General features: G+C 38.2%; 5 protein-coding genes and 1 pseudogene across 5 annotated transcripts; 2 read left to right on the top strand and 4 right to left on the bottom strand.

Annotated features, from left to right (window-relative positions):
* The first annotated feature begins 10450 nt into the window (after window positions 1-10450).
* Window positions 10451-11395, top strand: LOC119536509 (olfactory receptor 51I2-like). Its single transcript, XM_037839331.1, has one exon. The coding sequence runs from the start codon at window positions 10457-10459 to the stop codon at window positions 11393-11395; it is 939 nt and encodes a 312-aa protein (XP_037695259.1). The 5' UTR covers window positions 10451-10456.
* Window positions 11396-16803: 5408 nt separating this feature from the next.
* Window positions 16804-17745, bottom strand: LOC119537548 (annotated as a pseudogene).
* Window positions 17746-25687: 7942 nt separating this feature from the next.
* On the bottom strand, window positions 25688-26305 carry LOC119537071 (olfactory receptor 51I1-like). The gene has a single exon (XM_037839682.1). The coding sequence runs from the start codon at window positions 26303-26305 to the stop codon at window positions 25688-25690; it is 618 nt and encodes a 205-aa protein (XP_037695610.1).
* A 10950-nt stretch (window positions 26306-37255) lies between these two features.
* On the bottom strand, window positions 37256-38194 carry LOC119537583 (olfactory receptor 51B2-like). The gene has a single exon (XM_037840103.1). It carries the CDS (start codon window positions 38192-38194, stop codon window positions 37256-37258), a length of 939 nt encoding a protein of 312 aa, XP_037696031.1.
* Window positions 38195-45829: 7635 nt separating this feature from the next.
* LOC119537070 (olfactory receptor 51B5-like) lies at window positions 45830-62527 on the bottom strand. The gene is given in 4 exon segments (XM_037839681.1): window positions 45830-46772; window positions 53572-53672; window positions 54606-54691; window positions 62524-62527. Coding segments are annotated over 4 exon segments (1134 nt in total).
* Window positions 62528-68882: 6355 nt separating this feature from the next.
* LOC119537579 (olfactory receptor 51B6) lies at window positions 68883-69686 on the top strand. The gene has a single exon (XM_037840098.1). It carries the CDS (start codon window positions 68883-68885, stop codon window positions 69684-69686), a length of 804 nt encoding a protein of 267 aa, XP_037696026.1.
* The last annotated feature ends 687 nt before the right edge of the window (window positions 69687-70373 follow it).

Below are 70373 nucleotides of genomic sequence, written 5' to 3'. Positions count from 1 at the left end.
ATCCCTTTGGCATACTCAGTACTGAAATCCACTTAAGATTGAAGAATGGCTTCAGTTCATTTAGTCCTGTGGTTTTTCTCCAGCCACATAACCAAGAGGTGATAATAATTCAAATCAGAGGATTTAAAAAAGAAGTATAGAATACGCTGCAGACAAAATTTAGATCTGATGCAAGAGCCTATTAGTGTAAGGGTTTGTGGATTGGGACCAGAGTTTTGTCACCAGACTATATGATCCTTGGTTTTGGACGAGGACAGATTTGGCTCAAGTTTGGAGGGGAGGTAAGTTCAGAGTCTGCCTGAAGCTGTAATAAGAGTGCTGAAGTTTGAGAAAGGTCTGGATAAGGACAGTCTGAAGAAGGACACACTCACTGGGTGGAAGACACCTCTTTTCCCTGTAGTTAGATGTATCGTTCTGTGGATCTGGCCAGATGTGCGGCATCAGCTCACTCTCATACGTCTTATAAATTTATGAATATCCCAGAATCCCAAGGCTCATTTGTATGTGGTTGGGAGAGGAGTTGCAGAGATAAGGAGCAAACAGTGATATCAAGGAGCAGTGAATTGTGCCTTAGGAGAATTGCTCCCAGGAGAATCCTGCCCTTGGCCCCATCATCCCAAATGTCATCATCCATATCCATTGCTCTGTTAATCCTTCCCTGATCAGGGAATGCCTGTGCACTTCACATAGATGTGCACACAGACACATTCATGGGCCTCTGAGACCCTCACAGATGAACCCTTAGGCACATTCAGTTATTCATTTACTAACACTCACACCACCTCTTTTACATACATACATACAGATACATGCAAATGTGTTCCATACAACTGCCCGATTCTTGTCATTAATCACATATCTTGACACTTCAGGTATATACACTATAATCTGTGTATTTTTGCATTGATTATAGAGACTCATTTAGATTATAGACAAAATTTTAGAAATACACACTTCAATTGAGATTAATGCACATGCTTGAAGAAATGATCATTTATTTCAAATATACTCACATGCTCATATATCCCAAAGCACATATTTCAAACATATACCCACACACTCATTAACAGATCAACAAAACATCCAACAAATTCACATCCCTACGTCTAGTCACAGATTCATACATGGAATTTAAATGCATTGTATGTTTTTGTACAAATGCATGCTAGGAGCCATATAAACATGTTTCTTATGCAAATATTCCTTTTATTCCATTGCATAAAAGGTGCCTAAAATCACAAACTTAGCTCAGTTCAACTAAAACCAAACAAAAAATGAAAGAAAAACACATTTTTGAGCACTTATTTTACTCCACAGGACTGACAGTATACAGATGAATAAAGACACAATACCTATCCTTGCAAAGAAGATAAATACTCAAAAAACTGATCCACTGAACAGCCCAGACAAATGTACCTCCAGATCCTACCTAGAAATAAGTCATTAATATATTTCACAACAAAAGCAATGCATTTCAAAACATACCTAATGTACATATAATATTTAGAAATTGTATGTTTCAATGAAAGAAAAAAACTTATAAATAATTCTGATTCCCAATTAAACATACGAAAGCTGAAATATTTAGGGGGAAGTGTATTATTGACTGCAACTTAATTTCAATTGCATGAAAAAGATAGGATGGATTCATGGATGGATTCAAGGATAAATATGTGGATAGATATATGATCACACCAGCATAAAAAAATGTTAATAGTATAATCTAACTAGGTACTAGGTATACTGGTGTTCACCATAAAGTTATTTAGCTTTCTGTGTATTTAAGTGTTTCCATGATAAAATTTTGTGAAAAAAATTAATAAAACAAGAAAAATAATGAAGCAACACATAGACCATTTTTCTGAAGGCCCACATGATGTTGAAATATTTAATGAAAATTCAACCTCATATAAGTGATATCAACCTCTAGTTTAAATCAACCCTGAGCATCTTGTGTGCCAACTCAGTAGTATAATGGGTTATGGGGGAAATTGTATGTATTTGGCATAATTATTGATACCTTTTTCATGCAATTGAAACAAGATTCAAATTTCTTGGACACAACTTGTTTGCCCCTAGGAAAACTGTTCATGTTCAACAATTCTCCATTTTAGGGAATTTGGTTCTTCTCCCAGAGACCTCATTCCGTAATTCTCTACCAGAGGCCACAGGACCTCACAGAGCTAACCAAATAGAGAGAAAGATGACAGATACATAGATAGATACATAGACAGATGACAGATAGGTAGATGATGATAGACAGACAGAAGGATAGTTATATAGATGATAGATAGGTGATGGATAGATGATAGAGTGATCACTGATCACTGCTTTCATAACAGAAATGAGCAGCGTTATGAAGAAAGAGAAATCTGTTCTACTTCAGTGGTGAAGATTTGGGGATATAAGTAGGCTTTGATAATGTACCCATCCTGAAGTAGAATTCCCAAATTCTGGCTATCAGGTTTTGAGAGAGATCATTTTACACAACAGAATTGTACTCCTGGGAACTTGAGAAGTTCAATTTCTCTCATATTTCATAAACTACAGTGAGTTGACACCTTGCTGAAGAAGATGAAAGCCCATAAAATAGCATGTAACTTCCAATGTTAATGAATCATTGAGCGAGGTGAATGAATTACGGTTCTATTTTTACCAAGCCTAGTCCTGTTTACCCCAGATCTCCTCCTCACCCATTTGTGGCTCTTCTGCATCCTGAAGGGGTCCAACAATCACTGGAAGAATATCCCAGACTTCAGTGTCAGCTGGTTTCCAGATAGGTTCAGCCAGTGAGAGGCATTGGCAGATGAAAGGTAAGTCTCTCCCTCTGCTCCTCCACCTCGGGCGGTGTCTCTGACATGGACTTTGCCTCTTTCATCAAAAAGTACAGGCAGGGATCATGCATTCACAAATTCAATAAAGGCTAACTGATACTTAACAGGTATCCTATAGTATTTTAGACCCAGTTAAATCTTCAGAGATTGCAGCCCTGGCCAACCCCTTGGATGCAAACTTGTGATAAACTCTCAGGTAGATAAGGCAGTAAACAAAATTGTCAAGACTTACTCTGATGGTGCTTATGTTCTAGTTGGGGTGACAGACAACAAATAATGGGAAATGGAATGAAGCAAATAAAATCAAAACAAGGAATATACTATTCTCTTCTTCGGCTTATCACAGTGCTTTGCATGGTCCCTTGGCAATTAGTAGGAACTTACCAAATATTTACTGAAAAAACAGAAGTTTCAAGTGACTTGGGCAATGTAGAACCAGAGTTGTGCTTTGCAATGTGATGAAAGAGAAAAGGAACGACATGAACTACAGCGAGGGGTTTGATCATGTCAGGCAGAAGGGGACACTTCTGCCACAGCTGTTGTTGTGGAATAAGATAAAAAGGAATAAGTGCAAGAGAATACGGAGAAAAGAAGGGTCGAAGAAGAGGCAGAAGAGAAGTAGGGAGGATGAAGGAAAGATGCAAAAGTGAGAAAGAATAAGAGGAAAGCCTGGAAGAAAAAGGACTATACGAAAGAGGAGGAAGAAGAGGTGGAAGAGAAGAAAGGGGTAAGAAAGAGAAAGGAAAAGAGGAGGAGGAAGAGAAAAAGAAGAAGAAGAAACAAAAGTTTGGTCATCTAGTGTTTTATAACCACTCCCTTCATGGAAACTTCCCCTACCTCTTCCTTCCAGCTTTGGGGTGATAATAGCCTCTCTAAACTCCTAGAAGTCAAACTTTTAATAATCAACTCATGCTTTAACATTTAATTCTCCGCTGCCCCCAAAGATCCCCAGCTACTGACATTAGTGCATCTGCCTAATCCCCTCCCATTAAGTGTGTCAACTTAGTGACTCACTTCTAAGAAATCAAATATGGCATAAATAACAGTGTGTGAAGCAAAGACTAGGTGAAGAAGATGATGATGACGATGATGACTTGTGACATTTCTCTCACTCTCTGCTCTCCGTCAGATCACTTGTTCTGGGGGGAGTTACATCATGAGCATCTCTATGGAGAGCCCTACCTGGCTGTGCTGAAACCGACTGCTAACAGCCACGTGAGTGAGCTTGACAGCGGATCCCCCAGACCCAGTTAAATCTTCAGAGATTGCAGCCCTGGCCAACCCCTTGGATGCAAACTTGTGATAAACTCTCAGGCAGAACCACCCAGCTAAGCTGCTACTCAATGAATAAGACATAGAGTTCACAATTTAGTGAAATAATAATTTTTTGATTTTTTAGCTGCTGAATTTTGTGTTACTGCATCACTTGATGATTAATATGGATGCAAGTCTTATATTTCAAAGAATCTGAAAGGCTAGGCATAGAGGAGACACTTAATGCTGTTTGGCTCAATCATTTATGCACTTATGTTATTTTTCAACAAACATTATTGAGCACCAAATATATATAAGAAGGTCCCTTTCACTAGGGTAAATAGACTTTTTTTTCTTTACTTTTTTTTTTCTTTTTTATTAAATTTTTTTTATTCAGTTTTATTGAGATATATTCACATACCATATAATCATCCACAGGGTGTAATAAATTATTCACAGTACTATCATATAGTTGTGCATTCATCACCACAATCAATTTTTGAACATTTTCATTACTCCAAAAAATAAAAATAAAAATAAAAGTTAAAAAGAACACCTAAAACATCCCCCCCCCCCGCATTTTTCATTTAATTTTTGTCCCCATTGTTGTACTCACCTGTCCATATACTGGTTAAAGAGAGTGTGAGCCACAAGGTTTTCACAATCACACTGTCACACCATGTAAGCTACATAGTTGTATAATCATCTTTAACAATCAAGGATTCAAAAAAATAAGAATAAGAATAAAAGTAAAAATAAGCACTGAAACATCCCATCCACCTGATCCCACCTTATTTTTCAACTAATTTTGTCCCCATTTTTCTACTTATCTGTCATACACTGGATAAAGGGAGTGTGAGCCACAAGGATTTTACAATCACAGAGTCACACTGTGTATGATACATAGTTATACAATTGTCTTCAAGAATCAAGGCTACTGGGTTGCAGTTTGGCAGTTTCAGGTGTTTCCTTCTAGCATTTCACTACACTAAAAACTAAAAAGAGATATCTATATAGTGCATAAGAATATCCTCCAGAATGACCTCTCAACTCCATTTGAATTCTCTCAGCCACTGAACCTTCACTTTGTTTCATTTTGCTTCCCCCTTTTGGTCAAGATGACTTTCTCAATCCCACCATGCTGGGTCCAGGCTCATCCCTGGGAGTCATGTCCCACATTTCCAAGGGGATTTACATCCCTGGGAGTCATGTCCCACATAGGGGGAAGGGTAGTGAATTTACCCACTGAGCGGGCTTAGAGAGAGAGAGGACACATCTGAGCAACAAAAGAAGTTATCTTGGGGAGACTCTTAGGCAAAATTATAGGTAGGCTTTGCCTCTTCTTTGCAGTAACAAGCTTCACAAGGGAAAACCCCAAGATTGAGGGTTCAGACTTCTAAATTGGTAGTCCCCAATGCTTGTGAGAAAATCACTAGTTCCCCAGGTGGGGAAGTTTAATATTTCCACATTTTCTCCCAATCCTCAGGGGGACCCTGAAAATATATTTTTATTCTCTGCCCAAATTACTTTGGGATGTATTGTGATTTCACACTAACCTGTACAAACCAACCAGATCTCACTTCCTATTCAAAGTTCCATGTAATTATGGTGTTGAATTAGCTGAGTGCACAACTTAAATTGTGTAGTGTGATACAGAAAATAGAGATCCTGCACCAAATAAGCATCTCTTCTCTTGGTCTTACAGAGAAGTGAGTTTAAAGCACAGTCGATATCATTCTTCACCCTTGGGCCTGATTTGCCTTAGTCCTAACCAGACCCGCTTCATTCATATCTCTAATTGAAGGATATAGACAATTTTAAAAGAGATTGTGATAGGACTTTGGAATGGGAATGGTCTGAGAAAATACTAAGTTGGAGGAAGTGAGAGGAACCAACCCATTCCTTCTTTATAGTCCCTAATGTGAATTTTGTGACTATACGCTGAGGAAATTATGAAGAAATTCCACATTACCAGTAACTTTATCATTCAAAACAAAACAAGGAAGAGGGAAGTGTTAAAAGAAATCCATTGATGCCAGGACAAGGCTCAACCTCTTTGTGATAAAAGAGTCCTGAATCCCATATAATATTCTAAATATGGTTGCTGATATATCCCATGTTACTTTCTTCTCTCAGGAAATATTTGTGAAGCTCCAAGTTTTAAAGAAACTTTGAAAATCACTGAATGATAAAGAATATAAGTGATACCTGCTTAGGCTACATGTGGTAACTGCTCATTTATGGGAAACAGCTTTAGATATTTCCTGAAAATGTACACTTGCATGGGCTTGTTCCATTCCAAAAGCCATTTGAATACCTACATCACACCAGGCTCTGGTAGTCTGGGCATAAGACATGCTTTCTGTGATAACAGAGTACAGAAGTATGTATTTTATTCACTCATTCATTCAAAGGGTCAACAAATCCCAGGCACTGAGCAAGGCACTGAGGATAACATAATGAATAAGATACAGAGCTCATGATTTAATGAAGGGTATAGAACATTTCAGTCTTCTTCACTAAGCTCTGTAGTGCAGAAATATTAGGATCCCATGGTGTCACAGAGAAGCTCAGGAGATTAAGAGAATCACATGGTAAGTGGACTTATTGTGGAACTTAGAGCTGTCGGATTCACTAGGCAAGTTTTGGGTAGGGAAATTCCCTGCAGAGGAAATAATGTGAGCAAAACCACAAAAGCACAGAGTCATGAAATAGGGCATTCATTTGAGAATCTGCAAGAGGTTTCGTAAGGTGGGAATGAATGCTGTGTGCCTGGGAGTGAAGAGAGAGCATTAGAATGAGGAGCCATGAGGGGCCTTGTAAAATGCAACAGCTACAGAGTTTACCATGGAGCAATTGAATGACAATTAGGCAAATCCCAAAATTGCATAATGGTAGCTCAGAAAATGGCTTGTAGTGAAAAGAAATTCTAGTCTGCTAGGAGTATGAGATGTTCTTGTATGTGGAACAGAATTTTAAAATGGATTCTTCCTGTCTAAGTTTAGCTAAGACATGAAGACAATCAATTCTATTTTCTTAATGGACCACCACTGGGAAATATCGAATTAAATTTCAGAGAACCAGAAAGTTGAATTTTAAAATTCCTTCTCCAAATTCAGTACTTCTCAACCAGGGGTAAGATCTGTTCCCCAGGGGACATTTGACAATGTCTGGACACATTTTTGGTTGTCACCACTGGGTGGGGGAGGGTGCAACTGGCATCTGTTGGGTAGAGGCCAGTGTGCTGCCAAACACCCTGCAGTGCACAGGCCATCCCCTCGCAAAAAAGAATTATTTAATTATTTAATCCAAAATATTAATAGTGCTGGAATTAAAAAAAAAAAATCTGTCCTAATTGAAAGAATAAATGAGTGAGGTCTTTGAAGATTTTTAAAAAAGAGTTTTGAAGAGATCTATTGGAAAGATCTAAGTTCCCCAGCCACCCACTAAGAGAGAGAAATGGGGAGATACATTTCAAATTGCCCTGTCAAGTATTCCACTCAGAAAGCATGCATGTCCCCTAAAATTTGTGGGAGAGAGGGTGAAACAGTGCACTGGTTCCTTACTCATGCATAGAAATCTAAATGAAGGGAGAAAAGTGACCTTTCTGTTCTGTTAGCCAGCTGGAATGCAAAACTATTGCTGCATTCGAGTGGAACATTTGTAAGGATAGAGGATGCTGATCATTTCCTAGATGAGCTACGTGCTGGAGACAGCTGGCATAGGGTTGTCTTAGATCCAGTCCGAAAGAGTACGTGGTTGTACAGGGGAACCTGGGCTGTGTATGGATCATACAGACTAAGGAGAGAATTAGTTTAAATTAAGGGGAGAACAGGTGAGAGACGGAAATAGGGTTCTATGAATAACCCATGGAAACAAACAATGAAAGGGTCAGGTTTAAACATACAACAGACCCAGAAAACACCACGGCAGCTAACTGCAGCACCAGTGAATTATGAACTTTTTTCTGCATCTCTCTCCTCCCTAACTGAAGAGCCAGAAACCAAGGTTAGCAAGTCATGAGGGATGGAGAGGAGGAAAGTCTGTAACTCTGAATGCTAAAAGGTCTGACTGTAACACGAGGCTGGGCATCCAATTTACTCAACAGAAGATGCTTTACCATCTGGACACAACCAGAAAACAGAAAACTGCATTGTCACCCACAGATAAAAAAGGAACTAGCCTCACTCAATATATTGAAAGGGATGAGAAGAGTCAAAATAAAGTTGTTTTCTTTATGTATTGGGCTTGGTGAACAGATTACATAGATCTGGGATTTCTGACAGGGTAATGATCTTCCTTCCTGTACCTGATCATCCATCATCAGTTGATGATTTATATTGGATAGAGAACTGGTCCAGCAGATTGCCTGAGTCCTTTTTCAGCTTTATTATCAGTTGTCATTAATGACTTCAAAAGACTAAAACCTCCCCGAAGAATTTTCAGACACAAATTCAGTATCACTCCTCTTTTCCCTAGGGCTTAGAGTGAGATATAAAAGCACCCAAGCATGAATTCACTTTAGCAGATAGAGAGAAGGACATGTTGTTTTGTTGGTGTTTGTCTGTGTTCTGGTGAGTTCTGAAATCCCACAGAGGTGGACAAGTTGCCTCTCCTGCAGCCTGCTCCAAGAAAAGGTAAAATTGAGGGAGGGGTGGGATGAGGTAAAGTGGAGAGACTGGGTATGAGTGTGTGTGTGTGTGTGTGTGTGTGTGTGTGTGTGTGTGTGTGTGTGTGTTGCAGGGCTGTGGGGGGACAGGTATCTTTAGCAGCATCTTAGTAGGTGAGCAGAGCAGGTTTTTGTTCTGACGCTGTCACTAGCTGATGATTTAACCCTGGGTAATTCATTTTACTTCTAAATTGCTCACTTGTCAGACCTATCTCACTGGATATCAAGCTCGCAAGATGAATGTTTCTATAATTCGTTACCATTGCTACAAATTCAGGAAGTGAAATAGAGCTCAGGACAAAGGAAAGGTTCAGAAATCCAGGAGCAAAGTGGTTACAACCTATTCCACAGCTGAGACACACATGCTCTAACTTTGCTCTTATCTTACAAACTCTGAGATAGTAAAATATGTACAAGGATATTAAAAGAGTAGGGGGAGGGAAACTAACTGTGATCTTTAGATGAACCATGAGTAGCTAAACATTTCTTGTCTGTTACTATATTCTCACAGAGAACTGGCTGTGGGATAGCTTCTAAAAATTGAGTAAGTAACGTGTGAGTGCCATCATGAGAAAGGCTGTGAGCAAATGCAGTGCGTGAGGGCCAAGGTGGGTGAGTGGGTTAATGTCAGTGGACAGGCAGAAGTCTATGAGCAGGCGAGCAGGAGTGCTGTGTGACTTGACAAATCCATGTGTACAAATGAATGGGTAAGCATATATAAATGCTGTAGATACGTCAATGTGGACTGAGAATATGAGCATGGCAGGACATGTGCATGGCAAAGAGTGTAAGTTCAAGAGAGAATATGTGGATGTATTTGCATACGAAGGTAAGATTGTAAGAGAGAAAGAGAAAGCAGGCAAGTATTTTATGTGCATGAAGGGATCCAGTATAAGGCTGTGGTGAAAGTGCTTGAATGTGTCTATGCAGATAATGAGTATTTTGAGAGTATATATGATTAAGTGAAGATGTGAAAGTTTATATTTAGAGCAATGCCCTCTGCCAACTGAATGTTAGTATGCATATAGAATATTTGGGAAAGAATTAGCAATTTTTCCAAAAAAAGAAACAGTTTTGTGCCTTTGTACAACCATATGATTTTTTGCTCCTGTTTTGCAACAACTCTGCCAATGAAATGTTGATGTCCAGAGGCAGTAGATTACGTCCTCATCCCACTCCCACAATCCTTTCCCTTCCCTAACCATACACATGCCTAATTCAAACTAGCTCTGGGGAATTGTTGCATTAATTGATAACACATCTGAATTCAACAACATTTTGAAAGAAATATTTAAATACTTCTAAGAGCTATTGATAACTCAAATTCCTGGTGTCCTTCTCTGATAACTAGCTATGAATTGTAGTTTAGCATAGCTCTATTGAAGATAAATCTAAAATGCATGAAAATTGTAGATAATGGAATTTAAACATCTACTGGTAATTTTAATTGTTATTTTTAATGATTTGGAAATATTTTCCTTCTTCCATAAATCAGAAGGAAATATAAGGCCAGCCTGTGGCCTGATGATCAGAAAAATGTGAAGAAGATTGCCTGCATTTTTCCAAAATCAGTGAGTTCATGAATGCATCCATTTCCAACTTTGTAGACATCATCTGCTGTGTAGCTTATTCCCTGGTTTCTGTCCTCCAGTAAGTGCAACTCTCAGAATTCTGAAAAATGCCTTGGCTTCCTCCTGCCATGGGGTTCATCAATGTCACTCACCCTGCTTCCTTCCTCCTGACTGGTGTCCCTGGCCTGGAAAACTCTCACTCCTGGCTGGCAGGGCCCCTCTGTGTGATGTATGCTGTGGCACTTACAGGCAACACAGTGATCCTGCAGGCTGTGCGACTGGAGCCCAGCCTCCATGAGCCCATGTACTACTTCCTATCCATGCTGTCCTTAAGTGACGTGGCCATGTCCATGACCACACTGCCCACTGTCCTCAGAACCTTCTGTCTCAATGCCCGCCACATTGCTTTTGATGCCTGCCTAATCCAGATGTTTCTCATCCACTCCTTTTCCATGATGGAGTCAGGTATTCTGCTGGCCATGAGCTTTGACCGCTATGTGGCCATTTGTAACCCCTTGCACTATGCTACTATGCTCACCAATAGATTCATTGCTGGGATGGGCTTAGCTGTGGCCACCCGGAGCTTTATTACCCTCTTCCCTCTTCCCTTCCTTTTCAAGAGGTTGCCTATTTGCAGATCCAATGTTCTTTCCCACTCCTATTGCCTGCACCCAGACATGATGAAACTGGCCTGTGCCGACATCACCATCAACAGCATCTATGGGTTCTTCGTTCTTGTATCTACCTACGGCATGGACCTGTTTTTTATCTTCCTCTCCTATGTGCTTATTCTGCACTCTGTCATGGCCATTGCTTCCCGTCAAGAACGTCTCAAAACTCTCAACACATGTGTGTCACACATCCTAGGTGTTCTTATATTCTATGTGCCAATGATTGGGGTCTCCACAGTGCACCGCTTTGGTAAGCATGCCCCACGCTATATACATGTCCTCATGTCCAATATTTACCTCTTCATGCCCCCTGTTCTCAACCCTATCATTTATAGTGCCAAGACAAAGGAGATCCGCCGTGCCATTGTCCGTATGTTTCACCGCATCAAGATGTGACTTTCACATTTGGCTTTGAATCATCATAATCATCATCATCATGGTCATCAAGTATAAGATGGACTTATGTGTACAGGACAAAAAGTAAAAGGGCAGGAAATGGAGCTACAAAACTTTTAAGGGAAAATGAGTCAAAATGAGTGGTATGTTCAGTAAACACCAATGGCATTCATAGAGGTATAAATATTGGAGGCAATTGAGTGATTAGACAAGGATTTACCAAGAAAGTTTGATCTGAGCTGGGAATCATTTTCTGCAATACTGAATATCACCAATTAATTGATAATTAATGCATTGAATTCCTAAATGTGTCATGTTCCATTCTAAATCATTTATATGTGTTAATTCATTTAATCTTCATAACAACACTATGAGGCACAGAGAATTAAGTAAAGTGTACAGGGTCAAACAGATGATATGTGGTCCAGATGGGATTTGATCTCTGCCTAATTGACATCATAGTGACATTGCCTTTGCTATCCTTTCTTTCACCACTTTTGTCATCATCAATCATGATTCCTTTTAACTTCACAAAGTGAAATTTGATGCCTTCTGCAAGTTCATCATAAAATGTATGAAAAAATGTGACCCAGAAAAATGGGTAGAAATTGACATATAGAATAAATTCCAGATTCCTCTTTCCCCTCTATCTACCACATATCCTCCCCCAAAAGAAAGCAATGTTAAGTATCTAAGCCATGGATTCTTTTTCTTTTTCCATTTTTTTTCTTTTATTTGTTTGGCCATTGAGCTAAGGGCATGAGTTTTCTTTCTCCTCTTGAGTTTTTAATCTTCTTTCCCAAAATGGCAAGCAAAATCACATCAGAAATTATGTCCTTGTATGTTTTCCAGCTCCAGAAAGGTCTAGGATAGGCAGATTTGAATATTTTTGATTTAGATCCTAGAAAAAATAATTCTTTCAAATCTTGCCTTAGACTGATTTTCCTTGCATATTTTTTCCGTAATATCAGGTAGGATACAACATGTAACTCTTTGGCTTAATTTTCATGCTTCTAGTCTAAATTTAAGCTTGCTTCTAGACTAAAATAAAGAAGATGTCCTATGAAATCTGAGGTAGCTCACCAATGAAACTGGGCCTGAGATCTCAGAGCAACAGAGCACACATTGATCTGGAGATTTTCTCTCATACCTGTATATAGCTCTAGTGAAACACCAAGAAGTGTCAGAGGCCAGAGAAAGGAAGCTATTTCTGACTGTAGGTAATTTAAGTATCTGAGATCCAGGTTTCCAAAAATGTTCAAAAGTACAATAAAAGAATCACAATGTATGTTCTACTTTTCCCCTAAGTAAATTACTTTAGGGGTTTGGATGAATATCATAATTCAACATGACTTCAAATGAAAAATAGAGTGTTTAGTGGTCTAGAATAAAATATGGCCTTTAGTCATTTTTGAAATGAATTTCCTGATTCATATAAGAAGCTCTTTATTGCAATATCAAAAATTATTATAATTATTGTGATAATAATTCATAATGCCTTGAGTGCTTATTTTCAACACATAACGTAGATGCAAAGGCAGGACTTAGGGAAGCTGCTATATGAATGTGAGGAAAACCCTTCACTGATTCTCACCCCAGGGAAAGAGAGAAACATCCTTCTGAGCACAGGCCTGACTTTGAAGCCAAGTGGCAAATCAGGAGAAAGAACTGGGAGCAGAGGAATTTACGCCTATGCTCCTCTCCTATTTCTTTCCCCATCATTAATTAAAAGAGAGGCTGGTTTGCACTGGCTGAGGGAAAAGGCATTTTTAGGTTTCTTCTCCTCTCATGAGGCAAGTGCCCTCAGAAAAGCCTAGATACATTCTTACAGCAACTATCCTGAAAAGGACTCAGCTAAACTGTTTTTATTTTTGTTTTTGTTTTTGTTTTTTGAACTTCAGTGGAAATACTCTTTTGCCTCTTTTTATATGACATACTTTTCTTTGAATTCACTATCTTTCCCTATGGAAATGGTAAAATATCTGGAATTTGACCTAGCAAAAAGGAGAGAAGAAACTCTTGTACTTTTTCTGTTTTAGGCCCCTTAATTCTCCCTCCATCCTGGGAAAATGAAATACTGAACATGGCTCAACAAAGGTTGTAGGGGACTATTTTGAGATGTATGTTAAAAACCTGAGTAATAAAGGTCGTGTTTTTGTCTTGTCTTGTCTTGTAATGAGTGTGTATATCATTCTCCACAGCCAATGCTGGGTGGTTGGTAAGGAGAGACAGAGAAGAAGTTAGGAAGACGAATTAGGGTAGCATATGAATTATTGATCTCTGTACCTCACAGATAAGACTCATAGAAGAGTATATAACTAGAATATAAGATTTTTTTTTAAATCCTATTGCATGGATTTTGTGGAATGTATTTCTGCATGAAACAGGGGAGTGGGAAAACCTTCAAAATGAGAACTCGGCACAAGGGGGCAATGTCAGCCTCACCTTCTGAATACCTCGAAGAGCCAGCCTTACTCAGTGAGGTGATCTCCAGACCTGATCAGCTCCCCTTGGACAAGACTGCTTTCTGGTGCAGTAATGATTCTATAGGATGAGAAATACTCCTCACCCAGACATAGTTTTAGGGAACAATAATTGGAAGCAGGAACATAGAGTCCTTAGCAAGGGCATTTCCTCATCAGGAGACTTCAATACTCCACGATCAACTGGGCATATTTTCTAACTCTGCTGATGTTACTGTGCTCTCAGGGCCCATTGTTGTATATTATTCTCGGATCAAAACAGATCTGTTTGTTGGTTCTTGGGCATTTGGTACAGGCAATCTGTCACCATCCAGCCATCTGAGTGGAATGTGTGTTCCTAAATGCTCTCAGGTTTCACAGAGACAACATACACCTTGTGAAGTCAGCAGTTACATTGTAAACTATCTCTCAAACTCAAACAATTAATCAAGGGTCACTGCCAAGCAAGTCCACTCTGCAGGAAAGCAGGAGGACTGCTAAGCAAGCAGTGACTTGGCTTGAATGTCAGAAAGCAAGATTTGGTTCCATAGAGTTGTCATGTTAGTGATGGGGTTGTTTTTGTGGCTGGTGTTCATATTTATAATAAATGTTTTTCCCTTCTTATTTTCTCCCATTATATGTGTAAAACTTGTTCATCAAATATACTTAAGAAGATAAAGAGAGGAAATCAATTATCCAGTGAGTGATTCTTGATTTATTTAGTTTGTTTTGTAAATGGACAACTCAGAGGTGAGTTGATAGCATCTTGACTTTTGATATTTCACTGAAATATGCATAAGCAACACTCTTCTAATGGGAAATATAATCTCCAGACAAAACTTAACTCAACCAAAGCATTGGTATGTGGTAGGTTTTATTAAAGGCTCAGGATGACAAACAGAGTTCACATAACAGAAATGCAAAAATTACTCTCCCTTGATCACGTACCTTGATCTGCCTTCATGTCACTTAGAATAGCTTCTCCCTAAAGTGTCCTTCAGCTTTTATTTCTCCAAGCAAAGAAGTTTTGTCTCTGTTCCTTATTCTCTCCAAGGTCTAAAAATTTGTTGAAGTTTTGCAGGAGAGGGTGGTGGATGTAGTTTTGGTGGCCAACTTGTTTTCCTGTGATCTCTGCTTTTTGTTTATTTTCTTATAAGAAACATATCAGCTCACTCATGGCTCACAGTAAACCCTAATTATTAGTCCTAACACCTAAGCCCAGTGCTTCCCACAGAGACACATTTTTTTGTAAATTTGTAAAAGGTTTCAACTTGATATATTTCCAAGTGGCCTTTTGTACACCTGACATGATCGTGTAAAAACAAAATCTTCTGAGTCATCTTTAACACAAAAATCTGTCAGTAGTTTAATAAACAAGCCTTTGACTAATACAAAGAGGCAGATAAAATAATCTAAAATTCAAACAAAGAAATTCCTGCTAAACAGATATATTCAAACCTTTACATAAGTGAATTATATATACTAGATTGGAAATATTTCACATGTGAACTATTCAGCAAAGTTTTGAGGTTGATGGTTACTTTCAACAGGAAATAACATCCATAATTTAGAGTCCAACTATCTACAAGAACATTTTACAAATGTGGTAAAACATGTTTATTGTTATGAGAAAAAAGCAAAAGAGTGATAAGATACAATTAAGGAGTAAATTGGACAATTGGTCCCTGTTTTGAAACAGATATAGATTTATTCCCAAAATAATTTATTAAAGAACCATCTCAGTATTCAACCCATACACAAATATTATAAACATGTTTATATATCATTTACTTAGATGTAAGTACACTACTTAGACCACTTATTTTACAGTCTGAACAAAATGCATCTCATGATCCTATGAGGAAAAATATAGAAAGGGATGTCTTTTAAAAAAAATAACTTTGGGCTTCATTCTGTGCCCACATGTCTGCTTTCTGCCATCATCTGTCAGGGTTGAGTTGTGCCATGGCCTGTCCACAGCCCAGTGAATATCCCTGCATCATTGTGTTTTCCTCTGCCAAGTGCCCGCCTGCCTGAGTGGACTGTGCTGTGTGTGCTGTGCATGAATTTGCAGAAGATTCTCCTCTCTTCAGAGCTGTTACCCCCCCAGGGATGATGCTCTGTGAATTTGCCAATGTCCTTCAGCTCCCCTCCTCTGCCCTGACATGTGATGGAGTCTCTGGGCTGCTCACTAGAGGAACTGAAGGTCTCTATTCCTGAAGCCTGTGAGATCAGGCGATCACTGCCACTGAAGCATCCTCTCCCCACCATCCATCACCGGCATTGTTAGTTTTCCATTTAGAGTGTTTTCTGGCTCCCTAGAAGAACTCAGCCCCTCCGCCTACCAGTCATGTCCTAGGGATAACAGCACATGATTTTTCCACAGATTCCTCCTGGTTTTAAGCTTTTGAATTTCAGGTGTTTACGGTTAATATTGCTTATCATTGACTTATTTCAGTATCTGTTGGTCACAAATATTTTGCATCTTCACTTTCTAAAGTTTAAAGATATCCAAAACAGTTACTCTTTTTAAAAATTGTGGGGTGATACCTTTGATCTCAAGTGGCATAATCCCTGATTATAACTCAGTCTGTACGGATATGTTAGTTTCTGTTTTTTAATCAGAAGATTTACTTGAAAGTATAGATGTTAGTAGTATTTTAAGACCAAAAAAAAAGGGCCTAATTGAAGACACTTCTCCTTCTTGAGTCTGAGAAACATTTGCAGTAACCTGTGACATATTTGATTATAATGCAGAGCAGCCTAATGTTTTGAGTTATGCATTTTAGACAGGCTATGGCATATAACCAAAGGCAAGTACCCAGTTGTAAGTCCATGTTCAGGAGAAGACTGGAAACTTTCAAAGGACTAGCCTGGTGCACCAAAAAAAAATAGGAATAACTACAAAATGCTAGGGTACCTGGCTTTCCATAAGATCTCTCCCCCTCAAATCTTTCCAAATAACATCTTTTGCATCTTCCTGTGAATCTCCTTAGTCTTGATGGAACAGATAATAGGATTGACCATTGGAGGCACAAAAAGATAGACCAGGGACATGAACTTGTGCACATACTCAGGAGCATGCTTCCAAAATCAATGGACCATGGACACACTAACCATGGGTACATAGAAGATGAGCACAGCGCAGATGTGTGACACACACATGTTGAGTGTCTTGAACCTCTCCTCCTGGGACGCAATGGTCAGCACAGAGTGCAGTATGAGCACATAGGAAAGGAGGATGAGCACTGAGTCTGCACCAAAGGCAGAGATAACAATGAACAGGCCATACATGCTGTTGACAGTGGTATACCCACAGGACAGGTGGATCAGGTCTGGGTGCAGGCAGTAGGAATGGGTCAGGACATTGGCCTTACAGAAAGGCAGTTTCTTCAGGAGGAAAGGCAGTGGAAAAAACATGCAGAAGCTGCGGATGATGATGGATATGCCCATGGGAGCCACACAGGCAGTCATGAGCACTGTGGCATAGCGCAAGGGGTTACAGATGGCCACGTAGTGGTGAAAGCTCATGGCCAGCAGGATCCCAGATTCCCTCCAGGAGAGAAAGTGAATGAAGAACATCTGGGCCAGGCAGGCATCAAAGGCAGTTTCTGGAGCATGAAAGCACAGGGCAGCCAGTACAGTGGGTAATGTAGAAAAGGACACACTGAGGTCATTTATAGACAACAGGGATAGGAAGTAGTACATTGGCTGGTGCAGGCTCTGCTCCTCCTTTACAATGAAGAGAATTAGGGTGCTGCCCAAGATGGAAATAGCATAAAGCATCATGAGGACAGCAGCCAGCCAGTGCTCCAGGCCCTCCCTCTCTGGAAAGCCTGTTAGTGTAAAGCTGTTGGTGCTTGAAGTATTAAGCTTGAAGTTTCCCATGCAAAGTTCCTGAGTAGTTTTTGCAAAAATAAGAATCAGAGTGCAGGAAGATCAGAGAGTGGAAGACATAAAGACCAGGAGAGAGGTCATATCCTCAGGATGGGAGAGGCAATGATGCTTAGATTCCACCACAATTATGGAAAAGTTGGGAAGGGGCAGGTCAGGGATCACTGGGTACACAGAGGCCCTTCTGTGGTCTGATTGTACCCACATATCATGGGCTCCAGCTCTTCCCCACAGAAATCCTTCAACTCTTTTTGGACATTATTCCTTATTTTTATCTCTGTACTCTTTATCTAGGTTTGAATTTTTCTCCAGTGATGGAAAATGATGCTGCCATTTCTCTCTACTACTTCTTAGCCACCACATTCTTCAAGAATCAAGCTACAAATAACCCTCTGTGATGTTTTCCCTTAATACCATCCTCCCACTGATGTATTCACTGTTGTGAAAGAGAAGCCCCTTTCTGTCTGTATTCTGAACTGCCTTTCTTCCCATGCAAACATTCAGGCTTCACTCCAGCTGCTCATCCTCTTGTTAGTGCTTCAGCTCCTCACTTATTCAGCAAGGGCCCAAATTCCACACTGCTCCACTTCTGGTTGTTCTTGCCCATCCCCCCACCCCTGCATTTACACATGATTTTTCTCTGTTTAGATCTAGTATTACCAAAACTCTACTCTGTGTTAGAGTCACTTGAGGAACTTTTAAAAATCCCTTTCCCCAGGCCACACCCATAGCAGTCAAATCAGCATCTCTGGGTATGGAACTCAGGAATCAGATTTATTTTTTTTTTTTTAAACTTCCCAGGTTATTCCAAAGTACAGACAAGTTTTAGAACCAGGGGTTTAAATCACTCTCCTATAAGCATTCAAATATGTCCCACTCCCCACTGACCATTCCCCTTGCTGAGAATCAATTTCAGGAGCTGCTATCATAGGAACAACAAACAAACAAAAACTTTTTATTGTCTCCACATTGTCCTTCTAGTTATCCCATATTTCTCTACTCCCTTTCACAAGTAGTATTCTCATAATTATTTTCTACTCATAATGTCCTCCATGTTTGTCTTCTCAACATCAAGTATTCCAAAATTTATGTCTGTAACTCAGACTTTTCTTCTAGCTATAGATTTAAGAATTAAACTCCCTACTTGACTATTAAATTTAATAGCTCATTAGCATCTCAAACATAACATATAGATATTTGAGCTCTTTGCCAATCTCTCAATTGACAATATAAATAATCTTATTAAACTCCATTACCATCTATTCAGGTGCTCAAGCCTCAAAAACCTAGGAGGCATCCATGGCATCTCTGACCCTCCCACATTCTCTCACTTGCTCTCACTCCCAGATCTATTTATAATAATGCTTTCTTCTTCTCTCTACCTCACTTCCAATTGTAATCCATCCCTCAGCATGTTTAGCCAGGATGTCTGCTGAGGCTTCCTTACTGGTTTCCCAGTTCAGTGTCACTTCTAATCCATTCTCCAGAAAGTAGTCAAAGTATTTGTTATAGCTCAAATGATATGCTCCTGCTGAAAGCCCTCTAATAGCTTCCCTTAGCCTTTGAAATAAGGATTCAAATAAGAATGCAAGCATTCTTACCATGATATACAGCAGAATCAGAATAATTACAATTATTCTTTATTTCTGTGTTCATGATATTTTTGTTCTTGTACGCTCTCTAACATGCAAATAAATTAGAGTTTAATTTTTATTGTTCTTAAATTTATATAGAGAAGACCAAAACTATTCAGGAATTAGTGACTCTAAAGATCATCTCAATTTCTTCATGGTTCTTATCACATTTTAGAGTTATAATACATCATCATATATCTATTTGATGACTTAATTAATTAATTTCTTCCCAATAAATTATACCCTCCAATAATTGTCTTTTTCTCTGATCATTTTATCCTCAATGCCAAGCAAAGGGACTGGACATAGAACCCCCAATTAGGAGTCATAGATCACTGGTTCCAGTTCTAGTCAAATATTGATTAAATACATTAATCAACTATCCTAGGAAGCAGGTATCAGGAGGTTCAATTTTTAAGAAACATGAATTCAGATAAGTAAATAACTTTGCTAACATCACCAATAGTGTTTTATCTCAGCTTTGCCATATGCCTGCTGTAACTTTAATTTCTTCATACCTCATTTTCACATCTTCAATATAGGAAAAACAATTCAAAGTAAAACATTTAAGTACATGCTCACGTCCCTAGTGCAAAATGTGTGCTGAATAAATGGCAATCAAGAAAGTGATGAAGAATAGAGACATTTAGGGACTGAAGGTCCCTGGTCCCTTTCCATACTGTCCTCTCACTTTCAGGTCCCCAACCAAAGGCTCTCTTCTTTATCTAGACCTTTTATCCACCACCCAATGAGAATATTGGATGTGAGTCATTCACGTTGAAGCTTTCTTACCAAACAAAAGCTTCAGAAGATGTCCCTGTGAGCCAAGTCTATACATCCCAGGAATCATAGAGAAAAGCTGTGGGAATGAGACCAAAAAGTGGGATTTCAGGCAACAGGGGATATAAATGGGGAGTGTGGTAATGAGGGCAGAGGTGGGGTACAGGAAAAATGTGTAACATTGGATCAGAGATAGCCTCTCCACTTTCACACTTTGAAGCTATGAATGAGGTTCCTAGGGGCCTGTGTAAGGGAAAACCTAGAATCCCAACTTACCTCCCCTGGACAGCTTTCATGGATGGGATGAGAGAGGTAGGTGCAGTGTCCTCTGAGGGGAGAATACCGATGATTCCACACACTCTGCACACAGTCTCACGGCCAACCTCCACCCTCTCCCTGCCCTGATATCTATAAAGCTGCCACTGAGGGGTCTCTGGAGCCTGGTAATTCCAGAGGCTCAGAGCGGTGGCTGGGGCAATAGGGAACACAAGGAGCTTGAGTGGATAACTCCACTGAGCACTGGCATTTCCCCCACTCCTGGGTTTCATAGAAATTAAGAGTTAGAACCGGGTAGGCCTGGAGTGATGATTTTATAGGGAAGGAGCTGAGTCCCAGAAAGAATTCAAAGTAAGTAAACAGAGCTTGGTTGGATTCCCAGACCCACTGATTCCCACTGATTCCCACTGATTCCCAGAGCAGGGATCTTTCAATTAAACATGACATATCCCAGACAGATTCCAAGAGGCAAAACAGCATAACTATTCAGAGCCTAAGTTTTTAGGGAGTAAACACCCTGGTTTGCAGGGGCTGTGCTGGTTTTAACACTGAAAGTCCTGCTCCCAGGGCAACTCCTCACTCACTGACAAACTGGGTCCAACCAGCTTCTTCCATATTTAAGTGAGTGGCCCCTAGAAAATTATCCAATTTGTTTGAGTTTCAAATTATTCATTTTTAAAACTGGAGAACAAATGCCAATTGATTGGGGTAACTGTGAAACATATAACCTGATAAGTGCTTATGAAACAAGAGCTATTATAGTGACTTGCCAAGTTTATCATCTGCAGAGGAGAACTTGAACAGAGGTGGGATAGTCACTTGGCTTTGGGGACTCAGAGGGCAGGCTGACCCCTAAGTCACAAATTCAATGGTCTTAAGACTAGAAGAGATTTTGGTTCATCTAGTATCACACCCAAACTTTAGTGATAGAGAAATGGAGTCTCTAAGGGGAAAAGGCTTACTGATATACACAGAAATTATTCACAGAATCAGAACTTGAACAAAATTATCCCAATCCAGTCCCAAGTCTTTCCCTACTCTCTGTTCCCTCTTATCTCCAGGCTTGGGGATTGAAGAGGAGGATAAGTAAATAAATAATAAATAATCTTTACATATATATATATATAGAGAGAGAGAGAGAGAGAAAGAAACAGAAAGAGAGAGAAAGAGTGCATATGTACTAAGTGTTTGGGATAATAAGGGGTTCTTTGACATAGGTTAGGTCATTTAATCTTCATAGAAAACCTGTTAAATAAATTCTATGTCAAAAAGCAGTACTGAATTATGCAGTAACAGACTAAGCATAGACATTTTCAGCAATAGAGAATACTCAAAATAATTTGTTTAAATATATTGAGATATTATATTATAGATATATATCATAATGTATATTAATACGAAGTGACCCTCATGGGAAAAGTAAAACTTTACTGGACTTCCTTACCTCTATTTTAGAGTTTAAGTTTTTTGTTGTTTTTAAATTTATGTAGAGGCGTGCAAAATCTGTGCAGGAATTAATGCCACTAAAGGCCTTTATTAAGGCCAGCTTGTAGCATCTGTATGTGTGCACTGAGTGTGTGTGTTTGAATGTATATAAATGTGTGCATGGGAATTGAGAAAGGGATGCAAGGGAAAGTGTCTCAAATTACTTGGAAACAAGAAAAATAGGTCTGTATTCTTATCAAGAAATCAGTCACAAGAGATCAGCAGAGAAATAAAATGACACTTTTATTTTTCAGTGATTCCCAGATACTTAAGATTTGACTTATTTAACCTGATGGAAAATATAGGATAAGAAAAATAGTTACTATTTATTGAGCCCTCACTGCATGCCAAAAATTTACTAGGATCTTTATAGGCATCATTTTGTAATCACAAAAGTCTATCAGGTTTTTAATCTATTCTTTCAGATGTAATATTGCAGATTCCAAGAGTTTATGAAACTTGCCAAAATCATAAAATTATTTGAAGAGCCAAAATGCCAATACAGGAAGAAAAACCTATAATTATAAACAAATATACTACAAACACACACAAACAAACACACACACACACACATACAAACATAAAATCACCAGTTGGAAGAGGAGTGAAAGTAAGGAAAAAACAACTTGAAAGACAGCTTCAAGAAAAGACAAGACAGGTACGAAAGCACCAGGGGCTCACGTGTTAATGCATTGTTTTTTTGGAGTTGGCTACTGCCCCATTAGACCCTGAGGCTTGAAATTTTTGAATCATATATGTCTTTTTCACCCAGAAATATAATTACAGTGTGTCTCCCACTAAGGACAATGTGCTAGTCAAGTCCACAAGAAGATTTTTGCCCATGTAATCATTCTATTTCTCATTGTAAATTATTAGCATCACACATCTATGTCATGGTCTTGGTTACTGTAGTTCGTCCGTGAGAGACAGAACTACACTGAGGGAAGTGCTGAGGTGCATCAATAAATAGTTAAATAAGATTTCCAAAGTCACAAAACATGTCAGCAGAACTAGGTACTATTAACACTGTGTCATACACAATAGTGAGCTCAAAGGGTTAGCATCTTTCTGCCTGTTCTCCGTGGATTCCCTCAGCCCTGAACGTGGGGCTTGGCACATAATGGTGCTCAATAAATACTCATTGAACGAATGAATGAGGCTCCTCTGGAATTTGGTGTTGCAGACCACCAGTTCAAATTTGTCCCATGAGTGTGAAATGTACTTAGCTGTAGAAGACATTAAGGGAAAGAACCAGAATTACAGTTTTCAAAGTGGTGTTACCAGCTGAAAATCACACGCAACTTGAGCCTGGGAGTCAGACTACCTGGGTTCACCTCCTACTTCTCCACGTTCTAGTTCTGTGATCCTGGACAAGTTGCTCAATCTACTTTGTCAGCCTCACTATCCTCAATTGTAAAACAAGAATATTAATTTTACCTACATCCTAAGATGAAAATAATGAATCTTTTAAAATAATGAAAAAAAAAAGCAAAAAACCTTTGAACATTGCATACCTCACAATAAGCCATCAAGAAATGTTATCATTAGGATTACTTGGCAGCTGGTAAAACTGAGCATCAGAGGATTTAAATGACTTGGTCTAGGTAACCCAGATGAAAGGAGAAGAGATCAGGGGTGATTAGTGCTGACATGAGTATTCCAAAGATAAACTACTTTGTTATTTTGTTTTAGACTAAGTATTTGATATTATCCACTGACTACAGGACACCACAGGCTTCTGGTGAGATGGGATGTGGGGAGTGAAAGCTTGATGTGTTCTCACTCTTCACTGAATTTTCCTGAGAACCAGAGTGGTGAGTCCCTTTGGGCCCTGAATTAGGTTCCCGTGGGTGGTGACTGTGGGCCCTCCACAGCCCAGAGCTCCATGTGGAAGGGAACAGCTCCTCTAGGAAAAGGAGGAACTTCTCCTGAGGATGGGGGAAAGGAGCACTCGGAAAGAACCAGTGAGGCGCCCACAGAGCTCCACTCCCCTGGGAGGCGCCCCCCCCGGGAGCTCGCAGATTGTTCTCAGTTGCCTGCATTTCTCTCTCCCTCTCTCTCTCTTCCCAGCCCATTTCATTATAACACTATATAAACAGTAAGTCTTCCCAAACGTCACTAAACAGAGACAACTACTAATGAAACTTCTGTGATTCCTTTCATACACTTTTTCTATGCAAATGTACAAATGTTTAAAAACATTCTGTTAGTGTTTTTACTAAAAAATAAAGGTATCATGATATACTTACTATCTGATAATGTGTTTTATTTGAAAATGCTCTTTAACATTGGTTTATGCATTTTTCTATGCTATGAATCTCTTGTTTTGTTGCAGCCATTTCTTCTATTTTAATCAGTAGAACATTTTTGTTTTTCTTAATGTTTTAACATTTGGGGAGTCTACTATATCCCTGTCTCCAGTTTCTCACCTTTTTAGAGTTAACAAAGGAGGGCAATCTCACTTGTATAAGAATCCTAAATTTACTTTAAAAGCATTTTATCAGGTTCTCAAAAATATCCTGAATTAAGGTAAATTGTTGGAAGAACTGACACCTTTAAAATGTTGTTTAATCTTTCATTTAGTCACATGCATTTGTGCCCATTCATTCCAGTATATTTTTAAAGCTGTCAATATTATTTTAAAGTTTTCTGCCACACATTTTCTCATTAAAATATTTCTGAGGTGAAAACTGTTGGATAATTTGGGAATTCAATAGTTTATTAACTAAAGTACCTGCAAGATTTTGGAAGTGATTATTTTTGTATTATTATATTATATTTGAGTAATTTTCTCAATTTTTAGGAATATTTCCATTGAAGCCTTTGTGTTTTCTTAACCCACAAGTTATATCATTTATAAATACTGATAATACATTCTTATTCTTTTATTATTCAAACTACATATATTTATTGAAATCTAAAATTCGCCCAATGCTTAAACGCTAACAATAAATATTTGGTTACTCTAAAATAATAATTTTCCTTTGTTGAGTGACTATTAAATGACAAGCAATGTACCAACTGCCTCACATGCATTATCTATAAACCTTATAAAAAACAGTAACCTGTTTATTTTTGTACCAACTTAACAAATGAATAAATTGTAGCTGAGAAAAGTTGGGATTTTTCCAAGGCCATGACCTACCTGCTACAAAGTTCTCATTCTTTCTAATGTTAACACACAATCCATTGTTTTAGGAAGCTTACTGTTTAAATGGAGAGCTAAACATAAGCACTATATACAGGTAAACAGAAAAGTGCAGAGTGATGATCTCTAGTGGATGATAAAATTCCATACAAAACACATCAAAGCATTAAAAGTAATAAAATATGCTTTACTCTTGTTGGGAGTATGGGGAGCAAGTGGAAATGCTTCACAGAGTTGAAAACCCAAAGCTAAACCAGTGGCTGCCCATGATATCTGTCCAATGAATATTTTTAATGAATGATTTTTCAGGCATGCGGGCATGTCACAAACAAATTTCCTTCGTGGTGATTCATTTTAAACAGAGAAAATAACAACATGTTGCTGAAAAATGAGGGACTAATTATTAGGAGATATATATGAATTTTTAACCAAAGAAGGGAACAAGAAAATAAAGCATTTTTTTTTTCTAAATTATGGCCCGGTTAACATAGGAGAAACAGATTAGCTTCAGTCTTAATTATTGCCAGACTGTCACCATACACCTGTTGGCAAGAATTCAAACAGTAAGTCAGTTACCAAAAGGAAGTTTAAAAAGCCTTGTTAATTTTTTTTGTCAAAAGTATTGAAAGCTTAAATTTGTGGAGTAACAATAAACACTCCTGAAATTTGACCCTTCAGCATGTCTCCTGCAGTAGGCGTGGGAGAGTATATTTGTCTTGCAGAAGGGCAGCCTCTTCAGAAGGAAAGGAAGTGGGAAAACCATGCAGAAACTGCAGATGAAAACAGACAAGCCCATGCACAACATGTGGACATTGGTGAGCACTGTGGCATAGCGCAGAGGGTTACAGATGGCCACATAGCGGTCAAAGCTCATGGACAGCAGGATCCCAGACTCCATGAAGGAGAAGAGGTGGATAAAGAACATCTGAGCCATGCAAGAGTCAAAGCTGATTTCCCTTAGGTGGAAGCAATATGTGGCCAGCACCGTGGGCAGTGTGGAGAAGGATACACCCAGGTCATTGATTGAGAGTAGGGACAGGAAGTAGTACATAGGCTGATGCAAGCTCTGCTCCTCCTTGATAATGAAAAGGATAAGGCCATTGCCCACAGTGGAGACCATGTAGAGGGCACCAAGGAGCAGAAACACCCAGTGTCGGGAGGTCTCCAGCCCGGGTAGCCCTGTCAGGGTGAAGTGAGGCAGCCCTGAGCTGTTGTGGAAGTTACCTCCCATGCTGGGACTCCTACTTCAATTCTGTGGCCTCTAACCTGTAAAGAAGACAAATATACAGCTTTATCTATGGTCTCTGCCTAATATTGCAAGATGTTTATATTCCTTCCAACTCGCCACTTAATAACACCAATCAATTTTGTTCCACAAATCACTCAACCTTGTCCCTCATTGTCATCAAGATTTCTGAATTTTCTGAGATCTCTGAGTTTATCCAGCCATCTAGACAGGTCACTTTGCCTTCCTTTATGCCTGCTATAGTATCCCTGAGTTCCGTTTTGATTTTTTCAATTTTTTTCCCACTCTTTCTTTTGTTCTTTCATTTTCCATTTTGTGGCCCTCGAGGTCACTGATTCGTTTTCAGCTGCCTCTAGTCTTGTACTATGAGTATCTGGAATCTTTTTAGTTTGGTCAAAAGTTTCTTTTATTTCCATAAGATCATCTAATTTTTATTTACTCTTGCATTTTCTTCTTTGTACTCTTCTAGGGTCTTTTTCATGTCCTTCATATACTGTGCCATGCACTTCTTCATGTCCTTTATATCCTGTGCCATGGTCTCATTGTTGGTCGTTAGTTCTTTGATTAATGGCTCCAAGTACTGTGTCTCCTCTGAGGTTTTGATTTGGGTGTTTGGGTTTGAGTTATTCATATCCTCTGGTTTTATCATATGCTTTTAATTTTTCTGTTGTTTTTTGCCTCTTGGCATTTGCTTTACTTGATAGGGTTCTTTTAGGATATGTAGGATTATTCAAACACTAATCCCTAATTTGTCAGATCTACAGCTTGTGGCATACACTTTCTCTAACTAACCAGCAGATGGCATTCACAAGTCACCTATTCCACTCAAGTCAGTTCTCCCCAAATTTGTGTTTGTGGTGTGTGGGGGTCTGATACTTGTGGGGTCCAATTTGTGCACCAAGTTTGGGTGTGTTGTTGGTGCTGTCCGCCCTGAAAATGGGGCGTGTGTCTGAGTGGTTAGGGAGGGAGGGCAGCTTTAATCATCAAACCTCCCAGGTGTTCCTGGAGATTTAAGACTGTTGCAAGAGTCTAAATCTTCATTTCAGTCTCACCACAGGTTGTCTCTGCCGCTGACCACAAATCCTTGTTATTGGCATATGGTTTCTGGGATTTCCGAGTGGGTCCCTCTTCCAAGCCATGCCCTCCCAGGGCCTCTGCTGAGGGAAGGTTGTGCTACGCTACAAGTACGTGCCATCCCTCAAGGGAAGTTTTGGGCCACCGTGCCATGTAGGTGCATTCCCAGCCTGCTGGAAGGATGGCTGTATGGGGTGTGTTAATTTCCCCTTTTCACACAGCTCTGCCTTCCCAGATCTCAGACAATTATCTGTAGGTGCACAAAAGGCTAATGTCCATGCCTGATATTGTGGCCTGTGTGCATGATGCTGGAAACACTTCCCGTTGCATTGGGGTTTTTGGCTCAGCTCTGGGCTGGACCTAATGATCTGAAAGATCTCAGCTTTTAAGTGATTGTTTAAATGTTACCTTAGGTGTGAGTTAAGACAGGATAGTGGATGTGCAGAGGAGTGATATGAATATAGGGAAGAAAAAGTACATTTTAGGATGGGAGAAAAAGGATCTCAGAGTAAATGTAAAATAATTAGGGAGAGATATAGGCAAATAGCAAAGGGCATCTGCAATTACAAAAAACAGTGGAAAAGAAATGTTCTAGAAATAAGTAGTGCTATAGTTTAATAGTGAAATATATCATAAAATGTCCAAGTAAGATACAAATGGAAAACATCTACTTTTTTATCAACTAGTTGATCTTGACAATTTCACCAGATTTGTAGAAGTATATGTCTAATAGTTGTAAGATGAAGAGTGAATAAATGATAAGAAATTTAAGATAGGAGTGTAAGAAAATGTACAATATGCTATTTACATGCTTCAATGAGGAAACTGAGCCTTAGCAAGATTAAGTCATTTGACCTAGGTTATGCAGCTAATATGTAGCATATAGGAATTCAAACTGAGGTTTACCTGATCTAAGGCCCATGCTCATTTTCTCAACCAGCATCTATCAAAGATGAGTGGTGGATCTCCTGTCAAAGTCTGCTTTTTCACATTGTATCCCCTCTTCTGTACTCTTCATTTCATAAAAACATAAAAAGACCCTTGTTTCTCAGCATTTACCCAAGACCTGAATGAGTAAACCAGGTGGATGAGTTGCTCTTAAAACATCCTTGCTGCATTTGAATCCCTTGCCTTCCTTACCTGAGCTACGGCTTGCTCTTTGTGTTTCTTGAACATGATGTGAGGATTGGTTTGCTGTTGTTTCTTCAGTATCCACTCAGAGTCCTGAGTAAAGGTATATTTGTTAAAGAAAAACAACTCCCAATGGAGTCATTTTAGCTCATTTCCATATAGGCTATTTGGGAATAACAATTCATCTCCTTTTCCTCCCCCACCTGGGAAAGATCTGGACCACTGAAGTGGGTCTCTATGGCCCGGAGATGAGTGCCTCCAACAGTTGATGAGGCATGTTGTACCTACACAGCTTCCAGGTATTCCACGGGTTATAGAATGGGAAACACAGTTACTTTTTCTTCCTAAAGTTGGGGAACAGTATTTTATTCCCCCCTTTTCAAGCTGTTCGTTTATTATAGATTCTCACAGAACTATAGTATTTTTTGGAATAAGGATCTTGACGGGGTCTTCCAATCCATCTCTATCAAATCCTTGAGCCACCACCTAACAATTTCACCCTGTTGATTGTTCATAAGACATTCATTTGTTTTAATTGATTGGAAAATCACTAGTCCATGAGATCATCCATTCCACTATTTGACAGCACATTTTTTTGCAGTCTCTCTAAAAGGAAAATTATTCTCTCATTTTCTTCTTTTTTGTATTGTGATAAAATAGTCATAAAAATCATTTTAATTATTTTAAGTATATAATATGTGATATTAAGTACATTGACAATGTTGTGTAACCTTCACAACTATTTATTTCCGTAATCTATTTTCATCATCCCAAACAGACACATGCCCTTTTAACAATAGCTCCCTCCCTCCCCCTGCAGAACAATATTGAGTAGCAGTGGTGAAAGCAGGCATTTTCTACTTATTCCTGATGTTAGGGGGAATGTTTTTATCAAGAAAAGATGCTGGAGTTTGTCAAATGCCTTTTATGCATCTATTGAGATGATCATGTCATTTTTCTTCTTTTTATTTATGTGGTGTGTTACATTTATTGATTTTCATATGTTGTATCACACTTACGTTCCTGGTATAAATCCCATTTGGTGATGAATGTGTAATCTTTTTAGTTATAAGGTTGGATTCAGTTTGCTAGTTGATGATTTAGAGCACAACGACTTTGGGCTCCTGCTGAGTAAGAATTTGTGTCACCTGAACACAATCTTAAGAAATTTTTTCGTTGGAGTTATTTTGAAAAAGTTCTTCTTTGCCACCAATAATAGCACCTAGAAGAGAATGCTCAAGCTCCAAGCTAAAGTTTGGTACAACTTCACCCATAAATCCACTTCCCTATAGTCTATTTCCTTGATCTTGGAAACAATCCCTTTTATCCTACAGTGAGAAACCCTCTTGTACTTCTTTAAGGAGAGTCAAAATATTGTCATGTTCTCAGCCCACTGCCTGCCTAACAAGCATGCCAATGATGCTGGTCTGCCATAGTTTGCATCTCCCTTTTCTCTCACATATAAGCTGTAGGTGATATAGTAAATTTTAACTTCAAGGTCAATGCCATGCAGTTTGGAGCCTTTTCACTTAGCATGAGGGAACTAATAGAGGTTTAACTTGACAGGCCCTTTCCACCTAATCTAATATAGTAAAAGAGGCAGCCCACCCCTAAACATTAGACACAGGACAGAGGAAAAATATCATAGTAATTTGTGATCACTACATGAGTCCCAGATTTCTCACAGCTTCTGTTCTTCAAAGATAACTTGAATAGCCAGTTTTCCTGCACCACAGTCGGCAAATCAAGATGGGAATGATCTGGTGTGGGCTTTTCTGTTAAGATACTTACTAGCATTAGAGACCCCTATGCACATTATGAGGGGACAGAGGAAGACTTTGGGGGTTAAAAAGATTTTAGGATTTTGGATTATATTCAGCATCCAAGGTTTGAGCAGTGTACTATGGGCCCATTGTTATCCTTATAAAATTTGTCAGGAAAGATACTAGTTTCATAATTAAATAAGTCTAAAAAGTTTTAGTACATGCAGAAAACTTTCTCCAACCCCTATTTCTCAAGCATTTCATATATTTGAACCCATTTTCTCACCACAATTTTCAGTATTCTCATTATAGAACTTTGTACAGAGGAAGAAGGAACAACTATTTGGTGCATAGAAATTCCCAGTTCTGATCTTTCTCCCTGGAGATGTGTATAAAATGTTTACATCTTGTATTTTTAGTTCTGGAATGATTATAGTTTCTTTTCTCTACATAATTATGATACTCCACTCCCAGTCCTCAAGTCATGTGAAAAGTTTACCTGAGTCATACGGAATATAGCCATCCTTCTTCCAGGAAACATGCCTAGTTTCCTTCTTCAAGGGGTCAGCATGAGCACGAGAATGTCTATAGTGGAGATAGGTCGAGAGACATATTTTGGTAGGATCTGGGCATATTGAAGTGAAGGCATCACAAATTTACTAAAGTTTTTATCAAATTCCTAGCTTTTGAATGAATTAAGACTTTATTAGAAAAGCATTAGATGCAAATTTTGTGCTCAGGGTCCCTTAACTCAGGCCAGGAAATTATTTAAAAGAAAATCTGGACACACTGATATAAAAATAATTCAGTACACACTTTCCACTCCATTAAAATTGTTGGGATTGTTAAAAAGAAGGAAATTTTGAGACAAGTAATTATTTATAGTTTAAAAGACTGAAAGATTTATCATTTTTTATATGTGCACACACACATATATATACACACCAGTGCAAAGTCCATTAGCTCTTACAGATGATTTGTTCATTTTGTTCTTATACATGGACTAGGATGGTTCATTCCACAAGTTCACTTGAAGGAAAAAATTAAGTACAGGCACACCTCAGAGATACTGCTGGTTTGGTTCCACACAACCACAATAAAGTGAATATCACAATTAAACCAGTCACACAAATTTTTTGTTTTTTCACAATATATAAAAGTGATGTTTATATTATACTGTAGTCTCTTAAGTGTGTAATAGCATTATGTCTAAAAGAAAACAAGGTACATGCCTTAATTAAGAAGTACTTTATTTCTAAAAAATGCTGGCCATCATCTGGGCCTTCAGCAAGTCTTAATCTTTTTATTGGTAGAGGGACTTGCCTTGATGTTATGGCTGCTGACTAATCAGTAATAAGGCTGTTTCACTTTCTTCTCATTCAGCTATTCCCTGGATTAGCACTTTCAATTTCCTTCAGGAAGTTTTCCTTTGCATTCACAACTTGGCTAACTGTTTTGTGCAAGAGGCCTAGCTTCAGCCTATCTCAGCTTTCAAGATGCCTTTCTCACTAAGCTTAATCATTTCTAGCTGTCGATTTAAAGTGAATGACTTGTGACTCTTTGTTTCAATTGAACACTTAAAGGCTGTTGTAGGATTATTTAAAAGAATTTATTCTGTTTTATTGACATATATTCATATACCATACATTCACAGTGTACAATCAGTTGTTTACAGGACCATTATATAGATGTGCATTCATCATCACAATCAATTTTTGAACATTTTCATTATTCCAAAAAAAATAAAAAATAAAAATAAGGATAAAAATAAAGCAGAAAAGAATACCCAAAATATCCCATCCCTCCATTGCCCCCCCATTATCCATTTAATTTTTTTCCATATCAATATTACATATAAATATTTATTTAATTTTTGTCCCCATTTTTCTACTCATCTGTCCATATACTGGATAAAGGGAGTGCGAGCCATGAGGTTTTCATAATCACATTGTCACCCCTTGTAAGCTACATTGTTATACAATCGTCTTCAAGAATCAAGGCTACTGGACTACAGTTCAACAGTTTCAGGTATTTCCTTCTAGCTATTCCAATAAAGTAAAAACTGAAAAAGGATGTCTATATAATGCATAAAAATAACCTCCAGAATGACCTTTTGACTCTATTTGAAATCTCTCAGTCACTGAAACTTTGTTTCATTTCACTTCCCTCTTTTGGTCAAGAAGATTTTCTCAATCCCATGATGCTGGGTCCAGGCTCATCCCTGGGAGTCATTTCCTGTGTTGCCAGAGATTTACACCCCTGGGAGTCAGGTCCCCTGTGTGTGTGTGTGTGTGTGTGTGTGTGTGTGTGTGTGTGTGTGTGTGTGTGTGTGTGGAGGGGGCGTAGTGAGTTTATTTACAGAGCTGACTTAGAGAAAGAAGCCACATCTGAGCAACAAAGAGTTTCTCTGGGGGAGACCCTTAGGCACAATCATAAGTAGGCTTAGCTGTCTTTTTGCAGTACGTTATAGGGTTATTAATTGTACTAATTTCAATATTGTTCTGTCTCAAGGAACAGAGAGGCCCAAGGAGAGGGAAAGAGATAGGAACGGTTGGTCAGTGAAGCAGTCAGAACACTCACAACTGCTGATTAAGTTCACCATGTTACATGGGCACAGTTCATGGCACCCCAAATAATTGCAATAGTAATGCCAAAGATCACTGATTACAGGTCACCATAACAGATATAATAATAATGAAATTTTTGAAATATTTCAAGAATTATCAAACTGACATGGAGACATGACGTGAACACATGCTGTTGGAAAATTGGAACTAATAGACTTGCTTGATGCAGAGTTGCCACAAACTTTCAATTTGTAAAAAAAAAAAATCAGTATCCACAAAGCCCAATAAAGCCAAGTACAATGAAATAAGAGATGCCTGTAATAATGTGCCACATTTTTTAACATGTTTTCTTTATTGACTAAGGCTAATTTGGTGCAAGTGAAAATACTGTATCAAAGAGAAAGATAATGATAAAACTTTTAGCCTTTTAAAAAGGCTTATCTAGGAAGGCTTGTACAAAAGGTATACACTCTAATAGAATATTGTTTTATATATTATAAAGAGATATGACAATCAGAACTGATTGGTAAGTAGAATTATGTTTCCATTTTTTTCATTTCTCAGAGGTTTTGTTATATATAATTTATAATATAATATTTGTTATATATATTTTATAATATAATATTTTATAATATTGTAAAGAAATAAAGTTCACATCTGTTAGGTCTTTATGTTTTATAAATATTGAATTGCCTTTTCTAATTTAATCTTATTTAATCTTTCCCTTTCCTGATTTGTATGCATGTGTGACTATTTTTGCTTCAGCTTTGTATTACTTTACCTGTCTTTGCATTTTTTTAATTTTTAGAATATAATATACATACAGAAAAGTACATATTGCATAACTGCAGAGTTCTGTGACTTTTCACAAACTGAACTAACATGTGTCCAGTATTCAAATCCTGAAATAGCGCCCCTTAGAGCCACTTAGTTACTATCCTCACTTAGAATAATGCCTTCCTGAATTGTAACAGGATAGATCAGTTTGGCCTGTTTTTGTATTTTGTATAAATGGAATCACACAAGAGTTTGGTATTTATTGTTTTGCTCAACATCATGTTTGTTAGATTTACCCATGTTTTTGCTACATTTATATATAGTTCATTCATCCTCATTGTATAATAGTCACTTTACAAATATACTATAATTTCCTTACATGTCTGTTGGTAGGTATTTGAGTAATTTGGAGTTTTGGGAAATTGCAAATAATACTGACATGAACTTTCTAGTACATGTCTTTTGATGAACATAAACACGTATTTCTGTAGTGTCTATACCAAGGACTGGATTTTTGGATTTTGGGGTATGCATATGTTCAGCATTAGCAGGTATTGCGAAACAGGTTTTTTTTCTTTTTTTTTTAAGTGTTGTACCAATTTGTACTCCCTCAATAGTGAATGAGAGTTTCATTTGCTGTACCTCATCACTGACACATGGTATTGGTAGCTTTTTTTTTCTTTTTTCATTCTTTTTTTTTTTTTTTTCCATTTCAGCCATTCTGGTTGATGTGTAATGGTATTGTATTGTGATTTGAACTTGTGTTTTCTTGATGACTAATGAAGTTGAATTAGGCATTTGAATTCCTTTTGTATGAAGTATTTGTTCAAGCTGTCTTTTTTAAAATTTACTTGTAGCAGTTATTTATTACATTCTGGAAATGAAATTTTTTGTTAGATATATGTGTTTTGAAAATCCAGATAGACTCTGAAGCTTTCCTCTTCATTCTCTTCATGGTTTCTTTTGGTAAACCAACATTCTTATTTTTCATATAGATTGTATATCACTTTTGCTGTCTCTCTTTAAGGCATCTCATAATTTTAAATGTTCATTATCCTTTTAAAGCCAATTTGAAAGAGATTACTTTAAAAGGAAAATTTGAAGACTATTATAATTGCTACATTAAACTTATGTCATATTGCTTTATTTTTTTTCTTTTAAATATATTTTCCCCTCACTCTTCAGATTCTTTTTACATACACTGTTTTTTTTCCCTTCCCTAAACTGACTTGATTACACATGTAAATTGGTCAGTTCATTTCTTTCCCTCTTACCAAAACAATTAAAAACACCTGATTAAAACAAGAGAAGATAGCCTTAAAAAAATGCCTTGAAAAATGTTTTGTGTATATCTGAATACTCTATACCAATAGTCTATTTCATTCATCTTGGAAACAATCCTGTTTTTCCTACAGTGAGGAGCCCTCTTACACCTTGTCAGTGAGACTCATCCCACTGTGTGCCCAACAAGCATGCTCATGGTGCTGTTCCAACATGGTTCAACTCCTGTCAGACATAAGCTGCAGGGCTTATGGGTTCTCTTCGTAGGGGCTGCCAAGATGGAAATCTATAGGGTAGGCCTGCAGCCTGGAAACTCTCAATCAGAAGCAGATGCTGCAGAATTTCCAGAATTTCTTCTTCCTCAGGGAAACCTCAGTTCTACTTTTAAGAGCTTTCAACTGATTGAGTGATGTATATCCAGATTGTCACAGTTAATCGCCTTTACTTAATGTCAACTATTATAGATTTAAACACATCTATAAAATGCCTTTATAGCATCACAACACCTAGATTAGTGCACAATTTAATTACTAGGGATAATAAAGCCAAGTTGATACATAAAGCTAACCATTACAGGTTCCTTTCACCAGTATGTTCTATGAACTTATTGAAATTATTTCAGTTTATGACTAATGAATATATTAATGTGTTTCCTTGATAGTTCAATGTTACAGTATAGAATATTTCCTTTGGCCACTTTAATGTCACAACTTTATCCTTTGGACTTTTAGCTATCATAAATTTCCAGAATATTTTTCAAAATATACTTTAATCTTTTGATTGGTAGATAAGATCCAAGATCAATAATCACATTTTGGTTTATTGCACTACTGTTCTTAAAAGAACATAATCCAGAAATTTGAAATTATTTTTGTTCCTCCCCAAATTTTCTTTCATATAGCTTTGTAAACTACTTGCAATTCTTGTTAATTTTAGATCCTAAATATGTCTTACATCTATTCACTACATTCATCTTTGCTTTCTTAATTTTAGCTTCTAGTATCTCTTTATGAAACTACCCCAAAATTTCTTAGTAGTTTTATTGTTCTTCTCTTGCCTCACTCATATATATTTTATATACAGAAAGTGAAATTATAATTTGTAAACATCAATGAAATCATGTCATTTCCTTTTTTAAAAACTGTTCAATCTCTCCCCATGGCTCTTTGGAGAGATACTCAAATCCTTCCCACAGCCAACAGGATGTGGTGTGATCTGGAATCCTCTCTCCAGCCTCTCCTTAGAGCAAGAACCCTCTTCATGTCACCACTTTTCCTGGAAGGTTCCTCCATCAATCCCACATGAGACCTCCAGGCATACTACTTTCTGCTTAGAATATTCTTAGCTCTATTTTACTAGTTATTTTCTAATCCATCCTCATATCTCAGCTGAAGGAACACTTCCTCAGAGAAACTTTTGCTTACCTCAGTCTGTATATGGCTCATTAGAGAACCAATCTCAAAGCAATTTGTTCTTTCCACTTAATCACTAATAATAGAACTTATTTAAAATTTGGATTTATTTGATTTTTGATTCCCAGTGAATTGCAGTCTCCATGAGGGACTGATTTATGTCTGTTTGCTTACTATATCATCATTTTTGCCTAGCATATTGCCTAACTCCTAGTAGTGCCTTAAAATTCAGCCAAATAATTGCTACTACCATAAAAATAGACATAATGAGACTGATTTAAATTCCTTATCTTCTTTCAAACAATAACCTATTATAACATAAGATTTGTAAAATTAATGCATGCAAAAAAGGGAAGTATATAAATAAACCTGAAATTGTGGAGGCCTTTATCAGTATGGCCCTGATAAATCAATAGGTAAAGTATATAATAAATGAAATTATTTATATATTTTATAATTCTGTATTAAAAAGACCAATAAAAACTGGGAATTTTTGCAAAATAAATGACACACTAAAGTTCATATATAATGAGATCCTCAAATATGAATATGTTGACAGGAAAATGAGCAAGAGATATATCCAACAAGTCAAAAATGAGACACACAAATGGTTATAGCAAAGTAAAAATAGTTTGAGCAATGTAGCAATAAAAAAATAAACTGAATATATGAAAACTGCATCAGACTGCATTTCATCTTCCAGATATATCAGCATTTAGAGAGAACACAGGATGGAAAGAATCAAATCAACCTATGAACTGAACTTGGAAACTCTAGGAACTCAAGGAATGTCTTCTTTAAGGATTCATAAATGGTATTGAATCATTTGGAGAAGCAGAGGCTAAGACAGGAAGTTTTGATACATTTTGAAATTTATTCAGAGAAATCTCATATTCCCACCATTTTCCATGGGCAATAACATGTATCAGTTTAATTTCCAAATTTGCACTGAGATAAAAGACGGAAGAAGCCATATTGAATTTGTTTGGTCTTGATGCTATAGATGATAGGATTCATTAAAGGAGGGAAGAGGAAGTAGACATAGCTCATGATAATGTGGATCACCTGTGGCACATTCCTCCCAAACCGGTGGATGAAGGACAGACCAATCACAGTGACATAGAAGATGAGGACACAACCGATATGGGAGATGCACGTATTGAGGGCCTTGGCTCTCTCTTCACCAGAGGTGATACCCATGACAGTTTGAAGAATTAAGATATAGGAGAAAAGGATGATCAAAGAGTCTAGAAAAACAGTTAAAGAAACCAGAACTACAGGGTAAAGTCTATTGAAAGTTATATCTGCGCAAGCCAGTTTCATGACTTCTTGGTGAAGGCAGAAAGCATGGGAGAGAATATGAGAGTGGCAATACGGAAATGAAAAAAGACCCAAGATTACAGGCATGATAGATATAAAACCCCTCATAAATGCCCCCACCCCTAAGGTTGCCACTCGAGCATTGGTGAGAATGGAAGTATATCTCAAGGGATTGCGGATGGCAATGAAACGGTCATAGGCCATGGCAAGCAAAATACCTGATTCTACAATGGAAAGGGAGTGGATGAAGTATGCCTGCATGAAGCAGGCCCCATGGTTTATTTCCCTGTGATTCAACCATAAGACACCCATTACAGTAGGCATCGTGGTCAGGGTCACCATGAGATCTGTGCCTGCAAGCATGGCCAGGAAATAATACATGGGTTCATGGAGAGTGTGGTTATCCTTGATGAGATAGAGAAGAGTGCCATTGCCAAGAAGTACAGAGATGTAGACTGCAAAGAAGGGGATGGAGATCCAATGATGAGCTGCCTCCAGACCTGGGAAGCCGGTCAGCAGAAAGGGGGCAGCACTCACATTGGACCACATAATGGTTCAACAAGTAGAGAGCAGCTTTCTGGAAATGATGAACCTAGGAATCCAGCTTTTTCAGTGCAAAGATATCACCACAGCCTCGATCACAATCTTCATACTTGGGGATAAGTCATTGGTATGATGTGAATCTGAAACTACCTGCAGAAGAAGAGTAGAGATTTGCAAGCTGTACTAGTGATGAAAGATAGTGGTCTTTTTCTAATTAGAGGAAAATAATTAAAGCTTCTCAAATAAAAAAAAAAAAAAGTTGATTTTTCTTAAAGCATTAGACCCAACTACTGTGTGTCTACTAAAAAATATTTATCGCAAGTGATAAAAACAAAAAGATAAATAAGTAAAAAGGGTTAATAGCCTTCTTTTGCTGATTTCTTTGAATACATTTTGACTTTGATTTTATATTTCACAATCATGATAAAGACATTTTCATTTGAAACACTTTTCTTGATTCCTTGTAGAAACTGAATTTTGGTGTTTTGGGGAATTCAACAAACATCATCATCATTTCCAACTGCTTTGCCCACCAACAGTTATCCCTTTTTTAGATCCTGGCTACCAGAAGTGTGGCCCACAGACCAGCTTCATGTAACAAGCTTGGGGACATGTTAGACATGCAGCCTTAGACTCCATTTCTGCCTTGCTGAGTCAAAATGTGCATTTCAACACAATCCCCAGGTGACATGTGCACAGTAACATTTGAAAAGCTGTATTTTAAGCCTTTAATATCTGTTCCTTTTTTGGAAAGAGAAGCTTTTTTATTCTTCAACATGGTCTCCTCATTCCCTCATAATCTCCTTATAAATATTATTTTCTCATTCCACATTTGCCATTCACTGGTTATCTTTCTTGCCTCTTTTCCTTTTTGAAATAATTTGACATAATTGAATGCTCAGACTCTTCCTTTATGTCTCCTTTTTTTCACTCATGTTCCTCCAACAGTTAATTCCTGATGAGCTGCTGCATCTATGTAACTGGCCAAATTCCAGTGTCCCCACAGGCTAAAGATGTCCTTCATCTCCATTATTTCCATTTACTTGGATGCCGCAATCCAAAATAAAAAGTCTCTTTACCTGTTTTTACTTAACCGTAAATTCAGAAGTATGAATGCAGGTCACCAGCACTGATGCGTCTCTTCTTCCTGAGATGGCCTACTTATTAGACATAGATGAGAATCAGAATAAACCACAAAGACTCTAACTTTTGTGTGAGGAAATGCTCTGAGGTTACATCTGTATGAGTATGGCACTCACTGAGATAGTAAACATTGAGAGGGGGAGTTGCCTAGTATTGAAAGACATTTAAGTCTAATGAGGACATTCAAACAATTCTGATTTTTTCACAAATGCTGTTATACTCTGAAAAGCTCCTTTAGGCTCAAAAACATGAGAAGCAACCTACAAGAGGAAGATAAAGGCAGTTTGAGGAGGTAGATAAGTAGTGGTATCTATCTGCAAAAATAGCAGAAAGACATAAGGTCATCTATCCATTCAAGAAAAGAAATTCAGAATTATAAACTAGAAATCTAAACTCCAAAGACTGTGAAATCAAAACCTTTCTCAGCTTCTCCTGACATTAATTAACCTAAGAATTAATGAGGTTCTTTCAGAGATTGATAATAAAACCTTCATTATCAGATTTCATTATCAGAAAAATATTTGAGAAATAGGGAGGCTGAATTTCCCTCCAGAGCCTGGCTAGTGTCAGAAAAATAACGAGACAAAGAGAAGGCTATAGTAGCACTAAGAATGTGTAAAGATCATATCCTGGACCTCTTGAAATAAAGGACAAAAACAAGCAAAGATTTGCCCAGGACTAAGAGAGGACCCCAGTATTTATCCAGAAACAGGTAGGTGGGGCTTCTAGAACAAAAAGATATTATCATGACACAGATTCATTATACTTTCCTCAGGGCTAGGACTACACTGCATAAATCCTTACCCCTTACCTAGGCCCACAGGACATAGCATAAATAGGGCATGACCATGTATGAGTTTCTTTATTGACAGTTATTCATAAAATTACTCCAGGAGCACAAGGACCTGTTTGTCTGGATGAATGTGGGGCAGTGTTGGTACAGAAATTGACAGGCAGGTTTCAACTCAGAACACATAATTTTTTAGTGACTCCCTAAATGTTGGTTGTTACTGACTTAACTATAGCTGATGAATCCCTTCAGGGCTTGCCCTATACAGGAAGGTATAAAAAGGCTCTAGAAGAACCATTCCCAATGTCGTCTGGGACTAGTGGAAAGATTATTCTTTTGAATAAGCACAGATGTTACTGAGCACATGCTGCATGACTGACAGTGTATTTATTGCTGGGAAATCATTTAATAAACATAGCCCCTATCCTGAAACAGCTGAACTTAATGATGACTCATTCTAGGCATCCTACTAACCTGATGTTCAGATAATGACATTTTTCTAGGTGGTAGGATTCCTAGATGCTATAACAACCTCCTCCCATCTACCCACCCCACACACACATAACAGTCCATGAAAACTGCCCAGTGCACACCATATAGGAGCATAACGTCTCCTAATGACCATGCAGGAAGGAAAAGACAGAGGGGACTTGGGTGTGTGAGGAAAGACATGATAGGAAAGCTATTTGGGCCTCAAAAGAAAATACTGAATACATCATGGGGTCCAAATAAACAAATGGAGAAGACAGAGTTACACCTCCTCTGCCTTATTTGCTCTTCTACATACCTTCCATTCCTCCTGAATGAGATGAGGCACAGGGGTAAGGGGCCAAGGCCAGGGTTTTACATTTTTTTCTGTAGGGAGTACCATTGCCAACCACCTATGTCCTTTCCAAGAGACAAGTTACAAGAGAAAATAAATGTATACACACACACACAGACAGACACACACACACAGAGAATTTCAAGTTCTGTGTTTAAATTAAAAAAAAAAAAAAAAGGCTAAGAAGATCTAGCCAGAAAAATGGATAGGAGGACTCAATGTCACATTTAGTTCAGAGCATTCACACTTATCCTGATGCCTATTCATGGGTCTCAGATTAGAAACTCCAAACTAGCCTTGAACACCTTTGTTGAAAAGGAGGAAAAAGTCTGTGCTCTAGGTGATGCCTGTCTCAGCCAGGATGTTTTCTGTGCAGGCCTCTGGAAAACCTACCTCTGTGCTTCCCTTGACTGCATCTAACATAAGAAAGAAGGGGAACTATTCCTTATTTCTGTTACTGGCACTCACCCAGACCGCAGTCTCACCGCTGGAATAGGGACCTGTTGCATCTCTGTTTCATGACTTAGTCAAGATGCTTCCTTCTCAAAGCCCAATGAAGAGGCCCCATTAGAGAGCTCATATATGTGCAAATCACCTCCCCAAGGTTTCAGCTTCTAGCCCCTCAGGAGACTCCTTAATCTCTCCAATCTTTCTTCTTCCTGGGGAGAAGAGGGACATTCTGCTGTTGTTTTCCAGCCTTTTGGGTGTTTACCCAATGATGAGAGAGGGAAACTGAAAACTCAGATGCCTACAGGGATGGAGATGCCAGGGCTTGATTAGGGGATTCTCAACATCCTTGGTATCAGGATTTAGGAAATTCATGCATGTCCTTCCAATATCAGTGGTAGACCAGTTGCTTGCTTGTGAATTCCAGTTGCATTTTTGTTTTCTTGTTTCATTAGGGAAATTAGTTCTGATCCAAAGGAACCTCAGTGAATCTGTTAACAGCCATGTGAATGATGGCATTTCATTTTTTGTCTTAAAATTGCTGTTTATTTTCAGGTCATTGCCCATTTTGTGTCAAGTTCAGGGTGTGGGGCATGGTCTGTTTATTCACAGAATGTAAAAATATAATGGGAACTGGAAAGACATTTGGTAAACACTTAGATAACTTAACTTATTTAATCCTTACCATAATTCTTAGGAGTATTTGTTTAATCAAAACAGTCTTTTATCTAAGTTATCTAAGTGTTTACCAAATGTTTTGTTTTGTCTTATATTTTCAAAAGGGTATAGAAGAGTGCCATGTTTTACCATGAAAATCCATAGCACTATCAGTACAGCATGTGGTGTGCTTTGGGGGGCACATAGAAGGTATTTCTGGGATTAGGGAAAACTTACCAGAGAAAGCAGCATTTAAGCTGAGAATTGAACAATTAAGCAGAGAATTGAACAATGAGAAGGTAGGAATATGGTAGTTGTAGATGGGTTAGGGTGATAGTTGCATACTACTGTCTGGTAGTGGTTTCCCAACAGAGGGAAAAACATTCACAGGTCATGGGATAAGGGGAAATAGAGTGAAATCTAACAAAAAATAAGTTTAATATTGCTAGAACAACAAAACATGAGGGAAAGCCCAACACAAAACACAGCAGTAGCAGCTTCTGATCAAGCAGGCTCTTACTAATCATGTAAGGAGTCTTGATTTTGCCCTCAAAACAATGTGTGTGAAATAAGGGGAAATTGAAATTGTCATATAATCATTGTTACATGTGTACTTTGGTTGCAATATGAGGAACAAATTTGAAAGGGGGAAGAGTGAGTGAAGAGAGTATCAGGATACTATAATCTTGATGAGCTGTGATTAGGTGTTGTCAGTAGGGTTGGACAGAAGTGGCTGGATGAGAGATTCTAAGATTTAGAAAGAATAGAACTTGGTGACTGATTGAATGTGGTAGATTCAATACAAAGACATCTGTATTTTTTTAATTTAGCTGAGTGGTGGTATTTCCATTTACTAACAGAGGGGTCACATGAAGACTGACTTTATTCATTTATCAACAGTTATTTGTTGATTGACTATTTTGTACTAGGCATTGTTTTACATTCTGGATTTAGAAAAGGGGGAAGGAAATCAGTTCAGTTTTGGACAATATTCAGGAAGAGATATCTCCTAGAGAGTTATATATGTATGCCTTGAATTTGGAAGGCAAGTATGAGTAGAAGAGACTTGGGGATAATTAGGAATTGTGATTCAATCCAATTCGATTTGATCAAGATTAGAAATTAATTACTAGAATTAATTGATAAGAGCCTGTACTTTGGAGCCAATCTGCTTGAATGTGAATCCTCAGATTCTTATAGATTCTCCGCCTTTACTCACTCAGCACATCCCCATCTAGAAAACTGGGGTGATGGGCAGTGTTAAAAAGATTGTTGTGATTAAACAAATACTCCTAAGAATTATGGTAAGGATTAAATAAGTTAAGTTTTCCGAGTGTTTACCAAATGTTTTGTTTTGTATTATATTTTCAAATGGATATAGGAGAGTGCCATGTCTAGGATGGACTGACAATGGGCAAAGAACATAGGATTATGGCTTGAAAGTCTCAAAAGATCTCAACAATAAAATCTATCTGGGATTTGAAGGTAAATGAAGAGATAAGGGAATCAGAAATAAAAGAGTCAGTTGACTGGAGAACCCAGTGTGGTAGGAAAAGATATATTGAGAGTAACTGAGTGAGAAAGCAGGAGTACGATAATTTTCAAAGGCTATTTAAAACTCTTTATAATTATCAACTGTATATTTCACTATATGAAAAAATCATAAGGTTAACAATTCCCCACTTGCTGAGTACTCTTCCCTCCTAACTCTGAGTGTTGACAGGTCAAAATATTGAGGTCTTCGTCTTTGTCAATGATGATATTACTATAATTAATGGAATATATTAGTGTGAATAGCAATCTACTCACTTTGCAATTCTTGCAAGACTCTTACAAGGTGCATTTTGTTATCACTGAGACTCAGTGATTAAGTGACATTTTCAAGATCACAAAAGTTATGAGTTAAGGAAGCGGAAGGAGAACTGCTTTTTTCTTCCAAGTTTGCATTCCTTTTACCATACTATGCCAATTAATTTTTTTTTAATTTTCTTCATTTTCTAAGAAAAATTTGGCATAAATGAATTTCTTGTATGAAGAGTTATAAAAATGATTACAGTTTTAGCCTTTTAAAGTGTAGTAAGATTTTCTTTATATCATAGAACATACTCTGTCAATGTTACCCAGGAAGGTATATACAGTAAAAGTTAGAATGTCATTTTATATATAATAAGACAATATGCTTATTAGCATTGATTGATAACCACATTTATATTAATATCTTCTTACATTTATCAACTGTTTTGCCTTATGTATTTTGATGATAAAAATAAAGGCCATGCCTATTACATTGACTTCAAGTATTTTTAAAATATTTGAATTACCTTTCCTTGTTCATTATTTTTCTTTGAATTAATTTCAAGATACAACATTTATATGTTAGGCTATTATATTATGCTACTTTATGATATTTAAATGCATCCTTTTTCTTTGCTTTTAGTTTCTTGTTTTAAAGCCTATGTTTATTTCTAAACTGAGTTATTACATATGTCAGTTGGTCTGCTCATTCTCTTCCCTCTTATAAAACCAATGGTAAATACTAATTAAAATGAGAAAAAAAAAAGCTGACTGAAATAAGAATGAAAGCAAACAATGATTGAAGAGCTAAATCAATGATTTTCAAATGCTACTTTTGTAAATGTCCATTTTCAATGGAGGAATAAATCCCCTTGCAAGATAATCTGTTAGTTACAGGAAACTACTCCAGGAATCCTGACAGCATATGAGGCATGCAACCTCCCCTCCAGTAAAATCACCGATTAATTGCTGGTTGAATACATTGGCAATATATCTGCCAATGTATTTTTATAATTTTGCTTGATGTGAGTCATTTTCCCTAACCCTGCTTACATCTTGATAATCTAGTAAAATATATTTTATCTTCCTTTAATACTGATTCACAGATTCTGATCCCTACAAGGAAAAAAAATACACAGGATCCTTTACCTGAACATTCTGTAAATATCTTCTTGTTTCAAGTTATTATAGTATTTCTTGAAGACAGTTTATTTTACTACCACCACCCCCAATACAGACAAAGCTCATATTATTAGAATGCCTCAGTGTCTGATGTAACTTTTTTCATTAAGCATGTATACAGGATATGAATTTCAGGACCGAATTCAAACTCAGGTGTACAAGAAATGGAACTGTATATTATTATAGGTGTTTTGGATATCTCATCCTTTCATGGCAGACATCGGATCTCATCAACTCAGAGCCTTCTCACTAATCTTTGGTGGGCAGCCAGCATGCTGGTGTCTGTTGGAATATGAGTTCTGGTTTAGTTTTTGGTTGCTTTGGCAGCAAAGCCTTCTTTGGTACTAATATCTTACACGTATCTACTTCTGATCCACTCTAGAGCTATGTGGCACCAGTGAGGTTGTCTAAGATCCCTCATCACCTCTGAGACACAATCAGGCACACAGGAATTATTAAATGTTTTCCAAACAGTGCTTGAGAACTCTAGCAAGCTATCTCTTTCTCCTCTGTTTCTATAGACTCTGCAACCATTTCATGTATCATTGGCCTCAGGTATCTGTAAAGACAAGTGACTCTCCCAGTGTAGAAAATGACAGAATAAAGGGCACATTCTACCAGAAACTCAACAACAGAGCTGAGATCAGTGTACTTGAGGATGGAGGGTGGGGAAGCTGAGAATCTGAGCATCACCTTTTAAATGACATGAATGTGATTTCTTGTGACTCTGAGCCACATCAACATTGTAAAATACATCCTTTCAAGGAAACCTATCCTGAAATGGGGATACCTCTGAATTTATAGATCAAATTCTATGAAAAGAAAGCAAATGGTTAATACTATTCCAAATTTGCTTGGTCTTAACACTGTAGATGATTAGATTCATAAATGGAGGAAAGAGGAAGTAGACATAGCTCATGATAATGTGAACTATATGTGGCACATACTTCCCAAATCGATGAATGAGGGTCAGCCCAGTCACAGTGACATAAAAAACCAGAACACAGCTAAGATGAGAGACACAGGTATTTAGGGCCTTGGCCTGCTCCTTACCTGAGGCAGTTCCCATAACAGTCTTAAGGATTAGGATATAAGAGGTGAAGATAAGCACAGAGTCCAAGAAACCAGTTAAAGAAACCAGGGCTATAGGATAAAGTCTACTGAAGGTGATGTCAGCACAGGCCAGTTTGATCACATCCTGGTGCAAGCAGAAGGCATGAGAAAGGACAGGGGATTTACAGTAAGGGAACAGAAAGAGTGTGATGATTATGGGCACAATGAGTATAAATCCCCTCATTATAACCCCCAAGCCTATCTTCAGCACCTTAGCATTGGTGAGAAGGGAGGAATATCTCAAGGGATTGCAGATGGCAATACAACGGTCATAGGCCATGACCAGCAGGACTCCAGACTCTATGATAGAGAGTGAGTGGATCAGATAGGCCTGGAAGAAGCAGGATCCGTGGCTGATTTCTCTGTGATCCAGCCACAGGACACCAAGTACAGTGGGCATCATTGTCAAAGTCACTCCAAGGTCTGTGGCTGACAATAAAGCCAGAAACTAGTACATGGGCTCATGAAGGGTGGGGTCTTCTCTGATAAGGAAGAGGAGGACACCATTGCTGAAGAGTATGGAGACATGAAAGACAAAGAAGGAGATGGAAATCCAAGGATGGAACGTCTCCAGACCTGGGAAGCCTGTCAGTAGAAATGGGGTGGCACTGATATTGGACCACAGGGTGGAATTTCTGGGAAGAAACAAAAAACCTCTCTTTAGATCAGCACTATCTATTAGAAATATAATTTGAGCCAAATATGTAATTAAAAATTTTCTAGTAGCCACATAAATAATAGTAAACACAAAAGAGGATAAAACTAATTTTAATAATACATTTTATTTAACTCACTGTATCCTAAATATTATCATTTAAAATGTAATCAATATAAAATTATTGATATATTTTTGTTATACTAATTCTTCAAAATTCAGTGTGTAGTTTACACTTAACAGCACATCTCAACTCAAACTAACCATAGGCTACAGAATTAGACAGCACAGCTCCAGACTATGAAAATTAGTTTGCCACATCATTTAAAAAAGAAGAAATCACAGAGCCCCTGTATAAAATTGTTCCTAACTTACAGCCCCCATTCATTATATATGAATTTCTCAACCCAGTTCCCCAATTAAAATATTTTCTAATTCTTCATTGCTGCAGTCAGAATGCTCTGCTAATGCTTCCCCAAACGTCTGACTCAAACTCAGCTAAAAGTTAAGATCCTTTGTCCTTGTTTTACATTGGTTTTGATTTCTCTTGCATTTTCCTCCAGCTCTAGCCCTCTAGTTTCTTCTCCTCTCTACATGTATTTATCTTTTAATGAATGAAAAGAGTCAGTTCTTTCATTTTGGATCCATAATTCATATCATTTTTTCATTGATTTAGTAAGTCAGTATTGAACTCCTACTTAAATGAAGAATTGGACTGAGCATTAAGGATGCAGACCTCATAATCTTGTGAGTAAAAGAGAAAAATAGAAGCTATCTTTGGATTATACTCTCTTACTATCTGTAATTAAATTGAAACCTACATTATAATGTTTTGTATGGATAAGTGCATTATGAATCCCCTGGAACCCAGCTACTCAAGGAGCCCTATATTTGTCTCTTACTCAGTAAATATACATTTCTTGCTTCTTAAAATCTCATGGTTTTGTGCTAAATACAATGAATATAGTGGTAAAAAAAACAGATAGTGTCCCTGAAATGTTATATCTATAGTCTAATGGGGCAGATGAATGCTAAACATTTTATTCTCATTAACAGCCTTTCATGAAAAATAAAAGTGACAATAAATGTAGAATGCCAAGATCATAGTAAATGCAAAATAAATATTAGTGAGCAATAAATGTGTCTTTTTCCATCTTTATTTTAAATTAGCATTTCTCTTCAAGCTCAATCATCCATCTTTTGTTTTTCCTAACAACTCTCACAACTTGAAACTCACTTTTTACTCCAGCTCCTTTCCATAGCCCATTTGGGTATCTCACTCCATCAAAGGACTTGTTAAAAATAAACATTTTAGACATGCAGTAAAAATAACACACATGTTAGAAAAGAAATTCTTTCCTCTTGCAACCCACTTTTTAATGAGAATGGTAGGCAGAATTCTAAAATCCCCCCTCCATAAGATTTCCACCCTAATCCCTGTTACTGTGAATGTCATGCTTATGATTACACTGATGTAATTAAGGTTATTAATCAGTTGACTCTGAATTAATCAAAATGGATATTATCCAGGTGGGCCTAATCCAATCACACAAGTCCTTACAACCAGAGTGTTTACACAGCCTAGTGGCAAAAGAAGCTATAGTTGAAACGTTAGGAGGACTCAATGGGCTATGGTTGGTTTGAAGATGTAGGACCACATGAGAAGGAAAACAGGCAATGTCTAGGAGCAGAGAGCAGCTCCTGGCTGGCAGCCAGCCAGAAAACAGGGACCCCAGGCCTTTAGCCACAAAGAACTGGATTCTGTCAGCAACCTCAATGACTTAGGGAGCAGATTCTCCTCCAGAGCCTCCAGACAAGTGCCCAACCCAGGCAACACCTCAATTTTACCTTGTGACAACCTAAGAAGAGAATCCAGTCAAGCATACCAGATTGCTGATGTACAGATTGTGATATAATATAAATGGGTGTTATTTTAAGCTGCATAGTTTGTGGTAATGTGTTACGCAGCAATAGAAAAGTAACACAGTAGGGATTACTGTCCATATTTTACTAAATATAAACTAATAGAGAGTTTATATAGGTTAGTTATCATGCCAATATTGCCATAAAATTTCCACAAGACAAGGCTCTACAGAACTTCAATGGCTTATACCATTAAACATTTATTTTTCACTCATCTGAGTGGGCTAACTAATCTAGGCTGGTCTTTGGTGGGCAGCTCTGTTAGTTTATGCATCGAGGGGTCACCTGGGTATCATTTCCATCCTATTATTTTCCTACTTCTTCCTTCTCATATACATCACACTTTTCTTGTATTTCTTACAATCTTATCACTCAACTTGCCATCTTCCTTCAGCTGCATCACCCACGCTTCAGCACAAAATTTGACAGATCATTTTTGCTTTCCTTGTTCTATTGCCAGGCTCACAGGCCTAGTGGCTCTGATTAACTCCTGATAGAAACAAGGATTGACTCACAGTACAGTACTAACATTGCCTACCTTGCTAGATGCCATATTAACTCATCAGTCCTCCTGGAAACAAGGACAGATTTTAACACACTGAATGTCTAATCATTTAGTTCATATTATTAACTGGCTGGTATGCTGATGTCTATACTGACTGGTTTAAGGACAGTGACTTCCTAATAATATTTGCTGATACTTTAATTGGCTAATGTGTAATCCACATACTGATCTATACACTACCTTGTTTCAAACAAATTTCCAGTTAGGACTCACCAATAACTCACCAACCACCTATATATGCTGGCACAAACAGGCCCTCCAGACTCCTATTCTTCCCCAATGGTGAAAATGACTAATCAGTCCTGAATTCATCCTACCCAATGCAGCTCTCAAACAGTGATCATTCCCAAGCCTCAAGAGAACAGCAACTCTTAAAATCACTAGTAAGATTAGACATTGGGGTAAGACCACACACATAGTTTTGTCCTGTAACTGGGAATTTGTCAAATCAGTGAGGGCAAAAGGGGGAAAGAGGAGGAAAGAGAGGGAAAAAAGGAAACACGGAAATGTGTGAGAAAGAAAAGTAGGCATAAAGCACAGCACCAAGAGGAGGAGAAGATGTAATATAGAGATTTGTGTGGGTCGTGGTGACCCCACCCTGCACATTTGCTTCCAAAGTCAGGCTTATCTTCTTTCTTCACTTTTTTCTTTCAAAGAATATTCTTACTGTAGGGAAAGATATTCCGCTGCTAAACTTTGTCCTAAGATTGCCAGGGAAAATTCTTAAGGCACAAGAAAGTCTAGGTAGCAATCTGGATCTCTTGATTATTCTTATAAACCTCCATCACATGAAACTATAGCTTGTCTCTTAGAGTCAGTGTTGTCCAGGAGTTCAACATTTATGCTAGAATCTGTTATATGGGGCAGATAGCTTGCTTCAGTTTTCTATTTACCTTCTTGCAACATCTACATGGAGGAAGAGCAGACCAAGAAGAGCAGGTATCTTCAATTTCACCTCAATTGTCTCTATTCCATTCTCCCACAGTCACTAGAGTCTAACCTGGGGTTTCAGAAATTAAGGGTAGACATGATTGCTGGGCCTTGATGTAGAACCTGGTGCAAATGCTATCTTTGAAGACTGCTTAAGAGGATTAAATTGTGAGGTTATTTTTATAAGAAAATAATTCCCCAGGGTCTGTTTGGCTACTGAATGCTTAGACTCCTGGGATTTATTTTCCTGAGCCCCTGCCCTGCCCTCTCTGGGGAAGGAGGTGGACTCCCAGAGCTGCAACCCATAGAACAACAGGTCCTTTGAAGAGGGAAATAAGATTTGTCATCTCATCCAGCAAATGGAGGTCATGCTGTCAGATTGCCTTTGCCCTTTCTGATCCTGATCTCAAAAGAGAAGGTATCACTACTTTTGACTTTATTGTTCCTGAATCTTGGGGCATGTAAGCTCACTAAAACTTAGATGAAATTTAATACTTTCCTGACACTTACCTTTTCTGAGTTTGAAATGAAATCCTTTATTATAGTACTTGGCACATGCATTCTTGAAGTGATATTTGCTGACAAATGACTGCAATTGCTGATAAATCCTTTTATACAGTAAACTTACTGTTTCTTGGTAAGTTTTACTGACAGGTACTAGTTCTTTCCTCTGGAGCAATACAATTCAAGTAAAATCTTCTGTTACTTCAAGTAACCTGCAGGGCGGAGGAGAGGACATGGTAGGAGAAGTGTCTTCTCCATCCCTGATTTTTTCCTATAATTTTTGCTTGGGAAGAAATGACTATATTCAAATTCTGGCAGAGAAGTAAAGATCTGAAGAACCCTGTTTCCATATCCTAACCTTGTCTTCTGGAACCCAGCCCAACTACTGTGGGCCTTAAGATGAGAAGGGTGCAGTGTGGTCAACCATGCAGTTTGCATTCTGACTTGTGACACTTTAGTTTCATTAAGGTCTTTCTGAACTCCACTCAGCTCATGAAAATCAGTCATATTTGGGAAATTGTGATTAGGAGATATTCTCTGGGGAATGAGTTGGGTCTGAAAGCCCTTGTTCCTGAAAACTCTTTTTTGCTAAGTACAAATTTAGGGGTGGTTTGATTTGGGAAAACCAGATTTTGAGCTTAAAATGAGGTAAGAGTAGTGAGTCCCTGAGAAAATCAACTAATTTGTGTTCCACCACTAGGTAGACTTACCCTCTCACTGTCGCCTAAACGATTTTGCCTGCTTTTCTGGCAACACCACCTCCTCTTGAACAGATATAAAATATAATGCTAGAATTTAACTTTGTTCTCGCTGGAGTTTTGTGAAAGTTATGTCTGATTTTAATCTGGCAGCTACAAGTTAGCTCAGAGCATAAATGCAGTTTTTCAGGGAGCTATAATTAGTGGGGATACTCAAGAACACTATCCTGTACAGTTAATAGTTGGACATATCTGTGAAAAGGAAGGATCCCTTGAATAGTTACTAATTCGCTCTTTCTGTGTGGGGAAAAATACATTTTATTAAGATTTTATTCATAGCTTGCCTTTTTTTCCTAAGGAAATTTTGGATTAATTTGTTTAACATTTAAAATAATTAGTAAGAACATGAAACAAAAGATGCAAACCAAAAAGTAAAGAGAAGGAAAAATTATTAAAATTTCTGGGTAAGGTAAGCTAATAATTTTGAATAAAATAATACCAATCAGTGTATGAGTCTTAGTAAAATGCAGCAACAATAGTCTGTCAGCTCTCTTACCAAGAACAACCAAAAACCAAGACCATACTTAGAAATCATCTGCCTGAAGGCATTGGAGATCTGTTATAGCAAAATAAACTGGGGGGGGGGGGGGAGCAATAGAGTTCCACAAAGTGCTAAATTCTGTAGATTTTACCTTAGAGATATTTTCCAGTGTTGGTCAAGAATCAGGGCTTTATACATAGGAAGGGCACTGTTCCAGTTTGCTAAAGCAGCCATTATGGAAAACACAAGAAATGGATTAGCTTTTATGAAGGGTTACAAATTTACTGTTCTAAGGCCATAAAAATGCCCAAACTAAGGCATCAACAGGAGGATACCATCACTGAAGTAAGGCCAATGGCATCTGGAACACATTTGTCAGCTGGGAAGGCACATGGCTGGTGTCTGCTGGTCCTTTGCTCCTGGGTTCTGGTTTCAAAATGGCTTTCTCCAAAAAATGGCTTTCTCTCTTAACTTTTCTCTCAGCTCCTGTGCATCCTTGCTTGTTCTCCCAGGGTGTTTCTCCCTAAGTGCCTGACAAGTCTAGATGTGTCACTGCTGCAGATAGTAAGAGAAAATTTAGAGATAGATGAGGCCTTTCTCAAATACTGTATAACCTGTATAACCTTCATGTTTAGGGAAAGAAGGCCCTGAATACATTTAAACCCAGTTATATTTTCTGCATGCTTACTCCAAAGCACAGCAATATTACCTCTGGGGGTCATATGGCCCACCCATCTATATATTCTGTAACCAACAGCAGCTCCAGAAAAGTTATGATTGTCTTCCTTGATTTGCATATGGTTTACTGAAGAAGTGCTCTTCTGGAAAAGCCTCAAGAGAGGGAATGAATCAAGAGAAGGAAGGGGAAAGAGCCTAGCAAGAGTGTGATGACAGGCAAAGTCAAGCCTTGGCTTCAGGGGGTGAGTGATTTGCAACATAACCCACATTATAGAGTTGTCCTTACTTGAGGCAAGGGGGCTGCCTTCTGTACTCCTTTTTCAATCACTCATTTAAAGCAGGCTGGAATAAACTCCCAAGTGAGACAGCCCTTTTGGGAAAGGAGAATTCTCTGGAGAATAGGAGCAGTTGTCAGCCCTTCTTTGCCAATACTCACAGCAGCTGGGGCTGGGGGCATAGGGAGGATGCTGTAGGGCACCAAAAATGTCTGTCCCTCCCTTAAGATGCCATTCGTGGTTCTGTCATTCTCTTCTCATGCAATGAAAGCCTTACCTTACTGCAGCACTCCCTGAGGGGTTATCTACTCAGCGTTATCTCCTGGGTCACAGAGCTCAGTCTTTATAAGAATAACTGTTCTGTTCCTAGGCCGCCACACTATTAGAGATATCAGGCTTTTTTAAATGGAAAGATTTTTTTTTCCCCTGGACTTAGCATTCCTTGGTTCTAGTTCTGAACTCTGGTGCCATGCAGCATAGTCTAATCTTTGATCCACATTATGTATGAAATATTTGAAGGCAACATTCAGGTAGTCTAAGCTCGCTTCACTGAAGACTTAAAGAAGTCTTTATTCTAGGTAGTTTGCTATTTGCTATTTGTCAAGTAAGTCTGTGTTGAATTACCAGCATCCTTTTTTCACTGTCTAAGACAAGCACCCTCTTACCTCAAAGGTGTACAGTGGGATCTAACTGTAATAGTTTCCAGCGGTGAAGATGTGCTAGACAGCTGGGCATCAAGAGATAATTCAACCGAATTGTTTTGACCCTAAGGGATGGAAAATGAGAGAATCACTTCTCAGTCTTCATACTCTGTTCCCAGGAGTGGGAGACACATGTCAACATACAGTGCCTATTAAAAATATGAGTGATGTTTATTCTTCAGTGATAATAACACATAACTCCTCCTCTTCTGTGTTCTAAACACAATTACATCCCTCTGTCCACACTCATACTTCTCTGACCTTTCAACAATCATCTTCCTTAACCCAATCTCTTGCCATACCTCAATTTTGTTAGGAATTCCGAATTGTTAAAGAATATGTAGAACAAGTAACGAAGACTTACAGAGGAAGCTACCCAAAGCAGGAACAATTGATTCTATTTTTCTAATATCCTTTAATGAATTTCCTTGCCCTGTTTCCAAGAATTCACTGTTCTGTAGCTATAGAGAGTTATAAAATCACTCTACTTCTTGCTGTAGGGATTTCACATGTCCTCAGCTAGTAGCTGATCATGGTTTCTAAGAAGAAGCACCAGGATGGATGAGAAAAAAGCTGAAAAAAGACCATAGGGAAGGAAAGAGATTACCATGGCTGAGATAATGCCAAGAAGAAGAATCTATTATTAAGCCTGCAGAGGGTCAGGTAGCCTTATGCATTTATGCCCATAATCCCTCTCTGCCTCATTAAAAGTCTTGTAGAATAAGAAATGACTCTGTGTTCATCCCCTAGAAAGGAGAGACCACCTCCCTTATGGAGGGGTCAACCATATTTCAACCACTAGATAGTGTGGATCCTGTGTACTCATGCCCAAGTATTTCCCCAAGTGCTACCAGCTTCAGGCTGAGATCTGTATACCCATCCAGAGCCATAGGCTATAGAAAGCCTTGCCTAATTCTTCCCCTCTCTCTGCAGAAAGCTTGCAGAGGAGTCTCTTAGTAATCTGTTTCTGCATCTGCTGGATGATTTCCCATACTCACCTGCACCACAGTTTGGTTGTTGGGGGGAGAAGTAGAATCCTTGGTTCCTACCTGAGAATTCAGATCAGATGGATCTTTTTCAAAATCTGCTAAGAGAACCAGTCAGTGAGGTTATTAGTACAGAAAGCACCTCCTCAGAGTCCTCCCTTTTCCAGCCATTGGGATCTTTATAATTTTTTTCTTTCTCCTAACTCCTATAAAGGAGCTGAGCACCTGGTTAATCTCTCCAGGGTATTAAAGCATCTTCTCCAATAAGATGTGGGGCAACTAGAGCATCAGGTATCAGGTTTGAGTGAGGAGAAATCAGAGAGCTACTCCTTCTGGCTTCAGCAGACCCTGGTATCACCTATGGGAGACCATTTATCCTCCACATCTACTTTCAAAGGTCTAATCTTTCCCAGTTGCTGTCAGGAGAAACTTACACATCTTCTCAGCCTGAGTATTTTCAATTCTAATTATATTTTCTACGTGGTTTGTTTCAGAGACAGCTTGAGAGTGGAAAGCTAAATGGACTAGAGTCAATATGGTAAGAAACAAACAAACAAACATATGTGCAGGCTTTCTCACTGACTGTGCATTTACTGGTTCCATCTTGCTAGCAGTGTTCTCTTTCTATAGAGTTGCAGAGAACATACTTGTGACACAGCACTGCAGCAAGGCATACCATGTAGTTTAGCCCTAGGGATCATAATATCTTTGGTTTTCCCTCCAACACTGAGAAGACACACTTTGCCTATTACTGTCTTTAGGCAATAAATACATAAGTAAATGTATATTACCAGAAGAACAAATTTCTTGTCCCTGAAGAAATGCTTCAATTGTTACCAGGCTTTGTTATGCTAATCTTTAATTTTTAACGTTATGATAATGTTAAACAACATAATGTTTAACATTATAATAACTTTTAATGCATATCTGAGACCCAGACAATTACTACTGGAATCATTAACTGTTTTTTAGAAATGTAAACATAGGAAACTTAATTAAACTCTTCAATAGTAATGGTATACTTAGATATAAACACTATTACTGATGAAAAATATCAAAGAAGACCTAAATAAATGGAGAGACACTGTGTTCATGGATTAGAAGACTCAACACACAAAAGACATAAGTTATCCCAGAATTTATAGGATTCATACAGTCCTTATCAAAACCCTAGCAAAACTTTTGTAGAAATAGACAACCTTTGCTCTAAAAGACAAAGGACCTAGAATATCTGAAACAATTCTAAAAATGAATTAAATTTCTGGAATAACTCTAGATTATATACCCACAGTAATCAAGACTGTGGTAGTTGTAGGAGAGACATATAGATCAATGGAACAGAATATAGAACCCAGAAATAGTCCCACACAAATATGCCTGAGTTTTGACAAGGGTAGAAAAGCAATTCAATGGCAAATAGGCGGCCCTTTCAAGAAATAGTGCCAGAGTAATTGGCCATCTCTTAATAACAACAACAACAAATCCCAATTGAAATTCCACACTTTATACCAAAATTAATTCAAAATGTATATAAGTGAATGACTTAGGAGTAAAATATGAAACTCCAAAATATTAAAAAAATAATAATAATAGAAAATCCTTGGTTCCTGCCAAAAGATCCCATTAAGAGGATGAAAAGATAAGCTACAGGTTGGAAGAAAATATTTGCAAACCCGTATACTACAAAGGACTAGTATTTAGAATATTATAGAACTCTAAAAACTCAATAGTAAAAGAGCAAACAATCCAGTTACAAAATGGGCAAAAGAAATCAACAGACATTTCACTGAACAGAATGTGCAGATGGCAAACAAGCACATGAAAATATATCAACATCATTAACCATTAGGGAAATGCAAATTAAAACTACAAGATATAAGTACACAACTATCAGAATTGCTAAAATAAAAAACATTGATAGCACCAAATGCTGGCAAGGATGCAGAGACTGTGGATTGCTATCTGACAGAAGACGCATGGATGCCAGCAGCCTTTCTTCAGAGAAGGTATCCTCTTGTTAATTGGACATTTTCATGGCCTTAGAATTGTAACCTGTAACTTAATATATCACCATACCTAAAACCCAATCTATTTCTGTTATATTGCATTCTGGCAGCTTTAGCAAACTGCAACAGATTTTGGCCCAAAAGAAGCAGGGTGCTGTGATATTTAAATACTAAAGATGCTGGAATAGCTTTATAAATGCATAAGAGGAAGATTCTGGAAGAATTGTCAGATGCTTTATAGAAAATGTCAAATTGCTTTGAAGAGACTGTTGGAAGTATAGACACTAAAGGTACTTCTGATGAGGCTTTACACAGAAATGATAAACTAGATTATCATTGTCATTGCAAACTAGAGGAAAGGTGATCCTTGTTTTAAAGTGGCAGAGAATTTGGCAAAACTGAGTCCTGATGTCAGATGGTAGGCAGAATATGAAGGAGATGAGCTGGAATGTTTGACTGAGATTTCCAGGTGAGATGTGGAAAGTGCAGCCTGTCTTCTCCTTGTAGCTTATAGTAAAATGCAAGAGCTAAGGGATAAGCTGAGAACTGAACTCTTGGGAACAAAGAAACCAGAAACTGATGGTTTGGAAAATTCTGAGTTTCTGGAAAGTAAATTCCCAGACAATAGAGCCCCATGTGAGGATTTAACCAGTCAGCAATCTCAGTGAGAGTCAGGATTGAAGATGGAGTTATCCAGAAAGGATTTATGGAAAGTCCTATTGTCTGATGGTTGAGACCTCTGTGTGCTGCATGCTAAACTGACAAGTTTGTTCTGTGATCTGTACAAAAGGAACAACTGCTACCCACGACTAAAAGGAACAGATTGAAGGAAAAATTGACTTCAAATGCAGAACCATGGAATCTAAGTTCTGGAATCAAGAAACCTTGGGCCAGGAAGGAGAAGATGGTGGCATAGAGAGGAGTGGAAGTCAGTTAGTCCCCCCAGGGCAACTAATAAAAAATGATGAACAACTAGTAAAAGATCTGGAATAACCCTTGGAGACGAACACTACTGTCCACACATCATGCAACAATCTGGAATGGGAGAAATGCCCAAGATCACAGCATAAAATCTGTAAGTAAAAACTGCAGACCTGAGCCAACTACCCCCTTCCTCACAGCAGCCTGAACTGCAAAGCCTCATGGTGCTAGAGAGCAGCACTCTCTGTACAAGTGAATATACCTCAGCCCAGCTCCAACTGGGGTTTTAATGTTAGCTGCTCAATACAAGCTATGAATCCCCAAAACACAGACAGAGGCTTTTGGTGATGCCTGACCTTGGAGAGTCAGGGGATGGATCTGTCTCAGAATGGGAAGCCCAAAGGATCAGGTGCTATCTCTGGCTGACAGGTGAATCTGGGGGCCATAGACTGACCCTGAAAGGGGGCTTTCTGTCCCTTTCTGTCTCTCAACCTGGGCAGCTCAGTGGAGAAAGCCTCAGACATTTTCAGCTTGCAGTGCTTTGTAGTAAAGAAAGTCTCAGCCATTTTAAACTCACAGCACTCTGACCCAGACAAGGGTGGAGATAGCAGAGTCAGAGTAACAAATAATCTATTTATATGCAAATGACCTCTCTCTAGGGGGCATACTTCCCAAGAGGAAAGAGGTGGGGCCCATCTCTACTATCTGTCTTCCATTCAAAACCAGACCCCAGATCCTGGGGGAAAACAGTCATGGGTCACACCTTCTTATACCAGTCTGGAGTGACAGGCTGACAGGCACCAACTGCTGGGCAGAAAAGCACAGGGTGTGTCAATCCTCTGAGACACACCTTCAGGGAAACTGGATACTGAATATTTCTTCCTTCTGGGACCTGAGCCTGTTCTCATCTGGGAAAACCTGACTGGGGTGGCCAAGGAGGTAAGATGCCTAGACAACAGAAAACTACAACCTACACCAAGAAAAATTAAGTTATGGCCCAGTCAAAGGAACAAACTTACACCTCAAATGAGATACAGGAATTCAGACAGCTAACATTAAATCAATTCAAAAAGTTTAGAGAAGATATGGCAAAAGAGATAAAGGCTCTAAAGAAAACACTAGGGGTATATATGGCAGAAATCAAACATTCGAAAAAACAACTGGCAGGATCTATGGAAATGAAAGGCACAACACAAGAGATGAAAGACACAATGGAAACATACAACAGCAGATCTCAAGAGGCAGAAGAAAACACTCAGGAACTGGTGAACAAGGCACCTGAAAGCCTACACACAAAAGAACAGGTAGAGAAAAGAATGGAAAGATATGAATAATGTCTCCAGGAACTTAAGGACAAAATGAAATACAGGAATGAATGTATCATTGGTGTCCTAGAAGGAGAAGAGAAGAGAAAAGGTGAAGAAGCAACAATAGAGGAAATAGTCAATGAAAATTTCCCATCTCTTATGAAAGACATAAAATTACAGATCCAAGAAGCACAGCATACCCCAAACACAATATATCTGAATAGGCCTAAGCCAAAACACTTAATAATCAGATTATCAAACATCAGAGACAAAGGGAGAATCCTGAAAACAGCAAGAGAAAAGCAATCTATCACATACAAAGACTATATATGGATTTCTCAACAGAAATCATGGAGGCAAGAAGGAAGTGAGGTGATATATTGAAAATACTGAAAGAGAAAAACCACCAACCAAGAATCCTATAAATGGCAAAACTGTCCTTCAAATATGAGGGAGAGTTCAAAATATTCTCTGACAAGCAGACAATGAGAGAGTTTGTGAACAAGATACCTGCTCTACAGGAAATACTAAAGGGAGTGCTACAGACTGATAGGAAAAAACAGGAGTGAGAGGTTTGGAAAACAATTTTGGGTGATTGTAGCACAGCAATGTAAGTACACTGAACAAAGATAACTATGAATATGGCTGAATGAGGAAGGTTAGGAGCATGTGGGACACTAGAAGAAAAGAGGAAAGATAAAGACTGGGACTGTATAACTCAGCGAAACCTAGAATGTTCAACAATTGTGATAAAATGTACAAATATGTTTTTTTCATGAGGGAGAACAAATGAATATCAATCTTGCAAAGTGGTGAAAATAGGGAAGTATTGAGGAGAAAAATACAATCAACATAAACTAGAGACTATAATTGACAGAATCATTGTATTATGCTTCCTTGATGTAACAATGGCAATATACCAAGGCTAAATGCATATAAGAGGGGGGCATAAAGGAGGGATATGGGATTCTTGGCATTGGTAATGTTGTCTGACTCTATTCTACTTCAGTTTAAGGTTATCTTTCCTTTTACTCCTTCCTAGCTATCATGTTTGTTTTTCTTTTATTTTTTCTTTTCTTTTGCCTCTTTACCTTCTTTGACTCTACCTCCTGCATTGCAGAAGAAGTGGAGATGTCCTTATATAGATAGTGGTGAGGGAGGTGAACACATAAATATGTGACTATACAGGGAACCATCGATTGTTTACTTAGGATGGAATGGATGGTGTGTGAACAAGGCCATCTTAAAAAAAATGGGTTGATGAAGAAACCCTGAGGGCAAATATACTGAGTGAAATAAATCAGATACATAAGGACAAATATTGCAGGGTCTCACTGATAGGTACTAATTATAACATGTAAACTCATAGACATGAAATGTAAGTTACCAGGATATAAAATGAGGCTAAAGAATGGGAAGTGGTTGCTTATTATGAGCAGAATGTTCAACTAGGTTGAACTTAAATGTTTGGAAATGAGCAGAAGTGACAGTAACACATTGTGAGAATAACTAACAGTGCTGATTGGTGTGTGAATGAGGTGGAAAGGGGAAGCTCAGAGTCATGTATGTCACCAGAAGGAAAGTTGAAGGTTAAAAGATGGGAACGTATAAAACAGTGAACCTTGTGGTGGGCAATGTCCTAGTTTAACTGTACAAGTATTACAAATCTCTCTCATGAAATAGAACAAATGTATGACACTACAGCTAGAAGTTAATGATAGAGGGGCATATAGGAAAAACTATATACCTATTGCAAACTATATACTACAGTTAGTAGTATTTCAATGTCCTTTCATAAACAGTAACAAATGTACTGTACCAATACTACAAGTCAACAATGGAGGGGGGGTGGTTAGGGGTATGGGAGGATTTGAGTTTCCTTTTTTTTTTTTGTCTTTATTTCTTTTCTATAGTGATGAAAATGTTCTAAAAATTGAACAAAAATTAATTGTGGTGATGGATGCACAGCTGTATGATGCTACCGGGGGCAACTGCTTTTACACTTTGGATGTCTGGATAATTGTATGGTATGTGAACATGCACAATTAAAAAAAAAAAATGAATGATGAAAATGGAAATCACCTTGTCAGCAACTGTGAAGGATCTGAAATTTTTTCCTACTTACTGGCTAACTAGTTTTATAAATGCTGGCAGAAGGCACCAGACTGCTGGGTAAGAGATAAAGGAATGTTTATTCATCATAGCAATAACAGTAGACACATTGTCAGCATTATTGCCAGTTCTCTGAGCCCCATTTCACCCTGAGGGATGTAAAGATAGCAACCTGCGTCTCATTATTTTTATTATACTGGACTGTAAACACTGTCTCTTATCTTCCAAGGTTGTTCCCTGTACAAACATCCTTGAAAAGATAATCCTGAATAAAGGTAGTCTGTGCCTCTGCTTGCACGATGTTCAGAAATGTGAGAGATCCTTGGAGAATTGTCTCCCAACGCACCTCTAATGCCACTACCCACAGATAGCTAGTACTAACATTTTGGTTTATATTCTTTGAGACAGTTTTTTATTTACATATGCACATATACATATATTTTCTTGTTTTCTAGTTAGATGGTTTTTACCTCATTTCCTTTTTAGTATTACTGAGGTGGCCGATGCTATACCAATACATTGTTTAATAACAACAGTGATGGAAGGTCACTCTTATCTTGCCATTGATAATTTTATTACTATCTATGATAGTTGTTATAGGTTACTGAACAAATAATTTCAATTTAAATGCAAAAGACTCAAATTATTTTAAAATAATAAACTTAGCAGAATCATAGACTTATTTATGTCATGGATATGGAGGAAGATTGTGCCAATTATTCACTTCTGAATTGACAGTATTTTAATAGCAGAGACTCATATTTCTAAGGCAAGTCTCTGGAATTTTGTTGGTTAACTTTATAATCAAAATTCATAAAGTGTGGAGGTCTGTTTCATTAGCAGAAATGAAAGAAGAGAGCAAGAGGATTTTACCCTCTAACTGGGAAATAAATAAGATTTTTATTCTTCAATAACCTTTACCAGATTAAGATATAAGAAAGACATATCTCTTCCTACTTTGCTAATAGATTTATCAAGAATGAATGTAGAATTATTCAGTCATTATTCTTGTCACCTATTAAGATCATCATATGGTTTTTCTGTAATCTTTTGACACAATGAATTGTCTTAATAGGTTTTCTAATAATAAACTATCCTTGTATTCTTTGGATGAATCTTGCTTGATTATGAAATGTTATCTTCCTTTATAAGACACTGAATTTGATTTGACATTTTATTTAGGATTTTTGCATCTGTGTTTATGATTCTTATCTTGTGCTATTCTTTAGTATCAATTTTATTTAAACTTATAAAATGGATCAGGTAGCTTTTTATCCTTATTTCCATTCTGTGCTATTGTTTATATGAAATGGAAAATGTGTATTCCTTGAGTTTTTTGGCAAAACTCTCTTTTATAATCTTCTGGGACAGGTGCCTTTTTAGATGCAAAATCTTTGGCTATGGATTTATTGTCTTCTGTGGTCATTGGTATATCCAGGTTTTCCATTTCTTTCATAAGACAATTTTCAGTAGTGCATGTTTTCCTAGAAATATTTCCATTTTCCCAAGCTTTAATTTTTTTTAATTAAAACTAATTTTTATTAAAAAAAAAAAAAGAATCCTGTGCCAGGAGAACAGACTTACCCATGCGTGAGGAGAGGGTGAGCTTGCCCCAGAGTTGCAGAGGGCAGGCCTTCCTCCCTGTTGTTCAGGAAGAGTGTCACTACCCCTGGGAATTGAGGGGAGTTTGGCCGCCACATTGTGCAGGAAGAGTGCTGCCGCCCCAGGCCTCAAAGAGGATGGAGCACATTATCGCAGGATTCGGGAGAGCCTGGCCACCATCTCACTGTTCTAAGGGGGTTGGGAGTGTTTCCCAGAGATGGCAGGGAGTCCAGATGCCACCCTGGTGCTTGAAGAGGGTGGATCCAAGAACATGGTGGTCTCCTCAAAGCTCGGGAATGTTTAAAACCTTACCCCAGTGTTTGGAGAGAGCAGGCAGCCGCATAAGCCCCTGGGGAGGGTGGAACTGCCACTCTCTCAAGCCCTGAGGATAAAACATCTTTCTATAGATGACACTCAGACCTTCCTTGTGATCTGGTGGAGTTTGTCCTGTAGGTTTTCAGAACTGTTTGGGAACTTTGACCCTTGCTTTCCTTCTAATTTTTCCATACAGAAATGGCAACTTTTATTCTATGACTGTCCTTCCTTTGTATATTGGAAGCAGATAACTGGTTCTAGGTTCCACAGGTCCACAGTAAGGGGAGAATTTTGCCTTAGGACAGACCATGCCTATAGCTGATTTTCATAAGACTGTGTACTTATCGTTACTGAAGTGATTTAAGCATTTGTGATATTGTGATGGATGAGTGTATTTTGCATATAAAAGGAACATGTCTTTTTGGGGTCCAGATGGTGGAGTGTGCTGGTTTGAAGCTGTTATGTACCCCAAAAACACCATGTATTTTTAATCCATCCCTGTGGGGGCAGACATTTTGTGGGTGGGACTTTTTGATTAGGTTGTTTCAATTGAGATGTGACCCTGCCCATTCAAGTTGGCTTTTAATCCTTAACTAGAGTCATTTATGAAAGGACAAAAGACAGAGGCATTTGGACAGAGTAGAGAGAGAGAAACACCCCAGAGATGCTAAGAGAGACTCCACAGATACTCAGACAGGAAGCCACTGGGATCAGAAGCTGAAAGTAATGAAACACAGGAGTGCAGGACAAGCAGACCCTAGCCATGTGCCTTGCTACCTGACAGAGGAACCCAAGAGCAAAGGACCAGTAGACACCAGCCATGTGCCTTGCTGTTTGGCAGAAGACTCCCGGAGGTATTCTTTTGTTGATGACTTAATTTGGACGTCTTCATGGCCTTAGAATTGTGACTTGTAACTTGTAATTTACTAAATCCCCGTTGTTAAAAGCCAACCCCATTGTTAAAAGCAATTGCAAAACAATGCTTTAGCAAACCCAAACACCACTCTAGGTTTATCTCATATTTGAGATTTGATACCAAATATACATATTTGAATATTCATACTCTTAACCACAGGTATACTGATACCATTTTTCACAATATTGTTTTTTCTCATTGTATCAGTAAATACATATTTCCATCTCATCATTGCTCTATGAGAAGAATATATCTATGTGTTATTTATATCCTTTACACACATCTATGATGAGCACTAGAGAGTAAAAAACAGTTTGTTAAGTAGAAAAAGAGTGTTCAAGGAAAAGTGATTTCAATCTGGGAATGAAAACTATTCTCCATAAATCAGAAATATATTATTAAATTTCCTATGACCTTATCATCCTCCGGTAGCAGAAATTTAGGAATATGACATGGATTTTAGAGTTTAATCACTGGGATATCTATGCTTCATAAAATTATATAGGATGGAGTCCATTTCACAAAGAGTTGAGTCTTCAATGAGGAAAGATAGTATTTACAAACAAATAATAAGTAAATAACTGTGATTGGTTATGATAGAGGTTAACAATAGCTGACATCAATTGAGTGCCTATTATATGTTGGGTACTTTTCTAAGTGCTTTGTCTTTAAAGTTCGCACAGCTTTCTGTGATAACAATTATCATTACATTCATTTTAGAGACAAGGAACTTGAGGCACAACAAGGTTAAGTACCTTGTGCAAAGTGGCACAGTAAATTCCAGTGTTGCAATTTAAACCACATACTCATAACCACATGTATATTATGCAATCATTTTTCTATGGGAAAAAGAGACCTCCAAACCATTGGCATTATGATTTTTTCCCTTCATACCTTATGCATAACCTGATTAACAATGACCTCTATCCTTGCCCTGTCTTCTAAAGTTGAGGTGGTGACAGAAGATAGAGGGAGAAGGAGAGGGGGAATACAGGGACTGGAAAAGACAGTTGCCATTTTCTGGAATTGAGTTCCAAGGATACAGGGTTCTGGGCTCACATTGGCTATAATGAAGGCATCAGGACTTAGGAAAAGAGGTTAGGCTTGGAGTGGGGTGGGGGTGGCTCTTTTGCTTCACCAAAAGTGATGCCCTGTTTCAATTTTCAGTCTGTCCCAATTTGGGATTGGGACTTCTAATAGACACCTGGGGAAAAGTGCTCTCCTAACAATTCTGTTTCAGTCCAGGTCCCTAACTGCTCTGCTTTTCCTTCCATGTCTTGTTAGATGTAAATAACTAATAACCCTCCTGGTGAGGGCTCAAGTACAAGCTAGGACACAGACTGAGACCTTGGGGACTGCTGTTCAAAGCCCCAGATTCCCAGGACTGTGGGAGAAAAGAAGGGTGTGGGGTGGGGAGATGAGCAATGAGTTTTCTGAATGGCCTAAACCAGGAATGTGCCCTGGGGAGGAGCTTCTAAAGTCAGAGCTAGTCCCAGCCCGACTTTTGCACAGATTCTGAAAAGATGATGTTGTGACCAAATCCTTGGCAAGGCTGATAAGTCCAGATTCATTACTATGGCACTGAAGACTGGGAGAGAACCAAACTTCAGGTTAGTTATAGTGTCTGATGAATATTCTCTCTGAAGTCTCACTCCAGGCTCCTGGGCAAGGCAAGGTAGGACAAATAGCAGGGAGCTGATTTCTCAGACACAGAATTAGCAATATTACCTGTCAAGATAGATGGAGAATAGGCATGAGTACTAAAGCTTCCCTGACTTTGCTAAACCATGGATTCTTTAAGGTTTACCTCCCCAGATGTTTAAAATTTTGCAAGGATAGATTCTGGGGAACATGACATAAAGAAGAGTATAAATGCAAACTGGAGGATAAGCATAGACTCAGGGAAAGCAAGGTTTCCTACTTTTTTGCTCTTTTCATATCTGTACGTTCAGCCCTTGCCCCCATTCCAACACTGTGATTTCCCCTATGGCCTTTTTTTCCCCCAGAAAAGTTCAGATAAGCTCCCAGGATAGAAACTTCCAAAAGCTTGAGGAGTAGTAACCCCGTAGACATCAGCGGTTTTAATGCTTTCTGGGGAAAGGTCATCTAACAATGACAACTGGTATATCATGCCAAAATTAAGCTAGGATAGAGGCTAGACCGTGTGTGCCTTTCTAGATCAGGGACAGTAATTTGCATATCTGTGTATCTCCAGCATCTCAACAAGTGCACAGCATTTAATAGACATCAGACACACACTGAATTGAAAACAGGATAATATTTTTCATTCCAAATCCTATATAAAGACCTTTGGGGCATCTCCAGTTACTGGGAATACACAGCAAATTATTCAAAGCTGATCAATTATTGTGCAAAATATATCAATCAATCTGGGTGTTTTCATGATTTGTGAACCTACTCAGAAAGGCAGGGATGTAAAAGAGAAATCAATTTGTGTTTGTGTAAGCCAATTGGTCAATGACCCTGGAAAAGAACAAGTTATATGCTAGACACTTTGGCAAGAAATAAGTATTGAGAATGGATCCATGGGAAGTCATGCAGATTAAAAAAAACAGAATGAATTAGAAATTCAAGCTATCTAGAAAGGAGTGGAAGGAAAAAAAAACCTACAGGTAATAAAGTATTGGAGGGAGGAATTGTATTTGAGAAAGACGGAGTGTCAGGAAAAGTGAGAGCAAAGAGCCCAAGGGGAGATGAAGGAATATGTGAAAAACTCAAATCTGAGTAGGATCTCTTGATGGAAATGTGCATGGAGCTCTGAGTTTAAGTTGCAGGATTTGAGAATTTGAGAATCAGTTCCTCATTAATGAAAACCCAAGTCCACTCTAAGATAGAGGCCCTGGGAGAGGATGGGTGGCTGCATGGCATGAGGCAATAGTCTTGGATTTTGAAGCCCCTCCCAGACCTCACAAATAACTCATGTTCCACAAAGATGCCCCTAGGTAAACCAAGTACACACACTCTAGTTTTTCAGTATGAAAACAAAAAAGAGATACAGCAAGCCCAGATGTGCTCTTCAATACTGCAATGAGGCCACCCATGCCTGAAGTCTTTCTAGTCAATAGTGGATAAAAAGGACCCTGCCATTTGCTTAATGTATTGCCTTGGGCATGAAACCAGTCTAAGCTATACAATGGAGGAAATAGACTATGTTAAGAGCTCTGTAATAAATGAGGCACAGGGAATGTCTCAATGACAAATGATGAAACTCAACAATTGATTGTTCTTTACATTTGTTTCTCAACTCTGTCTAGACCCCTCCCATTCTGCTTCATTCTGGCTTAAACTGAGTATTTCCTGAGCCTTTCATTGACAGTTAGGCGGGAGTCAGCTATTCCTCCTATTTCCACACCTGTGAGGACAGAGTTGCTTTTCTCTCAGCCCCACCCCAGGACAAGACAACGGGCTTGATATCCTCTTTAGCTATGTCAGAGGAAATGCTTAGTCTATATCCTCCTCTCCTTTCCCTCTGCCACCCAGATATGTCACCTTTTATTAACTGTTCAAATGAACTCTAGTCCAGTACTTTCAGTTACAGTCAACTCCAGCCTCCTTGAATGTCCATTATAATATATCTGGTCCCAGGGTTCTCAAGCAAATTGGATTTTTTTGACACATCAGAGTGAATAATCCTAGAGTATTCCCACAAAAAACAGAGTAAGGAGTCTCTTCTCAGAAACAATAACTTACTCCTTATAAAGGAGTATTGTCCATTCCATTCCATCCTTACACTCTGTTTGAAGTGTATGACTGGGCAAGTCAGGAATCACTAGTACCATGCATAGATGATGAAACCAAAGCTCAAGATTAAATGACTTTCCTAAGATCATTATTGTCTGAAAGTAGCAGTGCTGGAACTTCAAACAAATTCTTCTGAACACAGAAGTCCAGAGATCTTGGGGGCAATTTTCATGGGCAAAAAGGGGTCCTATGGGTCATGTATTAAATTCACAAAAGATGTTCTTTTCAAAGCATGTGTGGATGCACAGTCCATCCCAACCATAACAGATGGCCCCATTTATCTATGGATGATACCACCAAGAGGTCTACTTCCTACCCCAAATGATACCTTAGAATTCTAAGAAGCCTTCTCACCTTTGGTGAACCCCATCAGACTCCATAGTCTTTCAAATATATTCTCCTGGAGCTTGCCTATGTAACTAATTTCTCTTTGCATCACCAGCTAGGTGATATGACAACAATAGTCTGTCTGTTGCTATTAATAAATACTGCCTCAAATGCTTATCATAAAGTCTGTCTTTTATTGCCCATTTTAATTTATATTATGAAATGTAGGAAGATGTTTTTGAAACATTGCACATTAATATCTAGATTATTATGATGCTAAGCAACATCAGTTTAGAGGTTTATGCATTTTGGAGACTCACATGTAAGTAATTCATGTCATTTTTGAAGCCCTTCCCCAGATCTCCAGAACCTCATCAATAGACTTTCCTTTCCAGCAATATTGAATAGCAGTCATTCCTTTAGATCAATGATTGATTGGTTGATTTAGCCTTAGGATTTCCATACCTGCACTTCCAACTCTGCTTAGAACCAATTTTCTACTGATTATTTAGGTCTCATATATCCTGGGACACCTTTATATCTACCCTCAATACCACCAGTCAAGATAAGGAGAACCATGAAAAAAAAAAAAACCCTGTGTGATCCAGTGTTATTAAAGCATGAATAAATTGTGGTGATTTCTTCTGTCACTTTGTCTTCATTTTCTGGATTATAAGATCTATAAGGTCATCAACAAGGCCTGACTGCTATATTCCCTGGGTACTGCCTAATAAATTTACTTACAATAAACCCAGAATAATATGTATAATTGTTCTTCATTAGTTTTATTCTGCCATATGTATCATATGTTCTCCAGCAAATAACTGAATTGTCATCCTTGCTGCTGCTGGAAATCAGAAGAGATGAACATCTTATGAATAGGTAGCACACTGAAGGGGAAACTTCTAAGGAATTGGGGTCTTCTATTGCATTACCTGGAGGGAAATTTTTCCTCTTTGCAAGGCCTATAATTTGGCTCAACACCACTACTTCCCTTTTCCTTCTGACAGGCTTCCCAGGCATGGAGAAGGCACATCACTGGATCTCCATCCCATTATTGCTAGTCTACATCTCCATACTTCTTGACAATGGAACTCTCATCTTTCTTATCAGAAATGACCATAATCTCCATGAGCCCATGTACTATTTCTTAGCTATGCTGGCAGCCACAGATCTTGGGGTGACTCTGACTACAATGCCCACTGTGCTGGGTGTCCTCTGGTTTAATCACAGAGAGATCAGCCATGGGGCCTGCTTCTCTCAAACCTACTTTATTCATATACTTTCTATTGTGGAGTCAGGTGTCTTGCTTGCTATGGCCTATGATCCCTTCATTGCCTTTCGCAATCCCTTGAGATATACTTCCATCCTTACCAACATCCGGGTAATGAAGATTGGGATAGGAGTATTGACAAGGGCTGGTCTGTCAATTATGCCAATAATAATTTGGCTGCACTGGTTTCCCTATTGTCAATCCCATGTACTCTCCCATGCTTTCTGTCTGCACCAAGATGTCATCAAACTAGCCTGTGCTGACATCACCTTCAATCTTCTCTATCCAGTTATAGTTGTGTTTGCAATGGTCCTATTGGACTTTCTCATCATCTTTTTCTCCTACATTTTGATCCTCAAGACTGTCATGGGCATTGCTTCTGGAGAGGAGAGAGCTAAAGCCCTCAATACGTGTGTCTCCCATATCTGCTGCATCTTGGTTTTCTATGTAACTGTAGTTCGGCTGGCATTTATTCATAGGTTTGGAAAACATGCTCCTCATGTGGTTCACATCACAATGGGCTATATCTACTTCCTTTTCCCCCATTCATGAACCCTGTCATCTATAGCATTAGAACCAAGCAGATTCAAAGTGGTGTACTTTGCTTATTCTCTCTGCCTCATTCCAGAGCATGATTTGGACTTCCTGCGATCTGAGGAATAACTCAGGGAACTTGGGCAGTAGACAGCTTTGTTGGCAGAAGCAACTAGGGAAAGGTCTTTTAATGGAAAACAACTTTTCTGCCACTTAGAACATCAACTTACCCTACCTATTTATTACTGAGTCACATACAACATAATATATGTACAACACTAAGCACATATCTTAACTGCCCAACTGTTGCTTCCTATTTTCTCTGGGTAACTCACCCTCATCGGTAAGCCTATTACATCTGTTATATGGCTCTTGGGTTTATGGTGTGGGTCACCAGTATTTGAGTCAAAGCCCATTATTTTTCCATATGTCCTGCATGTACAGACCCTGATATACCTATCAATAACATGTCTTGACCTCAGGCATGTTTCCAGATTTTGCATTCATAAGGAGCTAGTTGCTATTTCTAGAGTGTTACATTCAGTGAAACCATGTATCTTACTCTGTCCTCAATTCAAGATGGTAACTCTAGGGGAAATATATCTATGAAAAGTCTATTCAATTAAAATTTTTGATAAACAGTTAATAATAATTATTATTATTATTGACAATTGTTTTAATGAGGTAGGCCCAGATATTGCTGAA

This window comes from Choloepus didactylus, chromosome 6 (genome assembly GCF_015220235.1).
Source record: "Choloepus didactylus isolate mChoDid1 chromosome 6, mChoDid1.pri, whole genome shotgun sequence".
Lineage (NCBI taxonomy): Eukaryota > Metazoa > Chordata > Mammalia > Pilosa > Megalonychidae > Choloepus > Choloepus didactylus.
This window is presented reverse-complemented; position numbering and strand designations above follow the sequence as displayed.

Excerpts from the sequence above, each read along its gene's own strand:
- LOC119536509 (XM_037839331.1), top strand. The coding sequence starts at position 10,457 with ATGGGGTTCATCAATGTCACTCACCCTGCTTCCTTCCTCCTGACTGGT.
- LOC119537071 (XM_037839682.1), bottom strand. The coding sequence starts at position 26,305 with ATGGGAGGTAACTTCCACAACAGCTCAGGGCTGCCTCACTTCACCCTG.
- LOC119537583 (XM_037840103.1), bottom strand. The coding sequence starts at position 38,194 with ATGTGGTCCAATGTGAGTGCTGCCCCCTTTCTGCTGACCGGCTTCCCA.
- LOC119537579 (XM_037840098.1), top strand. The coding sequence starts at position 68,883 with ATGGAGAAGGCACATCACTGGATCTCCATCCCATTATTGCTAGTCTAC.